At 35.4% G+C, this 72,089-nt stretch overlaps 1 protein-coding gene across 3 annotated transcripts; it reads left to right on the forward strand.

The window, feature by feature from the left end:
- The first annotated feature begins 270 nt into the window (after positions 1-270).
- Positions 271-18,218, forward strand: SLC25A46 (solute carrier family 25 member 46). Of its 3 annotated transcripts, none has more exons than XM_069492120.1 (8): positions 271-280; positions 4,005-4,047; positions 5,362-5,419; positions 7,544-7,621; positions 9,373-9,473; positions 12,621-12,677; positions 13,874-13,931; positions 16,850-18,218. In XM_069492120.1, the coding sequence occupies exons 1-8, from the start codon at positions 271-273 to the stop codon at positions 17,426-17,428; spliced, it is 984 nt and encodes a 327-aa protein (XP_069348221.1). In that variant the 3' UTR covers positions 17,429-18,218. The 3 variants fall into 3 exon arrangements, with proteins under 3 accessions (XP_069348221.1, XP_069348219.1, XP_069348220.1); XM_069492118.1 differs by lacking the exon at positions 271-280 and adding an exon at positions 1,048-1,435; XM_069492119.1 differs by lacking the exon at positions 271-280 and adding an exon at positions 1,048-1,435 and having other exon boundaries at positions 17,093-18,218.
- Positions 18,219-72,089: the final 53,871 nt, after the last annotated feature.

Consider the following 72,089-nt stretch of genomic DNA (forward strand, 5'->3'; position numbering starts at 1 on the left):
AAACTTGATAGACTTATCAAGAGACTCAACACCTTTGCCCAAGTCACATCACAACCCACTTTGATTTAAGAGTGTCAATTCGCTCAAAGTCAATTATCACTTTAAATCAAGGTTCGCGTCTAGAAGCTTGAGAACAGTATACTAGGGTTCTTTTCTGAAAGCCCTCAGAATCCTGAGCGTTCGGTAGGGAAGAAGGGACACAGGAAGAACCCATGGAAGCCTCTGTCAGATCTAGGAAGAGAGACTCTGCCCTAAAAGCCCATGGAGCTAATGAAAACAGGTAGTAGCGGACTCTCTGCAGAAATCCTCTGAGTTCAATGTTTTAGGGGTCCCGATTTTGAACGATATCGTTGGCATTTCAATACTCTGAGGGATTTAGAAACGCTCAGAAAAATACGATAGAAAACTATAGTCGCTTTGCAGCCTTAGAAAAGTAAAATACTTAATTCTTAACTCCAGGGGAGCCGTTTGTATTAATGTGCGTGGGTTTCTTTCTCGCCGACGTTCACTTGAACTTTTTTAATGCTTGCTCTGGTGGTCCGTAGTACCTTTGGGTTCACTGGGCGGAACCAGATCTCTCAATAATTCTATCCAAAACCCTAAGTGCAGAAGACAAGGCTGAACGGAACGTCACTAACAACCCACAACACTAACCTCTACAAGCTCCCTTAAGACAGGCGAGGTACCAAGGGAACATTAGGTCTGGGAAGTCGGAGTGGGGCGGATCATTCCTAGCAGTGTCCTCAGTGGGTCAGCTCCACTCGCGCGTTCTAAACTCTCTCGAAGAAGCATCTATTTGACCTCCTCCCATCCGCTCCGCATTCCTACATCAATTCCCTTTCTGGAATCTCTTCGGTACCCTATAACCGTATTCCCACCTCCTGACTAACCACAGCAAAGTTTTAAGAGATGGCCCTAGGTTCCTGTGGCGTCTCCCTAGCAACTGCGCCTATAACAGTCGCCGGAAGAGGCTATGGTCACATGATCCACAGAACTTCCGTGTTTCCAATGTGACTTCCGGTTGTCAGAATCCCCCAGACGCGGCTGCCGCGGCGTCAGAGAGGGGGAAGCTGTGTGGCCTTAGGTCGCCGTGGCCCGGGTGTTGGTGGGCTCCGGGTGGGCTCGCGTCATCCTGCCCTGGCTGCGATGCATCCGCGGCGCCCCGACGGGTTTGATGGCTTGGGCTACAGGGGTGGTGCCCGGGACGAGCAGGGTTTTGGCGGCGCTTTCCCAGCAAGGTCCTTCAGCTCCGGGTCGGACCTGGGCCACTGGGTGACGACTCCCCCAGACATCCCCGGCAGCCGCAACCTGCACTGGGGCGAGAAGAGCCCGCCCTACGGAGTGCCCTCCACCTCCACCCCGTACGAAGGCCCCGCGGAGGAACCCTTTTCCAGCGGCGGCGGCGGCGGCGGCAGCGTGCAGGGGCAGAGCAGTGGTGAGGGTTGTGGGGACTGAGGCAGGGGTGGGTGGGGTGCCGGAGCCTCGGCTCGTGCCTTGCAGACCCAGAAGCCGCGCGGAGGGTCCCGCCTCCGGTCCCTTCTCAGCCTGTCGTGCGCCACACCCTCTGCCCTCCTTTCGTCCTCTGCCCCTGAAGCGGGCCTCCTCCCCCTTCCTCACGCAAACCTATGCTATGGGATCGCCTCCAAAAAAGACATCTGCCTTAGCTATGGGGTGCATAATAGGAATTTTTAGGTGTTTTGGCGTCTGAATCCATGGCCTGAGTCACGGAAGAAGGAGGCTGGATTATTTACCATTACCTAATTCAGGCAGCTGTATTTTCTAGATTTAGTTAATTAATTTATTTGTAGCTTTGTGTACTGGAAAGAGAAACTTTTGGCATAGGCAGATTTGGGTTCAAATTTGGCCTTGCCACTCATAAACTGAACGACTTTCTTAACCTCTGTGAGCCCTCAGTTTTCTCATCTTTTAGATGTGTAGAATAACTGATAGGTTTTTTTTTTTTTTTTGCAAGTATTAAGACGAATTGTGAGTAATGCCTAGTACAGTATAGGACAGATAGTAAGTAGGCTAAAAGAAATTAGTTTCCTTCCTTTTTGATCACAGGAGTTGTATCCGTCTGATTTTTAGATACCCAGTCTAGAAATTTCCTCTCTCTAATTTTTCCTTCTGTTTTCCTTCTTCTGACCTGGAAACTACACTTAAGAATTAGAAACACTGATACAATTTCAATATAAGACTTTGGAGTCAAAGCATAATTATTCTCAATAGGATGTTGGAAGACTGTGTTTTAATTGCAACACTGCATGATCCTTTTTATTCATAAAATATTCATATTTTCAAAATCCTTTTATTCATAAAATGTAAATTAAGGGCTGCCTCTTTCCATTCTCCAGGAATTGTTAGAATAATTAATTATATTATTAAATATATTATAGACTCTGCTTTATTCTCATTTCCTCAATTTTGACTTGGAATTACAATAATGTTTGATTTGCATTAATTGAGAGAAATAGACTTTAAGGATTATCTAGTGAGCAAATGAAGATATGAAGGAGGATCAATAGTTTATCCAATGTTATACAATTAGCTTTTTGACTCTTAACGAGTTTTCTTTCCATCGTGTCATGCTGGTCCTAGAAGAATATTGGAAAGGTTTTATACGTTATGAATTAAATAATTCAAAATGCATATACAATTGCTACAGAGTTACTTTCTTAGGCAGTAAAGTTTATGTTTTCACCTTTTCATAAGTTAATGCTTTGATGGTTATAATGAGGAGGCACTCGTTAACAAAACCAGGGATTTATTTTGTAGTCCTTAACAGGTGGATGAATGTAAGTTTGCAATGAGGATAAACTCCTGAGAGACTTACACAGTTAGAACAGTAAACTTTCCTAACACCATCCAGAAAATGTCGGTGGCATTTTCTGTTTATATTTGGGAATGATCTATGCACACAAAAAGGGCAAAAGTTGAAAAAAGGAAAGACTTAACTGAGCAAAAGAACTTTCTATTTAGCTTGTACATTTGTCCAAGGTGAACCACATGGGTTTCCCAGGAACATGCTTGCATGGCTTTGTTATGACTGAAAAGGGAATAGTGGGGGCATTGCTTCATTTGAAAGAGATGAGGGGTAAGAGAAAGAATGGTTCCTTGTAAATATTAAAGTTAAAATTCTAGTTAATTAATTGTCTAGTCTCCTGGGATTGTGGTAGTTCACCATTATGACTTTGAGTTCCTTAGTCAAGGAGAAAGGCTTTTCTCTTTTGACATATGCATAGGGATGTTTTCAGCTGTGAACTTTTCCAGTAACATTACAGAAATGCTATCAGAAGTGTCAATAGCACATATATATCCATAACCTATCCCTATTAATTCAATAGCTACTATCAAACTATTTAAAACTTGAGGAGATGGGGAAGAAGAGAGTTGTAGCTACCCATTTGGGTTACCCTAAGTACTCTGTCAAATTAAAGCAACTATTGGTTTAACAAGGTGGTCTCTATCAATAACAGGGAATAACTAGGTTTATAGCAAGGGAGGTAAAGTTGGTGTAAATTTCAGTCAGGGCCATCTATAGAAAAATTTTTTTCTGATTTCAATCAGAAATTGAAAACTGGTAGCCCTTAGGTTCTATCTGCATACTTGTTTGATTTGGCTCATACAATGTTTCAACACTTTTTGAAATAGCTGGCCAATACTTAGAAGATTTTACATAAAAATGAGAATATCTTTTTTGAGAAATCACAACTTAGAAACCCTTGGCCCACAGTCCCCTATGGCAGCAATGAGTTGGAGCTAAAGAGAGTTGTGCCTTTAAGAGATCTAAGCCTTGCCACTTGCCACAAGCCCCAGCAGAGTCCTTCATTCATTTATTTATCTTTTATTTTTTTTCCTTCATTCATTTAAATGAGCTCTCTGTGCCCATTGACCTTGACTTTGAGGTTTAACTGAACAACATGTTAATAAAGGAAAATAATTATTTTTGTTTTTACAGTAATCATAAATATTGGTTATGAGTAATCTTATTCCTTTTATTTTAGAACAGTTGAATAGATTTGCTGGATTTGGTATTGGACTTGCAAGGTAATGTTTTATCTAAAGATTTTTTTAAAGTTTTTATTTAGTTTTCTTCTTTAATTTATAACATGAAATGATTAGTATTGCTTCCTTAGATTGTTTCTTTGAAACAGCAGGTTAAATATTGAATAATATTTTGCAGAAAAATCATTATTTAAAATCTGTAACTTGATTTTTTTTCTAGAAAGAGTAGAGACTAGTCATTCAATTTTATAAACACAAAGTAATTTTGTAATAAATATTATAACAACTTCCATGGATCTATCCAAAGAATAAAATCTAATTGATCTTACCTACCTCCTCAGGCCAAAAAGTAATTGTGCATTGAGCCTTCAGTCTAAACATTTGAATGCTAACAAGATATTTAGCAGCACAGAGTCTAGATTTTGCTTATAATCAGCCTTTGGTCATCAGCACTTTTTTTTTTTTTTTTTTTTTTTTTATCTCTAATGATCATTTTGTTTAAAAAAAGCCTTTAGTTTTGATTATTGTGATCTTGAGTGAATACCAGTTTCAAAAACATTGAAATTTCACAAGGCTTACATTTCATGCCGCAATGACTATCATCTTTTAAACATTTTAACCAAGAGAAAAGAGCTTATTTGCATAATTAAACCTGAGGATGTTAATGTCAGTATAAATAAAATCAGTTTTCCATTCTGCTTTCTGCTAGAGTTATTTTTTAACCTCCCTGTTTACATTTAAAGCTTTTGTTCATTTGATAGAGTATTAATATATGTGAATGTATGTGTGCCTGTGTGTGTCACTCTTAGAGCATAAACCCATAGCTATAATTATTTTGTGGGGAATATTCTCAAACGAAATATTTGATACTTAAAATAGCCAATTAACATGATTATTAAAAATCTTATAAACTTAAGTGCAAAGTACATCAAAACCAAAATTTTTAGAATAGAATTCATGAGAAACAAGTGGCTCTGCTGATAGAAACTTTGTTCATAGGATATTTTCTGAAAGAAACAGAAGTTAAATGACAGTGATGCCATTAAATATGCTATTTCCCACATCAAACATACAGAGATCTAATTTCATCTTTATAGATAAGATTATTTGGTATTGTTTCTCTTATTTACTAGTTTACAGATCTAGTTTCTTTTCTTCCCATACTGAATTTGTTTTTGGTGGAATCATTTGCAAACATGTCTAGATATTTAAAATAATCCATTTATGTCTTTTAAGAATGGAAAACATGAAATAATGCATGATTCTTTAGACAGGAATAATTTCATGATACATATATGTTATAAACTAAATTTGTCTCTGTACAGACACATATATACATAAATTATTTTTATATAGTCTCTTCACAGAAAATGTACTGGCCCATCCTTGCATTGTTCTACGCCGCCAGTGTCAGGTAAATGTAATTTCTGTGACCTTCTGAAACAATAATTGTAACCTTGATTTGAAGTGCAGAACTCAGATAAATGACATGAAACTCTGTAACCATTATTCCATGTGAGATGTTCCAAAATCTTTATTAGTTCTCAAACTTTTTGGTCTCAAAACCTCTTTAAAGTCTTAAAAATTACTGAAGCTCCCAAACAACTTTGGTTTCTGTGGGTCATATCTGTTGATATTTACCATATCAGAAATTAAAATTTTAATTGTCAGTGCAATTCATTAAAGTAATAAACTCATTAGATATTAAGATGAATGACATTCTTATGAAAAATAACTATTTTACATTTTTGCAAATGTCTTTAATGTCTGGCATAAAAAGAGACAGCTTCTGCAGTCAATCCGTTGCAAAATGTTGTTTTGGAAAGAAACAAGAAAGTCCAGCCTTGTATACATATGTAGTTGAAAACAGGAGTGTTTTATGTCTTTTCCAGATAATTGTGAGCATTCTTTGAAATTACAGCAAAACTCACTAAGTGGTAGTTTTTTAAAGGTTATTTACAATGTGAAATCTGAAACTATATTAATTAACTTTTTATACTTTGTCCATTAATCTGTACTGCATCTTGAATGGATATTTTACCCATGCATGATTCTGTATCATTGTGCATGGTTATTTGAAAAATAATGATTCACTGAGTATAGATCTGCCAGATGTTAAGGAATTTGATTAGAAAATGTCAAAAAATCATCTTTATTAAAAACACTACTGATCTCACGAGAAAAGTCTTTAAGTATTGGTAGCTCTTGATGGTGAATATAGATTTTCCAAAATTCTGATTTTTACTTGAAAATTCAAATTTATCATTGACAATAGTCATTTTTTTAAAAATCAACAAGCTCACTTTGTTCATTTTTAAGAGCATCTCATTTCCAAGTATGAGTAGCTATAGTCTGTCATTGAGTTCCTCAAGCAGAAATGATGTTCCATGAAAAAAGTGGCTAGATCAGCTTGCAATTCCATCATGCTAATTCAAATGCTTTCTTCATAGCAGCCATCTTACTTCATTATGCAATACACAGGATGTTAATTAGATGATGTGTACTCAGAGGTCAAGGTTTCATAAAATTAACATTTTTTACTGCTTCATCAAGGGTATTCTTACATGAAGGTTGCTTTTCTCCTTCCTATTAGTGAGATGGAAAATACAATAATCACAGAAATATAGTTTGATGCCTACTACATTGATTTGTGCTAAGGAGCTAGCAGTTTTATCCACCATAACTTTTGCACCATTAGTGAAAGTGTCAACATAATGAAAAAGGCACATGTTGCCTTAGTATAATTAAGAAAACAATTTTGAATTTTTTGATCCCCTAAAAGGGTAATGGGCCCCTCAGGGGCCAGTGGACTACACTGTGACAAACTCTGCTGTAATGTAACTTCTCTTCTTTGCAAAGTAATTTTTTGTTTGGTGTTAAGAGTTCAAAACAATATAAATCATTACAATTTAGTTTGTTTATGCTCAGCATCAAAAAATAAGTATGTATAGATAAATAACCATTTAAATAACATTGACAGTGTACATGCCCCAGAACAGTGTATTTCAGATATATATTTTACATTGTAATATTATATTGTGATCCAGTGTATATATACATAGATAACAAATGTATTATTTAGAAATGTTTTATGAAATAATACATTAGAATGTGTGATTGTTCTAATATTTTCTTTTTTATTATTTCACACAATAAATATTGTTTTGATCCCCTTTAATTGATACCATAATTTATCAATTGATTGCACCCTATAGTTTGAAAATGCTTGGCTAAAATGAGCATGAGTTGGGAGATGTAATTCAATTGTTTAGGGCAACACAAATATCAAACAACAAGATCCTCTTGACTAATGTAGTCTACATTACTGTGTATATTATGCATTGGTCTTCAGATTATATTTATATAACCATATATACTGTACTTTTAATAGGTTACTTAAAGCACTTTCAAAAGTAATTTTGCTTATGTATAATTTATATTGACTTTAGAATTGAACTTTTGTTTATGCTACAATTCCACTGTATATCTTTCATGGCCTTGTTCTTTGGACAAAACAATATGAATACCTTTTCTACAGGTTAATTACCATGCTCGGCATTATCATCTCACTCCATTTACAGTCATCAATATCATGTACAGCTTCAACAAAACTCAGGTGAGAATCAGTCTGTAGATTCTATTACAGGTATATATCATATGTATCATTGGACTTAGTAATAATTAAAGCAAGAATGATTTTAATTTGTTTATTAAAAACATCTTAATTGTTGTAATAAAACTAATGTAGCATAATATCTTTTTGATTCTTCCAAAATTTCACTTAGTTAATTTAGCAAAACTATAAATAGCTATGCTAAGCTCTAAGAACACAGCAACAGGTAAGAAGATGTCTCTGCTATCAAGAGGCTTATAGTTTAGTCAGGGAGACAAAAACTTAAACAGAAGATTGTGGTGCAGTAAGAAAAGTACACTGTTAGAAGTACAGAATGCTATCAGAGTACAGAAGAGAGATGCCTTGTCAGAATTGGGATTGGGCACAGGGTTATGGCTAGGAAAAACTTTGGGAAAAGGGACACCTGAGTTTTACACTTACTATCAAGAAGTCTTACCTTTTCATCATGAGGGTAGAGAAAAGGTGTTTTAAGTAGATATGCAAAGACAGAAGAGAAGGAGGGACTGTAATGTTTGGGAATGGATTTAAAGCAGTACAATGGGAACTTGGAGCAGGGGTTGAAGAGTAAGAGAAAGATGAAAAGGTAGCTAGAGAGGTAAGTAAGATCTAGATCATAAAGTGCCTTCTGAAAGCTGCATACCTGATCTTAAAAGCTATAAGAGTACCATTGAAGATGTTTTAGCGGTGACCAAAGTATTTTGAACAAACTTGGGTTGTTTGGCAAATATCTTTCAAAATTTAAAATTTACATATTCTCTGACTACTAATTTCACTTCTAGGAACTTATCCCACATAGATACGCACATATATATGCAAAAATGTATATGCAGGGATGTCATTTTGGCATTGTATATAATAATGAGATTGGAAATGATTAAATATCCATCAAGAGGGTACCAGTAAAATAATTTTGGTATATTTATATGGTAAAACACCACATAGCCTTTAAAAATAAGATGTGTACTGTACGTACTGATATGGAATGATCTCTGGAGTATTTTTTGTGGTTCAAGATAGTACCACCTGTTAAAAATGAACAAAACATTGCTATAACTGTACGTACGCTCAGAGATATACTTGTATGTGCATGCGTAATGTCCAGAGGATAAATAAGAAACTACTGCTAAGGGACTGGGATGCAAAGGAGGCAAACTTTTCACCTGATACCCTATTGCCTCTCCTTTTCAGTTGTACCATGTCTATGTGTTATTTATTAATAACATAGATAAATAGGAATAGGAATATCACGTGGTATCATGTAAAGGGGCAAGACTAGAGATGGTGGAACTGTTGTAGTCAAATTAACATAAAGTAAATGGTGTAAAGATGGAGAAAAGAGCATGGATTTGTATGATACTAAGGGAGTAGAATTAATAGAACTTGATGATTAATTAAATAGAAAGAGTGAGAGAAAAGTGTTCTCTGTACATACTATTTGAACACTAGGATGATGAAGCTGCTATCTAGGAAGATAGGAAATACAGCAGAGAAGGAAAGAATTGGTGTGGTTTGAGTGGGTATCATTGGGTTAAGTTAGGGATATGTAAATTTTAAGATACCTCCGTATTGTCCAAAGGACAGTCCTAGTAGGGAGTTGAATATACAGACATTAGAGTTACTTAAAAAATTAAATTAATCATTAGGGGTATTTAATTCAATATCAAGTTTTGTTAAGACCTTTTGTTTTATATTGAGGTATTAATAGAAATAACACTAAATTTTATTCATTTTAGGGACCAAGAGCCCTATGGAAAGGAATGGGAAGTACATTTATTGTCCAGGGAGTCACACTTGGAGCGGAAGGCATAATTAGTGAATTCACACCTTTGCCAAGGTACCTTTTTGGCATTTCTTCAATATTTATATTAATTTTTAATAAAATATAGTTTCTGAAATACTTTGAATCTGAAAACTTAAGTGGCTAAAAAAAGAAACAGTATAAAATTAATTAATCATATCTTACTGAATTAGTATGTGATAAAGAAAATTCTTCTTGGTCTAGTATCTACTGGGATATCTTTCAGCTGCTACTGCTATGTGCCAGCAACTGCCAACTAAGGAGCAAGTACGAGTATGTGAGCCATCCCTGTTCTTTAAGTATTCAGTTTGATGAAGGAGACACATGTAAGCAAGTTACACGGGGTGATTTGTGCTATAATTAAACCCCTTTCAGAGTTCAGGGGACACTTTGTCTGGAGTTACTGACAAAGATTTCAGAAAAATAACTGAAATCTGAGCTCGATCTTGAATTATGAATAAGAATTGACTTGGCAGAGAAGGTAATCGTTCCAAGAAGAGGTAACCCACACAGGGGTGGGGAATCTGCAGCCTTGGGGCCACATGTGTCCTTCTGGATCCTTGAGTGCGGCCGTTTGACTGGATCCAAATTTTAAAGAACAAAACATTTTATTAAAAGGGGTGCAGCAGAAAAAGATGAATCTTTTCTTGCCTCCTTTGGTGCTTAAAAAAGAACAATCTTGAAATCAGAAGGCCGCAGGTTCCCTACCCCTGTGAAGTGTTAGATTAAAGTGTGATTGTGCCTTTGTAAGGTTTTATTCTATATGAGTTTGGTAGTCTAAGGTTTCTTTTTTGTTTCTTTCTTTAATATAGAGGTGTTTTGATCAAGGATATACTCAAGTGGCATTGTAAAAAAAAAATTGACTGCTATAGACAGACATGTGGAGAGTAATCTAGACCATACTGAGAAGGTTCTGAACTATGGAACAGAACAGAAAAAGATGAGCTGGATAGACATTTCTGAAGTATAGTTGATGATAGCTTATGTTAGCTTGAGAATGGGGGTATGAGAAAATGAGTTGTCAGCAGTAACTGAGATTTCTAGATTGCAAAACATTACCCCAAATGGAGAATTCATGAAAAAGTTGGAGTAGGGGAGAACATAAGAAATTTAACTTTCAGTAAATGAAGTTTGAGGAGATTCTTGCAAAATACCTACGGGGACACGTCTAATAGGTGGTGGGAACCGTGGATCAGTGTCTTAGAGAAAATCTGAAGCAGAGGCATAGCTTTCAGTGTAGTGGCATAAAAGTAGCAGTTGAAGCGTCAGAGTAGAAGAAATCACCTCAGGGGAAAGTGTGGAAGGAAGTTTTATCCATTTTATAAAGTAGTAGAGAACAGATACAAAGAAGAGTCTCAAAAAATTTTTTTAATACTTGGTTCTACATCTCCCTTTCTCTTCTTTTATCTTTATGATCTTTAGAATTGGCAGTAGGAATTAGAATTGTATTTAAAGGGGAAGTAGCCCAATCTTTACAGAAATACAGGTCACAGACTCATCTGTTTGTGACAGTTTTATGCTTAAAATAAATGTCATAATAACCTGTGGTAATACTTTCTGAGGCCATGAGTAATAGCAGCACCAAGATGATTTACAAAGTATACAGCATATTTTGTTTTATGATCATAAGTAATTGTAAGATGGGAGGCCTAATCTGTTTTTTACATTTTCAGCTTAATTCTTGAATATCATTTCAGCTACATTTTCTGTGTTGTCCAGGTCAAATAAGTATCGTAGTAATAATTTAATCAGAATTTGGCCCAGAAGGCTCTCTAAGGTCTTAGAAATCAGGGGTGATCATTCTATTGTTGAAAAAGTCTCTGCATACATTTCAGTCTCTTGGAAAAGTGTAGGAAGGTTTACATACTACCCATGCTATAATTGTACTGAGTTTGTTTTTAGGGCACTTACCTTATTAGTCACTTTATTTTAATTTTCTTCACCTTTTTAATATAAAATATATTTATTCCTTTATAGTCTTTTGGTTTTCATATTCATTCATTTCAAATAGAAAACATTTTTCAAGGTTCTTGCTGTAGCCCTGCTAGAATGAGTGCCAATTCCCCCAGGGAGGCTGGTGGCAGCAAGTGTCATCTTTGTTTTGCACTTCCCTTTCTGTTTCGTCTCTATTCCCTCTACCTTTCCATTTTTTTTCTATCTTCTTATTTTCCCTTTTATTCTCCTTAGTCTTCTCTCCTTTTTGACTTTTCTCATGGTAGAACTTTTTTCCCTTTTGTTCTATTTCAGCTTGCCTCTCTTTGTTTTTTCCTGGTTTCCAAAGATAACCTAAATAGCAGAAAGCACAGTTCTAGACCTTGGTTCCAGAAATGGCATTTTGCCTGTTTCCTTTGAACATGTCCCTGTGATCTTTTCAACCCTCATTTTTCTCATCAGTAAAACAAATGCAGTGATACTTGCTCTGCTTGTATCACAGGATTCCTTCTTGTATCAAATGGGATGAGAGGCAGTGCAGGCAGAGAGTGTAGCCCAGAGTTTAGAACCCAGTTCCACACTAGCTAGTTGTATGGCTTTGGGTAAGTTATAAACCCTCTCTGATCCTATTTCCTCAGCTATGAGATAGGGATAATAGAGTCATTGTAAAGATTAGAAATAATTCATGCAAAGCACTTTACACAGTGCCTGGCATATAGTAGGTGCTCAAAAAGATAATAGGACATAATAGTGGTCACAAAATTAATGTCCTTGTAACAAGGCACTTTGGAAATTAGGTATTACACAAATGTAATGTGTCATTCTATATTATAGTTACTTAATTTTGTTTTGTTTTAAAATTCTCTTTCTTATGTACTTTGTAAAGCCTTTTTTTCTATCCTGTGCCTTGTTTCCCTTTCCTTTGCCCATCCATTCTCTTTTTTTTAACCTATCATTTTTATATGTGTTCCTTTAATTTTTCATCATGTTCATTTTTATAGTAAGCTGTAGCTCTTCCTCCTCTGTCAGCCCCTTCTGTCAGCGCACACAAAACACCTTGTATGTTTTTTCTTTCTCTCCAAATCACCATAGTTGTTCTATACTATGATCCCAGAAAAGGGAAATGTTCATTATTAGAATATATTTCTCCTACAAATTAAAAAAAAAATTGGCAACCTTTTTGATAATTGGGCTAATTCAAAATGGTTTTCAATAACATGGCTTTTTGTTTTATTTAAATTTATCTTTTAGAGAGATTTTACACAAATGGAATCCTAAACAAATAGGAGAACACCTTCTACTGAAATCGTAAGTATCAAAAAATGGTATTTTAATTGGAAATTTACATTAACTTTTACAGTAGTAGAACTGGAAAAAAACATCTTATTAAATATATTGAAGGAAATTAGAGCAGTAAAATGTTTGTAGGACTAGAACTTCAAAGGACAAGTAACAGAGTTTAGGAATAAATCCTGACATACATATCATCTTTAAAATAGATCTTACTATTGAAAAGCTGGAATCACAGCCTAATATTTTTGTGTGTTCTTAGGTAGCAAAGATCTTCAATTTATTTAACCCAAATTTCCAAGAAAATGATTATTATTATTTTGTTATTGATCAGAGACACAAATTTATTTGTATGGTAATGAGCAAACCCCGAAAACCTTAGTAATATTAAAATGTAGTCCTAAAGGCACTTAGTGATTTTATAACAATAACCCATTTTTGTAGATTAGAATTTTATTCTTCACTTTTTAATTTTTTTTTGAAGATTGTGAATTGGAAATTCCCCAGCTTGCTGGCTCCCTCAATGGGACATTCTAGCACATTATTACTTAGTGATGTTCCATTCACCTTGAAAACTACTACTTGCCAGGACCTGGCCCATAAGGGTTAGGTAAGTCCCACCTTGATACTATTTTAAATAACTATATTTTGCAGGCTTGCAAAGTTGTAATATTACTATGTCTAAATATTGGTGATAGGAAACAACTTTGCAAAGCTGTGCAATATTGTTTTTTAATAATAACAGGGGACTTCACTCACCATTGAAGGCTGGCTTAGTTCTGCTGGATGGGAATTCTGGGAATAGATAATGATAATAGGATAATAGCAGAAAAGTATACTTATTCAAATATCACTAAAAAGGCAAACTATAGAATGAATCCCTCAAACTAAGTTTTAAGTATTAAATTTATAACTGCATTAGCTATGTGCAGGTAGATGTACAATGAATCATAAATGGGCCTGCATTTCATTGGTTTATTAAAGCGAAATCTATTTTCTTTGCAGGCTGTCCTTTGTGTTATTATTAATATTTGATTTTTTTCATTTCTGTTGAATAAAGCATCCTGTGTTACAGATCTCTGAAGTTAATATCTTTGGACCATAGATATTAATAGTTGAAAACCTTAAAAAAATCATTCTGGCTTGAATATGTTAAAAATTTAGTATAAGTATCTTATTTCAGTCTACTAATAAATTTGTTTTAATTTCTACAGCCTAACTTATATAGTGGCAATGCCGTTTTATTCAGCAAGTCTAATTGAAACAGTACAGGTAAGCTGTATTTTTATTGTCCTTTTTTTAATTAAATATATTTTTTGGAATATTTAATATATTGTGTATGTCTTATTGTTTAGCAGAACATTTTAACACAGTGTCCTTTTAAAATGTTTCTTTCACAGATACCACACATAAATCACACATGGCTGGTGTGTATATTTCCATTACAAACTTAAGTCACATTTCTAGTTTTAATTATTTTCATCCTTCCCATAGGCAACTGTACTCTTCATTCATATATCTCAGAACCCAGCCTATGACTTGTTCTGAATACAAAGAATCTATATTAACTTTTTAAGGCCCTACGTACAATTCAGATGGTGACGTCTTAAGATAGGATAGTAAATAATTAGCTGAGCATAACATGATAGACAGTCATTTTAACAAGCAGAAGGTTGTCCCAGTAGTTAGTTTACTAACAACATTCTTTTTAAATATATACATTCATGAACATTTGATACTAATGACGTGGTAAGTACTACAAAGCTAAAGCAATTTCCAGCTAGTGTTTCAAATTTTGTTTGCTTGTTTTACCATTTCTAACCACAAGGTGGCGCTTCAAGTACATTGAATTAAGTGTCAGACCCTTCCTACACTTAAAACTGTAAGGTGAGGGTAGTTTTAGCTGGTGAACTATTGTACATCTGTCTTCTATTTCCAACATCAGACCCTCCAGCATATTTTTACTTAATTATGTGCAAGTACCCCTTCTCTGTAAAAACCCCACTAGATCAGCCTTCCCTTTTCTAATTACTCTTTTCCACTTCATTTTTTCTGGCCCCATCATTAACTTTGATTGTTGTTGTTGTTGTTAGAACTAATTTCTGTTAACTGAAGTTAATGTCTCGTGACTCAAATAATTCTTTCCTTTCCCTTTTACATTTGGCATTGTGTTTAATAATTGATATAACCTTTTTATGACACTATACAATTTACAGAATTATCACTCTATGAGATATCCTAAAGATAAGGAAAAAAAGAGCAGGAAAGTAGTTACTTAAGGAAAAACAATGAAGCTGCTTGATTTATTGGGGGAAAACAAGTTTTAGCTTAAGAAAGACCCTTATCAGAATCACATTTCTCTGCTTAAATTAGATCTGCTGCTTTAGACAAATTTCTTAACCTTTGTAATTTTCTTAATGTTCTCATCCATAAAATGGGAACAGTGTTTTAATAACTGAGCTATAAAAATTACATGAGTTATTTATGTAAATGCCCAGCTTACTATGGGATACAGTTTTTTCTGTGTATGTTTTTTTTTTTTCTTTTTGATCCAGTATCTACCCTTGTGTTTCCTGCTACAGGTTCTACCTGCTCACTCTCCTTTTGAATCCTTTTGTCTGCTTTTCTAGAACTCTTTTTTTTTTTTCCTTCTTAGATTTCTACTCTCTTGAACATTGTCTTCATTCAGTAGCCTCTTTACTATACCATTCTTTTATTGTACCCTAAGTCTCAATTTTTGACCCTCTGTTTTTTATCCTGTACTCACTATTCCTGAAGGGACTCATTTACTCACATGAATCATTTTGACTCTGATATTTATGTGAACTAAATCTTTCACCTCAAACTCAACTTATAAAAACAATCTTAATCCCTCTGAAAATTAGCTTCCTTTAGGACCTCTTTTCCCTTTCAATTAATGGCAATATTGTTTTCACTCTAAAAACTTAAAACTTTAAGTTTTGTTTTTGGTGTTTACATTTCTTTCATCCTTCATAACTAATCAGTCCTCATGCCTTCTTAGTTCTAACTTCAACAAGTACCTAAGATTTGTCTGTTTCTCCCCACCATTCTCATCCCTTCTTTACCATATACTCAGCTTATTATATTATATTCTTTCTTCCTGCTTGATGCTCGGTGATTCTTTGCCCTTCTGGGGAGCTCAGATCTCCTTGAGAACATTGTTTCTCTTGAAAAATACACATTTGTAAATAGATCTCCTGAAGAACATCTACTGAAGCCCTTCAATATGAACTTCCTAATGATCTATTTCATCATTAAGAACCCTTGTTCTGGTTTCTGCATTTTAAAAGTCCATTCTATGTACTCATGTAAGATTGGTGTTCTTAGGTTGCGATGCTTATGTCCTTTTGCTGATTAAGGATTCATATTGATTCATATTCCCGAAGATCAATTTTAGACTTCTCAGCATGGTATTAAATCAAGGTTTTAATGACTTCACTTTACCTTTTCAACTTACCTTCCTTAACTGCTAAACATTTATTTAGATTTATCAAATAAATCATTGCTGCAGCAAAAGTAGCCTTTTAGCTGTTTCTTTTCTCCCTACCCATACCTGTATAATCTGTATCACAAACTTTCTTATTCATATCCCCAAAATTGTAAAAAGGTAGACATTGCAAATGATAAGGTTAACATTTATTGAGTGCCCATTGGGTGCCAGGCCTTTTTTTATTTAATACAACAACTCTGTGCATTAAAGGTAGGTAGTACTAATTTCCGTTTTTTTTTAAATAGTAAGCTGACACTTAGGAGAAATTAAGTAACTTACCAATGGTTACATAACCAGTAAGTAATGGAGGCAGGATTTAAACCCATGTTTAAGAACTCTAAGCACTATAGTGCCTCCTTAGGCATCAGGTAGTTGTTGCTTTTCCAAACAAGTTCTAAGGAGCTTCTTGAGATGGGGAAACCAGGTGTGTCTACCTCCACATCTCCTCGGTCTCCCTACACCAATAGCAATAGCTCTCAACTTCGCTGCTATCTGTTTTATGAGATTTTAAGAAAAAAAGGAAAATCTAATGCCTAGTGACAGCTGAAGTCTGAAAACCATTGTTGTTTTCCCTCTTTAGTCAGTAAAGTAGGATTTAGAAGAAACCTGGATAGAGTCCCTGTTGTGTGGCAAAATAAGAAAATGTTAAGTTTTACTTATTTCATCATTTTTATTTCAGAGTGAGATAATTCGAGATAATGCTGGCATTTTGGAATGTGTTAAAGAAGGAATTGGAAGAGTGATAGGCATGGGAGTGCCTCATAGCAAACGACTTCTTCCGCTTCTTTCCTTGATCTTCCCTACGGTGCTTCATGGAGTTCTTCATTACATCATTAGTTCAGTTATTCAGAAGTTTGTCCTACTGATTCTAAAGAGAAAGACTTATAATAGCCACCTAGGTGAGAGCACTAGCCCTGTGCAGAGTATGCTGGATGCTTATTTTCCAGAACTTATTGCTAACTTTGCTGCCAGTCTTTGTTCTGATGTTATCCTTTACCCACTGGAAACAGTTTTGCACCGCCTTCACATTCAAGGAACACGCACAATAATTGACAACACAGACCTTGGCTATGAAGTGCTTCCAATTAACACACAGTATGAGGGAATGAGAGACTGTATCAATACCATAAGGCAGGAGGAAGGAGTGCTTGGATTTTATAAAGGGTTCGGTGCTGTTATCATACAGTACACACTGCATGCAGCCGTTTTGCAGATTACCAAAATTATTTACTCTACACTTCTTCAAAATAGCGTTTGAGATTTAGGTTCCATCACTGGTTAGTCCAGAAGACATAATCTGGATAATTTACTATGAAATTATGAGGGATAAAAGTGAAATACTGGAGAAAAAATGGATTGGAAAGTGAAATTGCTTTAAAAAAAAAAAAAAAGCCTATGCCTATCCTGATATCTCTTGACTTTTCATTTTTTTTAAGGCGTAGGTATATATTTTGGATCACAATGCTTCCAAATTTGGAAACTCAATAAAAGTAAATTAAATTCTAGTTAGCAGAACACTCATGCTGAAGTAAAAATGATCCTGGGCAGAAGTAAAACTTTATTATCAAATATAAAATGAAATTTCATAGAGCTGAATCTATTCGAATCATCTGATCTTAATATTTGTTACATGTTTATTTTACCTTCCAGATTGATATTAGTATATTATCCTTACTACAGTGTAACATCCTTAATACAATCTAGAGGTTTTACTTTTAAAGCAAATAAGTTATATCATCATTGAAAAAGAATAAGAGGATTAGATTTGGCAATCTGTAAGTTGGAGATGAAGGGTTTTAAATTGCATTGTCCCTATATAACTTTTAACGGCTGTATATATGTATTTTACAAAGCCATTTATGTACACATATATGACTTGGAATTTCCTTCATCTCTGTAAGTTTTCTACACTTAGGTCAGCTTATTGCATAAAATTAAGTCATGTGCTTTCTGCTTGAACATCAAAATACAGCATCAAAAGCCAAGGTACCCAAATGATGTTAAGTCAAATAGAGCATACTTGTCCGTATCCAAACCCAGGATTTCAGTGCCAGAAACTTAAAAATTCGTCATGTTTATAAAGTTTGGTTTGCTTAGCTAGTTGTATGAATCGTCAGGCTACTTTTAGAGCCACTCTTAAGAGAGAATATAAAGTAATCATGACAAATATTACTGTTTCCACATTTACAAATTGTGTACTTAAAGGAACCTCATTTGCCTTTCATTTCTGAATGACTTGTCTTAGAGGAAACAAAATTAAAATTCACCTGGGAATTTGTGCCTCTTACCTACTGTATAGTCATCATTAAATAATGGCTTCAATTTTTATTTTCTTTCAGATTTTACTTAAGGTTTTATTTTCCAAATTAGGTATACATAAAGGGAAAAGCAAGTTTTTCTTATCACCTTTTATGTAAACGTGTTTGGATGAATACTGAAGAAAAAATACAAACCTTAAAGGAAACTTGTCCGTGTGTTTTATGGAGGAGGGGAAAAAGTACATTTCAATAGATAAGCAAAAAAATTATTAATCAGTTTAATAAAAAATTTCTGTCCCTAAATTTAATTTGGTGGATTAAGCTCTTTGTATAGTAAAATGATGTGTTTGATCAATCATTAAACATTTTAGAGTTTCATTTCTTCACATGGGTGATCACAGTTTTACAGTGAATGGTTAGAACTCTGAAGCACAGTGACTTTGCACTGATGTCCCACTGAGAATACATACAAACTGAAATGTATTTTACTTGCTAAATGTCACAGAATGGTTACTTTTTAATAGTATTGGAACCAAAAAAAAGACATCTAAAAGGTGGTAAAACAATATTTAAGTAGCAGCTTTCTCTACTGTCTTCTGTGTGTGTGTTTTAATTACTCAAACACGTAAGTTTTCCATTTTTAAATTCCACCAAGAGGGGCAAAATAAAATTAGACACCTTTCATCACATTTTGTATATTATGGTTAATCTTTTAGATTCTGATTTACTTTGTCCAACCTATGGCATTTAAATTGCTTCCATCGCTTTTGAACTGCCAAATAACTTTTTAGATGTTCGTAATATGTTCAACTTCCTAAAAACCTTCCACTTTTATTATAATCAAAGTAGTTTCAAGTAAACTAGAAAATTTAGTTTCACAAAATTTCTGGAGCAGAATATGAGTGGAATCAAGTATTTATTAGTGAGAATCTGTGGGATCCTTTATTTAGCTAAAAATGAGATATTTCAATATTATTTGTTAGAAGTTAGTATGAAAATACAATTTCATACATTTTATTATGGAATCATTATTTGATAGGATGAACCACACATGTAAGGTTGGTCTTATTTTCTTTTTTGGATAAAGAGACTACAAATTAACATTAAAACTAAAATTAATATGTGGAAAGTAAAATACTAATTATTTTTTACTGCCATTCCAATTTAATTAAAATGTAAAATCCTTAAAAGTCTAAGCACTTACATTTAAGCTGGCCAAATATGTTTCCCTGAATTTAGAAAGAATAAGTAAAATAACCACTCTTCTCCTTTTGAAAATTGCTACTTTTCTTTAACGTAGGGGTTCCAAAATGAAATATGCATGAGCTGTATTTCTTAATAATATCTTAGAATAAAATTTTTTTAAATTTAATATGACTAATACTAGTATGAGTAAGATTCTATTAAAATGGTCCACAGCCCAATGGTCTTATATAAGTCAGATTTTGGCCATGGAGCTTATGATGATGCTTACCTTACATTGTATGGTTTCTTAATTTGAGTCACATAGACTGGAAGCAACTGAATAAAAAACTGGTAAATATTAACCTACTATGTAAAGTGAATGTATGAATTGATTTACTAAATTTGTGTATATAGACTTTGCTGAGATGCTCTTCTCAATTTTATTTTATGGGTCCTTAAAATCCCTAGATTAATAAGGTTATTCAAGCCTCCAAACTCCCAGCACTAGATGTTATAAATATGAAATAGTAAAAGCAAGCTAATTTGAAAATGATCATGGATTGGGGTATTTGATAGCCAGCGCTTTTAGAAACATGCAAAACTGGAGAGGTAAGAGATCTTGCTCACTTTTGCAGATATACCTGACTACTCACTCAAAACTGTCCTTTTTGCACGGGCTTTGTTATAACTGCACAAAGCGTTCATTTTATTGATTGGGCACAAATGGCTCAGTATTTTTGTCCAAGTATTCATAAAACTGTTCAGAAAATGGAAAAAAAAAAAAAAAAAAAAACACTGCTTTGATATTTATCAATTGAGATTATGTAGGATGTTTGCCTGCTGATCTTTTAGGATAAAAAAGACTACTCTGCCAGATCTTAAAAACATAGCCAGGTTTGAATTATTTTCAAAACTTATGTAAGCAGATAAAATCTCTTGGTAACAATTCACACTGCACTAGAATTTAAATGATATTTAATGTTGGCCTTTCTGTTTTCCAACTCTTTGTACATAAGAGATCTCTCTCACACACACATACACAAACTGAATGTGTAATGTCTTAACTTTTGGATCATTTAATATCATTGATATGGTACCAAGTTGTATAGCAGAGTAACAAAAACTTGTGATTTGACAATGAATCTTATTACACTATTACCTCACCTAGAGGTATTTTGTCTGTATGTCTTTTTTTTTTTTTTTTTTTAAGTTGTTTTTGTCTCACTGGTACTTTAAATGTTTTGGGTAAATTGTGTAATATGAGAAGTTCAATAAAATGTTGAAGTAAAACCAGTATTTTCCACTTACTGATATTTAGAGGACTACTGAGGCTGGTAGTAAAAGATAAAGTATATTTTTAGATAGAAATGGAGATGAAGAAAACTATGCATGTAAAATTAAACTTTTTTGCCCACCATTTAAATTCTTCTCTAGCATCATAAAAGTGATGCAACTGTGATGTGCAAAAAACAACATATTTCTTAATGTTTTGTGTGTACTATATTTTATAAAAGTCTTACACATTCCTATATTTGGTCCTCACAGCAGCCCTGTGACATTTTTGGTGTTGTGCTGTTTGACTAAGAAGGAAATAGATACAGAGAGGTTGTGATTTGTTCAGCTGGGGGAATGACAACACCAGAATGGCAAGTAGGCAGCTTCAAACTTCTGTCCCTCCATAGAAACAGAAAAAAAAAAACGACGAGAAACTATCAGAACAACTTTGTCAGACATCTGGAAAACAGTCAAAGGTTCGAAGCAACCAAGTAAATGCTGAATCAAGAAAAAAGCCATTTATTGGTAGAAAAGCCATTTATTTCTGGCTTTGACTCACCTTGGTTCCCATCTCCTCCCAGGACCAGCGGTGTGACCATCTTGAAAACAGCAGCTCATGTGTCGTGTGGACCTGGTCCTCAGTTCTGGAAGAAACAGAGCAGACATTACTCACCAGAAAGCAATAAAATGACGTATTTATAGTGCTGGAAATAAATACATTTTTTTTTTTTTTTTTTGAGACAGAGTCTCACTCTGTTGCCCAGGCTAGAGTGAGTGCCGTGGCGTCAGCCTAGCTCACAGCAACCTCAAACTCCTGGGCTCAAGCGATCCTCCTGTCTCAGCCTCCCGAGTAGCTGGGACTACAGGCATGCACCACCATGCCCGGCTAATTTTTTCTATATATATTTTTAGCTGTCCATATAATTTCTTTCTATTTTTAGAGGTGGGGTCTCGCTCTTGCTCAGGCTGGTCTCGAACTCCTGAGCTCAAACGATCCGCCCACCTCAGCCTCCCAGAGAGCTAGGATTACAGGCGTGAGCCACCACGCCCGGCCTCATAAATACATTTTAAAGAAAGTTAAAGCAGGGTGTGGTGGCTCATGCCTGTAATTCCAGCTATCCAGGAGGCTGAGGTGGAAGGATTGCTTGAGCCCAGGAGTTGGCAACATCAGTGAGACCTTATCTTTAACGCATTGACAGCCACACTAGAAAATTTTTTTTTCCTTAGAGCCAAGGTGTTTTATTATGAAAATACAAAAACACAACAATCCTAATTTAATGAATTATTTATTTTTTATTGTTTTCTGTGCATGAGTTATATGCAACTTGAAAAATAGTTCTTGCGGTTCCCAAGGTGGAGAGATGTGTGAGTTACATATGCTTCATGAGGTGCCAGGCTCAAAACTAGCCTTAAGTTAAATACAACTCACATGACAGTTAATGTGTTAAAAATAAAATGAAATAAAAATAAAACAATAAAAGGTTAAATAAGAATTCTAAAACTAGCAAAACTATCCTTCAAGAATGAAGGAGAAATTAAGACATTCCTAGATAAACAAAGCTAACCAAATTTGTTATTAGTAGAACTTCCTTGTAAGAAATATTAAAGGAAGTGCTTCAGGCTGCAAAGAAAGGACAATAGACAGTAACTTGAAGCCATATAAAGAAATAAAGAACACAGGTAAATGTAACCACATAGGTAGGTATAAAAGTCAGTATTATGGTACATATAAGTTTGTAACCCCTTTTTCTTTCCTATATAATTTAAAAAGCAAATGCATAAAGATGTAATCTGTGACAAGAACAGTATAAAGGGAGAAGGATGGAGATGTATAGGAGAAGAGTGTATATTGTTGAAATTAAGTTGATATTATTCAGATTTGGTTGTTACATGTTTAATTATAATCCCTGAAGTAAACACTAGGGAACAACTTTAAAAATATATAGAAAAAGAAGGGAATCAAACAGGTGCACTACAAAAAAATCACTTAATATAAGAAAAATGCAGTAATGTAGGAATAGAGGAATAAAAAGTGTATAAGACACACAGAAAACAAATAGCTAAATAACAGAATTCTATCCTTATCTGTAGTTACTTTAAATAAAAGAATTAAACTCTCCATTGAAAAGGCAGAGAGTGACAGAATGGATTTAAAAACTGGTACATCTGTATGATGTCAATAAGAGATTCACTTTAGATACAAAGACACAAAAAGGGTTAAAAGAACATAATGGAAAAGGATATTCCATGTAAATAACTAAAAGAAAGTTGGGGTTATTTCTCCAATATTATCAGAGAAAATAGATTTTAAGTCAAATGTGATTACAAGAGACAAGGACATCCAACAGAAGGACTAAAGGACATGACTGTTCTCACTAACTGATGAATTGCTTCTCAGCTTAATTTGTACTGGGGCTTACAATGGAGAACTTTTAGATAGGTCCCTCCATAATCCTCTCCGTACCTTTCCCTTCTCCAAGTTGGAAACAACCTCTCTCTTAGTTCTTTCTTGTGACATATGGACTTTGTATAACAGTTATCTGTGAACATCTCTTAAGCTCTCCAAATTTTATACCAGACATCATGTTTTTGCCACACTTCCACTACACAGACAAATAAATTACATAGACATAACAAATGTTAAATGAATTATAAAATTGGACATCCATTCTTGTCTACATATTCTGAAATTTATTCCCTTTTAGCTAAGAATTTCAAAACTTTCAAGTGTCAAGTGACCTTTGGAAATCATCTCCATTCAATCTCTCAGTTCACAAATTTGTAAACTGAGTCCTAAAGATGTTTGGTGATTTTGATAAGGTCACAGAATGACAGGGCTGGTACTGCAACTCAGTTCTTTCCACTCTCAGACTGGTCCGCCCCCAATCTCCACACACATCATCTTGCCTTTTATCTTTCATTTAGCACCAACTTCCTCCTTTCTATCTATACGTATCTATAAATACCTGAAACTCTTTGAACTCTGTAGCACTTAATACACTTTACTTTAAAAACAAACAAAAACCACATGTACATTCCGTATGTCACTTGCACTTTCTTTCTTCATTTCATCTTTTGTCTTCTTCACTGGCTCCAGTTCTTAATCCTATCCTTAGAATTTTCCAAACTGTTCTAAGCCTTTACTTTTTTCTACCCAGAACATGTCATCTACTACTCATTGCTTCAGTTGATTTCTCAATATTTATCTTCAGTCCTGATCTCGCCTATAAACTCCAGGCCCATATCTCTAATTACTTCATGCACATTGGCACTGTGTTCCCCAATTCAATGTATTGAAAGCTAAATTTATTATTTTTTATAATCTGGTTCTTCCTTCTCCACAGTGTCATTTTCCAATCATATGCAATCAGAATTTGAAATCGTCTTCGGTTTCTCCTGAGATCCTTCATAGTCAGTTATCAAAGCCTGTTAAAAAGACCATGCCTACAAGGACCTCAAACAACTGTGCAATTAAAAAATGAACAACCCCATTAAAAAATGGGCAAATGATATGAACAGGAATTTTTCAAAAAAAGATATACAAATGGCCAACAAACATGTGAAAAGATACTCAACATCAGTAATCATCAGAGAAATACAAATTAAAATCACAATGAATTACCATTTTATTCCAATCAGAATAACCATTATTAAAAAGTCAAAAAATATAGATATTGGTGTGGATGTGGTAAAAAGGGAGAATGTTTATATGTTGTTGGTGAGAATGTAAATTAGTACAACCTCTATGGAGATTTCTCAAAGGACTAAAGGTATATCTACCATTCTATCTGTAATCTCACTACTGGGTATCTACCCAAAAGATCAGAAATCATTATATCAAAAAGATACCTACACTCATATGTTTATTGCAGCACAATTGACAATCACAAAGTTATGGAATCAACTTAAGTGCCCACCAACCAATGAGTGGATAAAGAAAATGTGTATGTGCAGTGTGTATATGTATACATATATACATGCATACGCACTATGAAATATTGTTCAGCCATTTAAAAAAAAGTGAAATAATGTCTTTTGCAGCAACTTAGATGGAACCTGAGACCATTATCCTAAGTGAAATAACTCAGGAACAGAAAAGCAAATATACTATATGTTCTCATTTTTAACTGGTAGGTAAGGTAGGGCTATGCAAGGTCATATAAAGTGGTATAATGGAGTTTGGAGACTGAAGGGGGGAGGCTGGGAAGGGATGAAGCATGGAAAATCACCTATTGTGTACAACGTATGCCATCCAGGTGAGGAGTATAGCTAAAGCCCAAACTTCACCACTACGCAATATATTCATGTAACAAAGCTCCACTAGAACCCTCTAAACCTATTGAAATAAAAAAAAATTAATAATTTTTTTTTTAAAAAGGCCATGCCTTTGGAGACTTGAGAACCTTGTTTGGAATTCTGGTTACATGCTACGCTAATAAGCTCTCTGATACTCAGTTTCTGCACCTATGAAATGAAGATAAAGCCTTCTTCACTGAAGGTTAAATGAAATAGTGTCTGTAAATAATCTGCAATATTGAAAATTTCCCCCTTTCCAATCTCCTTTCTACCAGTGGAGTTCAAGTTCTTATTGTGTCACATGTGAGTAATAGGTTTTCCCTATAGGATTACCTTTTAATAATAATACAGTACTATGACATAATTATTCTTAGCTATCATTTTGGTAACATTGCTTCCCTGCTTAGTTACTTTCAGTGGCCACCCACTGCCCCCCAAATTAAGTTATTAGGTTCATAATACCCATCTGTTTTCCCCAAGGCTTGCCATCTCTTCCCAGCCTTTCTCTAACTACTGTCATTGCCAACCTACATGAGCAGTGTCTAGTTTAATCATTGTTACCTCTGTACTCACACCACTCCTAATCCTGCCTTGCATCTTTGCTAAATTTCTGCTCTCACTGAGAATGTATCCTCTTATCTTACCAATAAAATCCTACCCATCTTTGGCATTCCTAACTCAAGTCTTAAGTTACTCAAAGGGCAAATATTCATTGAGCGTTTTATATATTAAGCACTCTGATGACATAGCCAGGAGGGACCTATGAGAAAGACACTATCACGTGCACAGGGAACTTTAAGCCAAGCTTTCCCCAGCCACTTCTACTCACATCAGTCTTTCCTTCATTGAAGTCTTATAGAAACAATCCCCTTTATCACATCTTTTGGCAGGTATCATGGGTTTCTTGCTTAACAATTACGTTTGTTATCATTCCAGCAAGACTATAATCTCCATCATATAGTGGCTAAGCTTTATTGAGTGTCAGAAGTGTGCCAAACACTGTCCTAAATGCTTTACAAATATTATTTCTTATTTAAAATTTTATAAATGTTATTTCATTTAATTCTTACTTGGACCCCATGAGGTAGGCATTATTTTCTTCATTTTATTTTATATATTATTATGTTGTTATCTTACTTGCAATAATCTAATTTAATATTACAATTATAACAACAACTCACCACCCCATCCTAATCCAATACCTAGCACATTTATTGGTACATATAAATATTCAAAAATACAAATTGAATTTATTTACTTCCAGCAAGTGGCTTGTTAAAAGATTATAATTTTACAGTGTAGAAGAGGCTTTTTTGATAATCAGATTCTTGTTTTTAAAAAATGAGCTCAGAACTCCAATATTTGCCAGCCTAAAATCCAACCAGAGGGTAGGAACCAGCTAGAAATCTGTCTCAAAAAATAACTCACAGCCTCAGAATAAACCTACATTTGTAAGACTACTTTGAGAATCTCTCTACTCTATTGGAATCTGAAACTATTTTTAAACAAATGTATAAAGCGTGTTAGGCAAAGCCTATTTCTAGCTGTTGTAAAGTCTTATGCACATGACCTAACCTGTTGATATAGGGAAACTTTCCATGCCTTCCTCCCACACATAGTGCCCAGGGAAAATATGTATTTGAAATAGTGACTTCTTTTATTACTGATTTAGTCACAAGATTCCTGCACCCAACAATGGAAACATAGATGTGCTGCAGCTGGTGAGCATATGACTTCTTTGGGCCAGCTGAAGTAGCTCTGAGCCAGGCGGAAAAGAAAGATCTATGGCCTGGACCTTGGGGAAAAGGTAAACTTGGCATGATCAAGCTTTTAATAATAAAAGAGGTCCATTCTCATTTACAACGTTTGCTATAATTGCTACAGAAATATCTATAACACTGACGTCATTCTCAACCTTTTAGAAACCAAAGAGAAAATAAATAGAAAACTACGTCGGATTCATCACTTCGAAGGTAGCATTGTCTTGAATTAGATCCTGAAGGTAAACTAGGTTCTTTCCGAGGACAGGAAAAAAGCTCTATTTATAGATGGCTCTATAAAAATGCTTAACCCCACTTAAAATAAAATTGGAATTATTTATAGTGACATACATCTATGTATACAGAATAGCCCAAAAGGTCAACATTTGACAATTCTACTGATTTCTGATCTCTATGGAAATTTTCACCTTCAAAAGCCACAGACTTGGAGAAAATATTTGTCAAACATACCTTATTAAGGTCATATATCCAAAATATTTAAAAAATCCTCTTAAAACTCTATAATCATAAAATAAACAGTTCAATTAAAAAGTGGGTAAAAGATCCAAGCAGACACGTAGACACCTAAACAAAGAATATATACAGATGGCAAATAAACATATGAAAGATGCTCAACATCATAAGTCATTAAAGAACTGAAAATTAAAACAATGATGTAATGACACTACATACTGAGTAGAATGGGTAAAATTCAAAACACTGACAACACCAAATGCTGACAAGGCTGTGGAACTCTCACTCATTACTGGTGGGAATGTAAAATGGTACAGACATTTTAGAAGACATAAAATAAGACTAAACATAGTCTCGTCATACAATCAAGCAATCATGCTCCTAGATATTGACTCAATTGAGTCAAAAACATGTCCCTACAAAAACTTGCACACAAATGTTTACAGCAGCTTCATTCATAACTGCCAACACTTGGAAGCAACACAGATATCCATCAATAAGTGAATGGATAAACAAACTGTGGTACATCAACAAATAGGATACTATTCAGTTATGAAAGAAATGAATTATTAAGAGAACAAAGACATGAGGAACCTTAAATGTATATTGCTACATGAAAGAAATCAGTCTGAAAAGCCTATATATTATATGATTGCAACTGTATGACATTCTAGAAAAAGCAAAATTGTAGGTACAGCACAATTGTCAATGGTTGCCTGGGGTTCAGGAGTGAGGAAGAGAGAGAGGGATGACAAGATGGAGCACAGGGGATTTTAGGGCAGTGAAACTGTTCTGTGTGACACTGTAATGGTGGATACAGGACATTATACATTTGTTGAAACCCATAGAACTGTATAACACAAAGACTAAAAGTTAATGTAAAGTATGGACTTCAGTTAATAATAATGCATCAATACTGGTTCATTAAATGCAACAAATATGCCACACTAATGCAAAATGGTAATAGGGGAAACTGTGGCAGGGAGAGGGACAATATATAGGGACTCTTTGTACTATCTGCTTTAGTTTTTCTGTAAATCTAAAACTGATCTAAAAAATAGTCTGCTAATTTTAAAAAATAGTTGTCACTTATCTCTTGATACACTTTCTCTAACGTTAAATATCACATATAGCCATAGTAACATTAACAAGAACAGAAAATTAATTTTGGAAATATTAACTACAGACTTTATTTATATTTCACAATTTTTCCCACTAGTATCCTTTTCCTGTTCCAGGATCCTATCCAGGATCTCACATTACATTTTATTGTAAAAGTTCCGCCATCTACTTTTGTCTTTCGTAACCTTGACACTTCTCAAAAGTACTAATCAGTTATTTTGTAGTTTGCTCCTCAATTTGGATTTGTCTGATGTTTTCTCATGCTTGGAATAATATTATGGGTTCTTGGAAAAAGTGCCATGGAAATGGTATTGTGTCTTTTTTCTTCTTATCCAGGGATTCATAATGTCACTGTCTTATAATTAGTGATGTTAACCTTGATTATTTGGGTAAGATGGGGTCTGCTGAGTTTCTCATCTGAAAAGTTACTATCTTTTCCATTGTAGTTAATATAAGTATCTTAAAAGACATACTTTGAAACTGCAAATTCTAATTACCCTCAAATTTTTACACACTAATTTTAGTATCCATTAGTGGATCTTGCCTGCAAAAATTATTACCGTGGTATTTGCCCAATGGTAATTCTCTATTTCTGTCTTTCCTTTTAAATGTATTAGTTGGAAAATTATAATAAAGAATTTTTTCTTTTCTGCAGTTTATTTATTCATTTATACTAGTATAAACTCATGGATAGAAGGACACATTTAAATATTGAATCAAAATTCACCAAAAGATATAATTCTTATGAATATTCATGTACCAAATATTATAGCAACCATTTACGAAGGAAAAACTACTCAAGATGCAAAGAAACAAATTTAAGCTACAGATAGAATAACTTAATAGGCCATTCTTAGTGTAAGATAAATAAAGTGGATAAAAATAAGAATTGGGAGAGGGAGTGAAGGAAGATGGCCAAATAGAAACCTCCAGCAATCATCCCTCCAGTTTTTTCCCAGCACTGAAGAGCCCTAAGTGGATAGCCGTGCTGGCAGCTCTCTGCCTCAGTTCCTGCCAAGACGACATTTCAAGGACTCAGCTAAGCCAGACTCACAGAGAAAAGAAAAAAAATAAAAATAAAAAAGGACATGCAGCGGTTTCACAGATGTTCTTGTTATCAGACTGAAGTAGAAGGGGGAAAAAAACATTTTGCCCTTAAAAAACCACAAGCTGCTTGGCCTCACTGCCTGGCACTTCTACTCCTTCTTCATTCATGTGCCATGCGCCACTCTCTCCCTTTTCTCTCTTCCTCTCTCTATCTTTCTTCCTTCCTTCCTCTTTCTTTCTTTCCTTTTCTCTCTCCTTTCTTCCTTCCTTCCTTCCTTTCTCTCTCTCTCTCTTTCTTCTTTCTTTTTTTCTTTCTTTCTTTTTCTCTCTCTCTCTTTCTCAAAAAAATAAAAATGAACTTTCTTTCTTTAAAACTATTCGACTCCTTCCCCAAACCACACCATGAGCTCCTCGTGAGTTCCAACTCATTCAATTATATCAAGGGAAGAGTCACTGTAAAGGGCAGAAAGGATGATCTTGCATTGTCTACACCACCCCTCCTCACCTCCCAGCAGGGCCATGCCAGTGCTGAGGGGAGAGAAAATCTGTGTGCCTGGGGGAGGGAGACTGAAGTGATTGTGGAGTTTTGCATTGAAACTCAGTGCCACCCTGGCACAGGGGAACACAGCACAGGGCACATTTCTGCCAGTGCCCATGGAAGGAGCAATTTGACCAGCCTGGACAGAGGGAAATCTTCCATCCCAAAACCTGAGTTCTGGCTAGGGCCTAGGGCCTGGACTAAATTCCTAAAGCAGTCAGACTACAAAGGCTATATAGTCCTTGTGCAATTCCTATGGCTGTGCTGGCACAGAGCCAGTGGACTTGGGGTGCACATGACCCAGCAAGACATTAGCAGCTGTAGCCAAATCAGTGCCTGCATCACCCCTCCAACAACTATAGACAGTGTGGCTCAGGGAGCGTCTTCTTCCATTGGAGAAAGTAAAGGGAAGAACTCAGAGGACATTATTTTGCAACTTGGGTACCAGCTCAACCACAGTAAAATAAAGTGCCAAGCAGACTCCAGAGACCCTTGAGTCTAGGCCTTATTTCCTAGATGGCATTTCTAGACCCATCCTGGGCCAAAGAGCTGCCCTGAAGGGAAGGACCCAGTACTGGCAGAATTCACCACTTGCTGACTAAAGAGCCCTTGGGATTTGAATAAACATCAGAGGTTGCCAGGAAACCGCTGGTTTGGGGTGAGACTGGGATGGCTTCAGGTCTGACCCGGTCCTGGTGGATATTAGGGAATGCCCACGTCACTCCTCCCCGAACTCCAGCATCCCAGCACAGAGAATGAGGGAAGAGAGTGAAAGATTTTGCCTGGTAAGCCAGGGAATTCTCTGGTATCTTACCGAAGTCCACCAATGTGGTACTACTAGGACTCTGCAAACGTCACAGCATTACTGGGCTCACAGCATCCCCACTACTGATCTGGCCGCAGTGACCAAAGACTTAGATCACAACACTCAATTCTCTTTGAATATCTGGAAAGCCTTCTCAAAAACAATGTGTTCAAGCAAGCCCAGGCTGTGAAGATTAAAATAAATTCCTAACTCTTCAATTCCCACACATTGATGAACATACACGATCATCCAGGAAAGAATGACCTCATCAAACAAACTAAAAAAGTACCAGTGACTAACCCTGGATTGATGGAGATAGGTGACCTTTCAATATTCAAAATAGCTGTTCTGAAGAAGCTCAGTGAACTTTAAGATAACACAGAGAAATAATTCAGAAGCATGTCATAGAACTTTAACAAAGATATTAACATAATAATAATAAATCAAGCAGATGTTCTAGAATTAAGAATTCAATCGACAAACCAAGAAATGCATCAGAGTCTCTCAATAGCAGAAATGACCAACCAGAAAAAAGAATTAGTGAGCTTGAAGGAAGGTTATTTGAAAATACACAGTCAGAAGAGAAAAAAGAAAAAAAATAAAAATAAAGCACACCTACAAGAGCTATAAAATAGCCTCAAAAGAGAAAATATAAGAGTTATTGGCCTTATAGAGGAGGTAGAGAGAGAGACTGAGGTAGAAAGTTTATTCAAACAAGTAATAATAACATAGAACTTTCCAAACCTAGAGAAAGATATCCATATTGAAGGACAAAACAGTCATAGAACACCAAGCAGACTTAACCCAAACAAGGCTACTTCAAGGCATTTAATAATCAGTCTTCCAAAGGACACGGACAAAGAAAAAACCCTAAGGGCAACAAGAAAAAAGAAAAAAAAATAGCATAAAAAGGAGCTCCAGTAAACCTGGCAGCAGACTTCTCAGTGGAAACCTTCCAGGAAAAAGTGGCATGACATATTCAAAGGGCTGAAGGTAAGAAACCTTAACCCCAGAAAATTATATTCTGCAAAGATATCCTTCAAACATGAAGTAGTAATAAAAACTTTCCAAAATGAAAAAAAAAAAAAAAAAAAAAAAGCTGAGGAATTTCATCAACCAGACCTTTCCTACAAGAAATGCTAAAAGGAGTTCTTCAACCTGATAGAAAAGGACATTAATGAACAATAATGAACAAATTATCTGAAGGTGCACAACCCATTGATAACAGTAAGGACAGAAATACATAATATTCTATTGCTGTAATTGTGGTATATAAACCCCTTGTGTCTTGAGTAGGAAGACTAAAAGACAAACCTAACAAAAATAACAACAACTTTTTGAGAGATAGATAGAACGTATGGGTGGAAACAACAAAAAGTTAAAAAAGTGAAAGAGATGGAATTAAAGAGTAGAATTTCTGTTAGATTTCCTTTTGCCTGTTTGTTTGTATGTAAGTAAAGTTGTCATATGCTTAAAATAATTGATTATAAAATGTTTTCTGCAAACCTCATGGTAACCTCAAATCAAAAAACCTACAACAGATACACAGAAATAAAAAACAAGAAATTAAAACACACTGCCAGAGGAAATCACTTTAAACAAAGGAAGACAGGAAGGAAGGAAGAAAGAGAAGACCACAAAACAACCAGAAATCAAATAACGACATGGCAGTATTAAATCTTTACGTATCAGTAATAACATTAAATGTGAATGGGTTACTAAACTCTCCAATCAAAAGACATAGAGTGGCTGAATGGATAAAAAAACAAGAACCAATTATATGTTGTCCTCAAGAAACCCACTTCACCTATAAAGACACACATAGACTGAAAATTGAGTAATGGAAAAAGACATTCCATGAAAATGGAAACCAAAAAAGAGCAGGAGTAGCTATACTTCTATCAGATAAAACAGATTTCAAGACAAAAACTATAAAAAGAGACAAGGAAGGTCATTATATAATACCAAGGGGGTCAATTCAGAAACAGGATATAACAAGTCTAAATATATACACTGAAGCATCCTGATATCCAAAGCAAATATTATCAGAGTTAAAGAAAGAAATAGACCTCCATACAATAATCACTGGAGACCTCAACACTCCACTTTCAGCATTGGACAGATCATCCAGATAGAAAATCAATAATGAAACACTGGACTTTATCTGAACTATAGACCAAATGGACCTAATAGATATTTACAGAATGTTTTATCCAATAGCTGCAGAACACATGTCATTCTCCTCAGCTCATTCTAGAGGATAGATCATATATTAGGCCACAAAACAAGTCTCGAAAAATTCAAAAAAAGTAAAATCATTCCAAATATTTTCTCTAGGATAAAAGTAGAAATCAATACATTGAAACTATACAAATACATGCAGATTAAACAATATGCTTCTGAATGACCAGTGGATCAATGAGGAGATTAAAAAGGAAATTTAAAAAATGTCTCAAAATAAATGAAAATAAAAACACAATATATTAATATCAAAAATTATAGGATACAGCAGAAGCAGTAATAAGAGGAAAACTTATAGCAGTAAGTGCCTACATCAAAAAAATAGAACAGCTTCAAATATACAACTTAATGATGTATCTCAAAGAACTAGGAAAACAAGAGCAAATCCAGCTGAAAATTAGTAGAAGAAAAGAAATAATAAATATCAGAGCAGGAATAAATGAAATTGAGACAAAAATATAAAAGATCAACAAAACAAAAAGTCATTTTTTTCAAAAGATAATAAAAATTTACACACGTTTAGCCAGACTAAGAAAAAAAGAGAGAAGATCCAAATAAATAAAATCAGAGATGAAAAAGGAGGCATTACAAGTGATATTGCAGAAATCCAAAGGATCATTAGAGACTACAATGAGCAACTATATGCCAAAAAATTGGAAACCCTAGAAGAAATGGATAAATTCCTAGACACATATAACCTACTAAGATTGAACAAGGAAGAAATCTAAAACCTAAATAAACCAATAATAAATAACAAGATAGAAGCAGTAATAAAAAGTATCCCATCAAAGAAAAGCCCAGGACCTGGCAGCTTCATGGGTGAATTCTACCAAGCATTAAAAGAACTAATATCAACCCTATTTAAACTATTCCAAAAATCAAGGAGGAGGGGATACTCCCAAACTCATTCTATGAGGCCTGTGTCACCCTGATACCAAAACCAGACAAAAACACAACAAAAAAAGAAAACTATAAACCAATATTTCTGATGAACATAGATGTAAAAATCCTCAGTAAAACACTAGCAAACCAAATTCAACAGCACATTATAAACATTATTTATCATGATCAAGTGGAATTTATCCCAGCGGTGCCAGGATGGCTCAACATACACAAATCAATCAGGGTGACACATCATATCAACAGAACAAAGGACCAAAACCATATGATCATTTCAATTGATGCTGAAAAGCATTCATTAATATTCAACCTCCCTTCATGATATAAACTCTCAAAAACTGTGTGCAGAAGGAAGTTACCTCAATATTATAAAAGCCATATATGACAGACTCATAGCTAGTATTAATGTCATGCCGAAACGGGAAAAACTGAAAGTTTTTCCTCTAGGACCTGAAACGAGACAAGGATGCCCACTTCCACCACTGTTACTCAACATTGTACTGGAAGTTCTAGCTAGAGAAATCAGGCAAGAGAGAAAGAAACAAAGGGAATCCAAATTGGAAAGGAAGAAGTCAAAATATCCTAGTTTCCATCCAAAAACTATTAGAACTGATAAACAAATTCAGTACAGTTACAGGATATAAAATCACTGTACAAATTCAGTATCATTTAATATTACAACAGTAAACAATTTGAAAAAGAAAACAAGAAAGTAATACCATTTACAATAGCTACAAGTAAAATAAAATACATAGGAATAAATTTAACTAAAGAAATGAAAGATCTCTATAATGAAAACTACAAAAACACTGATGAAAAAAATGATGAAGACACAAAAAAATGGAAAGATATTCCATGCTCATGAATTGGAATAATCAATATTGTTAAAATATCCATACTACCCAAAGCAACATATAGATTCAATGCAATCCCCATCACAATATCAATGACATTCTTCAGAGAAGTAAAAAAATATCCTAAAATTTATATGGAACCAGAAAAGACCCAGAATAGACATAGCCAACCTGAGCAAAAACAACAAAACTGGAGAAATCACATTACCTGACTTCAAATTATACCACAGAGCTGTAGTAACCAAAACAGCATGGTATTGGCATAAAAACAGACATATAGACCAATGAAACAGAATAGAGAACCCAGAAATAAATCCATGCATCTATAGTAAATATATCTTCAGCAAAGGTGCCAAGAACATACAGTGGGGAAAGGACAGTCTCTTCAAATGGTACTGGGAAACTGGATATCCATATGCAGAAGAATGAAACTAGACCCTTATCTTTCACCATAGACAAAAATCAAATCAAAATGGATTAAAGACTTTAAGACCTGAAAATGTGAAACTACTGAAAGGAAACATTGGTGAAATGTTTCAGGACATTGGTCTGGGCAAGGACTTCTTGAGTAATACCACCAAACCACAGGCAAAATTGGACAAACTGGATTTCATCAAGCTAAAATCCTTCTGCACAGCAAAGGAAATGATCGACAAAGTGAAGAGACAACCCACAGAATGAGAGAAAATATGTGCAAACTATTCATCTCACAAGGAATTAAGAACTACAATATATAAGGAGCTCCAACATTTCAATAGGACAAAATCAAATAATCTGACTAAAAAAATGGGTAAAGGATCTGAATGGATAGTTCCCAAAAGAAGACATATAAATGGCCAATAAGTATATGAAAATAATGGTCAACATCATTAGTCATCAGAGAAATGCAAATCAAAACTATAATTAGATATCTTCTCACCACAGTTAAAATGGCTTTTATCAAAAAGACAGGTAATAATGATTCTGGCAAGGATATGGTTGAAAGAGAACCCCTGTACACTGTTCATGGGAATGTAAAGTAAGTCAACCACTATGGAGAACAGTATGGAGGTTCCTCAAAAAACTAAAAATACAACTATCATATGACCCAGCAATCCCACTCCTGAGTATATATCCAAAGGAGGGGAAATCAGTATATCGAAAAGATACCTACACTTCCATGTTTATTGCAGCACTATTCCTAATAGCCAACATATGGAGTCAACCTAAGTGTCCATCAATGGATGGATGGATTGAATGGATAAATAAATTGTGGTACACATCTACAATGGAATATTATATAGACACAAAAAGGAACACAATCCTGCCATTTGCAACAACATGGATGGGACTGGAGAACATTATGTTAAGTGAAATAAACCAAGTGCAGAAAGACAAATTTCTCATGTTCTCACTAATATGTGGGAGCTAAATATTTAAAACAATTTATTTCATGGAGACAGAGAGTAGAATGATGGTTACCATAGGCTGAGAAAAGTAGTGGGGAGGAGGGGATAAAATGGGGCTAGTTAATAGGTACAAAAATATAGTTAGATAATTCGATAGAATTAACAATATTTGATAGTACAACAAAGTGATTATGATCAACATTATGTTAGAGTATATTTAGAAATAACTAAAATAGTAGGATTGGAATGTTCTTAACACAAAGAAATGTTAAATGCCTGAGTTGATGGATACCCCAATTACCCTCATTTGATTAATTCACTGTATGCCATTATCAAAATATCATACATACCCTATAAAGATATACAACTATTATGTACCCATAATAATTTAAAATTTTTAAGAATAATTAATATTAAAAATCTAAACAGCATAAACTATCATGTAGATTTTATGGGTATATATCAAATGTTATATCTTGATAGTAGACCATAGACCTTCTTCTCAGTATATCATTGAAGCAAAATACATTAATGGATTGCTCACGAATATTGATAATATATTAGGTTACAAAGTCAATGTCAATAAGTTTCATAAAGTAGAAATATAAACAGTACTCTCTAACTACCATAAATAAAAATAAAAAACTAGAAATTATTCACAAAAAATTTAAAAGGTCCTTTCACCTAAAAATTAGTTAATTACTTTTTTTACTAAATAGCTCTCAGGTAAAAGAATAAATAAAAACTAAAATATTGATAGCAAGATATCAGTATCTATGGGATACATTTTAAGTGTGATCAAAGAAAAATTCGTAGAACTGAACACTTCTATCAATAAAAAATCTAAAATAAATGAATTCAATTCCAAGCTCAAAAAAAAACCCAAGAAAACTTGCAGCAAAATAAATAGAAAGCAAAATTAAATACGTACCTCATACCATACTCAAGAAGAAGTTGTAAATAAATCAGAAAACTAAATGTAAAAATGAAGGAAGGAAAAGGAAGAAAACAAACAGTACGTGTACTAAAAGAAAACACAGGTGAATTTCTCATAACCTGGAGGTAGGAATGGTTTTCTATGATTGAAAACTCAGGGACCATAAAATATTAGGTTAATAAATCTGACAAAATAAAACTATTAAAACTTAAATAGCAAAAAAAAAAAAAACCCACAATGAGATATCACTTAACTCCAGTGAGAATGGCCTTTATCAAAAAATCCCAAAACAACACATGTTGGCGTGGATGTGGAGAGACAGGAACACTCATACACTGCTGATGGAACTGCAAACTAGTGCAACCCCTGTGGAAAGCATTATGGAGATATCTTAAACAGATTCAAGTTGACCTACCATTTGATCCAGCAATCCCATTATTGGGCATATACCCAAAGGAAAAAAGGTCATTCTATAACAAAGACACATGTACCCGAATGTTTATAGCAGCACAATTCACAATTGCAAAGATGTGGAAACAACCCAAATGCCCATCAATACATGAATGGATTAGTAAACTGTGGCATATGTATACCATGGAATATTGCTCAGCAATAAGAACTAACGGAGACACGACATCTCTATGGTTCTCCTGGAGAGAGTTGGAACCCATTATATTAAGTGAAGTATCCCAAGAATGGAAAAACAAGCATCACATGTAGTCACCAGAAAACTGGTTTCCCTGATCATCACCTAAATTCACATCTGGGAACAATACCAATTGGATATCAGACTGAGGTGGGGGGTTGGGGGAGGGGATGGGTGTATGCCTACATGATGAGTGCATTGCGCACCTTTTGGGGAATGGTCACGCTTGAAGGTGCTGACTCGGGGAGGGGGGGATTCGAGGAGGGGATGGGTATATACCTACATGATGAGTGCAGTGCGCACTGTCTGGGGAACGGACACGCCTGGAGCTTTGACTTAGGGGGACAGGTGGCACATGGGCAACGTATGTAACCTGAAATTCTGTATCCCCCATAATAAGATGAAATAAAAAAAATATGCTGAAATAAAAATAATAATAATAAAAATAAATAAATAAATAAATAAAAAAACCCTAAAACATATTCAACATACAACTGATGCTAAAGAAAACTATTTGCAACATAGTAAAGGGATACTATCCTTAACATATGAAAAACTTAAAAACAGATGGAAAAAAGTAAAAAAAAAAAAAGTATTACATAAGAAAATGGGCAAAAGATAAAGCACAGAAAATTTATTTAAAATATATAAAAATGGCCTTTAGTTATGGAATAAAATTGTCAACCTCACTCACAGTTAGAGATATGCAAATAAAAACTACACTGAGATACCATTTCTCAAATATGAGATTAAGGAAAATTAAAAGTGTGACATCTTTTGGCTAGATGATAGGGAAATAGTTTCATGCATTACTTGTAGAAATACAACTGAAACAACCCTTTCAGAGGAGAATTTGGCAATATCTAACAACAAATAGATATGCGTTTATGACCCAGCAATCTCATAGGTAATAATTTACCTTAAAGATACCCCTCTAACAAAATGAAAATATGTATCTTCATGGTTATTTATTTCAGCTTTGTTTGCAATTGTAAAATATTGAAAACCACAAAAATGATTTTACAAGTGAGATTTAATAAACTATAGTATGTTCATCTGTGTTCAACATAACTATAAAAAAATGAGAAAACTCGGAGATCTGCTGGACTGTCACTTCCTGTCTGCTTCTTACCTGCCGGCTTGGGACACTGGACCGGGAAGAACTTGCTAATATTCCTTTCGAGTTTTTATTCTGCCCTTGTCCCTTCTTTACATTATGCTTGCTGCTTTATTTAACTTTATTCCTAGTAGTATAGATTTCAAAATAAAAGAAGAGGAAGCAGAAGAAAGAAAATTAAGGATTGAAGTTATGCATTAACTAGATGAGTGAAGTTAGCTTCTTAATAAAAGCTGTTTTAAATAAATCTAAAAGATCTGAAGCATAGCGTTTTGACCCTTAGAAATTGTCTTATTTTATCCTTCCCCTACCTACTTACCTACCTACCTCACCAAGTTGTTCCATAATGTAAACGCTTACTGGGGGTGGGGGGGAAATTTAATATGGAGGAATTATGGATTAAACATTTAAAAGGGGAAGTTTGATATCAAAAAACAGACTCTTTCACTTGTCATTCCCTGTACAATTGTCTAATAAAATTGGTTATATATTTGATGCAGTGACTCCTTAAAAAATACAGGGGCTAATACTTGGATAACAGTAAAATGTTTAGGACAATTATATTCTAGCCGATAAGTCCTATTTGTTAACTAATAAAAACCCTTAGTGATCTTGTTTATCAATAAAGAAGAGATTCCAAAAAAAAAAAGAAAATTCTTCATGTGATGCGATTTTTGTATATATTAGTAAGTACAATAATATCAGTTCTATAAGAAAAATACAGTAAATATGTGGACATATTCAGAGAAAAAGGAAAGAGTTGTCATTGAAATGTTTTGAGATATAATATTGTAGTTACTACTCAACGAGCTCAATCCATACTTGCCCTACCCCTCCAGAGCTGTTCAGCCTGCTTTGGGTGCCTCCAGGTACTGAGCTAACGATCTACCCTGCCTCCTCCAGGGGTGCCCTTATGGGAGCCATCTTAATATTTTCGCAGCATCTCAATAGCCTGTCTGGAAATTAAGAAAATGAAGGGGAACAAGACTGAATCTCATTCATGATCAAGGGGAAGGAAATCATTAACTCAACTTATTTGTTCACTTTATCTTTGTCTAGCTTCTGCAGATAATGACATGACTTAAGAAAAATCTATAAATCACTATATAAAGAAGTTCAACAGGCCGGGCGCGGTGGCTCACGCCTGTAATCCTAGCACTCTGGGAGGCCGAGGTGGGTGGATCGCTCAAGGTCAGGAGTTCGAGACCAGCCTGAGCAAGAGTGAGACCCTGTCTCTACTAAAAATAGAAAGAAATTATATGGACAACTAAAATATATATAGAAAAAATTAGCCGGGCATGGTGGCGCATGCCTGTAGTCCCAGCTACTCGGGAGGCTGAGGCAGTAGGATCGCTTAAGCCCAGGAGTTTGAGGTTGCTGTGAGCTAGGCTGACGCCAGGGCACTCACTCTAGCCAGGGCAACAAAGTGACACTCTGTCTCAAAAAAAATATATAAAAAAAAAAAAAAAAAAAAAAAAGAAGTTCAACAGAATTCATTAATCAATTCAACAAGAAATATTTATTGAGCACCAACTCTGTGTCAATTACTGTCCTAGGTGCCTAAGAGATATCACCAAATAAAACAAACCCCCTGTCCTCATGGAGCTTATCTTCTCACTACATATGTGTGTGTATCTATAGCTATACCTACATCTACATCTATATGAGTGACAGCATGCATTAGGTTGGTTGGGCTGCCAAAACAAAGCGTTGTAGACTGAGTGGCTTAAACGAGAGTAATTTACTTTCTCACAGTTCTGCCAGAAGTCTAAGATCAAGGTGTCAGCAGGAATGATTTTTTTGGAGGCTTCTCTCCTCAGCTTGCAGATGGAATGGCTGCCTTCTTGCTGTCTCCTCACATGGCTTTTTCTCTGTGCATACAATTCCCTGGTGTCTCTCTCTCTGTTCTAATCTCCTCTTCTTATAAGGACACCGGACAGATTGTATTAGGGTCCTCTCCCAACAGCCTTTTTTTTTTTTTAATTTAATTACTTCTTTAAAGGCCCTATTGTCAAATGCAGTCACATTCTAAGGCACTGGGGTTAGAACTTCAACATATGAATTTTAGGGGGACACAATTCAGCCCATTAACACAATACAAGGTGAGCTAGAACTTAAAGGAGTGCATTCAACATGCTCCACTTAACTTGTTACATACATATACTATTAATGCACAATTTCTCAGTACATTTCTAAAATCTCTCTTTTCTTTTGTAATCCATGGGGAGAATATCTTCTTTTATAGCTATGTTATTAGTTTTTATTTAATAATATCTAAATTAGTCATCTCTGCCTAAAGTAATTCATGTGGTTATGAATGACTGTTAGATTTTTCCAAAATGAAAATCATTTTTAGGAACTTTGTGGTTTTATCAGTTGGAGAAAACATTTGGTTGCAAGAAACAGATTGACTTGGCCAAGAATATCTTAAATAATAATGACTATTTTTTCTCTATAACATGAAGCTTGGAGATGGACCATGCAGGGCCAGGGCAGCAGATCTAATTTGCCATCTTTTGCATGTGTGCTTTTACCTTCATGCTTATTACCTCATGGTTGCAAGGTGACTGCTATACCTCCATTCTCATGTCAAATTACAGTACGGACAAAAAGGAGAAAGGAGAAAGGAGAAATGAATAGGGGCATCACCTGTGTAAAACAAGGAAATGGTTTTCCTGAAATCAGCAGACTTTCCCTATGTCTCACTGGCTCCAGTTGTGTCATGAGGTGACTTCTCACTTCAAGGAATTTTGGGGAAGCAAGGAAGTATTTTCAGCTGTGCACATTGACACTCTGGGTCCTGTCACTAAGGGTTTTGTTCCTAAGGAAGCAGGGGAAACTGGAAATTGAGGAGGCATCTGGCAGGGACTGTCATAGTTGTGCGTATTGTTAACATGGTGCTCACCATCTTTTGAATAGCCTTCTTGTATCTGTGGACTGTCCCATGTTCAGAATCCCATCTGTTTAGGACAGAAGCCAAAACTCACTTTTCCAGTATCTTTTGCAACCAAGACAGAGACATTTATATTTAGAATTTATATTTAATAGTTGATGTACCTGTGTTAGACTTCAAATCAGAAAATAAAAGAATGCCATAAAATCCATCTTTGGTGAGGATGTAACTAAGGTGTTTTGATTTTTAGAAACAGTAAAGATGAGGCAAAATCATTGTTATAAACTATAGTGTCTGTTTCCAGTGGTGGTACATTAGGATCATGGCTGAAATTAGGGCATGATGTGGCTTGTGTGCCACGTGTCCACAACGATTGACTCCTTGGCTCACCCAGATATGCTGAAAAGTACTTCATATAATTTAATGGGTTTTTTTTGCTTAAATTATTTAAGTGAGTTTTATTTACAATGATTAATAGAAATACTAATACAGAAATTGATGCTAAGAGAATTAATACTAAACAAAAGTATTTCCTAAACTAAAGTTGTCTTCCATCACATTCTCTATCACAGATTTTTGTTTCTTTCCTTCTTAGTAGGAATCCCAATCAGCAAAACATTGTGTGTGTGTGCACACACATATATGTATATGTTAACTATTCCCCCTTTAGAATGTGAGTGCATGTGGTCAGGAATCTTGTCTCTTTTGCTCTTAATTTGCTTTATGAGTCCAGCATAGTCCCTGGCATGGACTCAGTATTTATGGAGAGAATGAATAAGGAAGGTACCTCTTCCTTTGATACCGGAGAAAAGAAATAAAAAAGTGCACAAACCTGAGGTGAGGTGGTGGGATATTAAAGAAATTTTACAGGAAGTCCTAAAATGTATTATGTAATTTATTCCTTAGAAATTAGAAAATATAAAACAAAACTGAGCTCTTTTTTGATGATTTGGGGTTATCTTTATGAACATCAATTACAACTATGTGTTAGTAAGACTAGGCTAGTACTGAAATGCCACATACATGAACACTGGTGTTTCCTTTAGGTATCCTGCCCACTTTCATTTTTATCCCTTAATTCCTGCTCAGCTATCCCCATGATCACTTCCTGTATTATTTGAAAACTTGTCTGATGCCCAACTTTGAGGTTTCATGTTATACTGGGAAGAAAATGAATTTTGGATTTAGACAAATCTGGTGTGAATTCTAGCTGCACTCTTTATGACTGGTTTGTCCTTGAGAAAGTTATTTAAACACTGAGCTTCAGTTTCCTCTATGATAAAATAAAAATAGTAATATCAACTAAGCAAAAATGTTGAAAATAAAAGACAACAATATGGTTGTGGTGTATAGTAAGTTCTCAGTAAAAGGCAACTTTTAGAAGAAAACAGATCTTATTCATTTTAGAACTCTTTGGATTTAGCCCATTTCTTTGCTTCACCAGGAACCTGATAAGTTTTTGATGAATTAAATTCCCCTTGCTGTCGATGAACCTGTTTTCTTTTTATTTCATTACAACTTCTTTCCTGCTGATGTTATCACTTCTTAAAATCATCTCTCTCTCTCTCTCTCTTTTCCTTGTCTCTTGTTTCATTTCTGATTTTCTCTCTCCAATTATAGCCATTTCTTCACTGGATTATTATAGTAAAATTTGATTTGTGTATGTATCTCATGAGCCAGGACTTACCCTAGATGAAAAATCATGCAGACATTCTCTCTCTTCTACTTTCTCCAAGTGTCATTTTGGTTTTGTTTCTTTGGTCTCTTTCCTCATGCAAGGAAATTTTTAATTCCTTTTGTCTCTGTGGTTATAGAGACCAGTTGAGGGTACTTATTTTAAATATGCCTTGCTGATTGAAGAGAACATTTATAAACAGCTTCTCCCAATTTCCTGTTGAAATACCTCCTAGAGAAATAAAAGAAAATAAAACTCAAAGCAGTGAAAACAAGGACTGTCCATCAACATATTGCCAGAATCTTGGAGGTTTTTCTATTTCTTAAATGTTATGAAATTCCACTGTACCTTTGTTGTCAAAGGCTGACCCACAGGGAATAAAGCAATTCTGCATGTCCAAATGTAGATAGAAATACCATTTATTTTTTATTTCCATTGTCTGTTCAATCATATTTTTGTAGGTTAATCAAGGAAGAAAACTTTATAATTATTTGTTGACAGAGCACCAATGCTAACAAATAGCCTGATTTGCCAGGAAAAACTCCTATGTAACATTCTCACTGGGCTCATCAGATAAGTCCATAGGCTTTATAGGTACAACAAGCTCCTCAAAGAGCTTCCAAAGCCCAGAGTTCTAGAATTGGCTTCTCTGAGACCCAACCCTAGAGCATCAAGAAGGTTAGAGGTTATTACAGCTCTAATTTTGGCCTTGGACTGATAAACTTTATAGTTTGGGAATAACTTACTTAAGGGAAAGTCATCTTTTTGGCACTGTCCAGGTAAATGTGGGTTTATTTCATTTTTACAAATGTTTGTTCTTTCCTCCACTCATACTCTACCACATCCAAACCCATTAGCATAAGTAGAAAAGGTTAGATGTGGTGCCAAAGTGCAGAAGAATTTATGCTGTATCTGATTAATCATAATTCTTTTTACCAACTTCTTTGCCTTGCCTTGTACCAATAGCTGTTGCATCAGTGGTTGGCAAAGATGGGCATTCACTTGATTTTGCTTTTGTAGTTTGTAATGGCCCACCTATCACTTGTGGTGACTTTGACTTTAATGAATTGTAGCTCTATAATTCTAAAGCTTTAATTATATTAAAGGATAAAAATCTACTTTCCAGGGAAGCCAGCATATAGAAACAGAAAAAAAAAACTAGAGTTTTATAAAATTGATAAGGCTATACAAGTCATGAATATAAGCTTTTAGAGAAAGCAACCAAAAAGTATGTACAGCAAACTTCTGTGAGCAAATAAGGGCTTCACATGACAAGGTCTAAAAAATGGAAATTAAGGTTCTCTATGCAAAGGAGAAATCAAAGTCTAGTCTGTTCTTCCATTCCTTGTTCATTACAGGTGCACTTACTTGCTAACTTTTAAATAACATGTTAGGAATGGCTTTTATATGGTGGTGTTATCTTCCTACCTATCACAGTTCTAAGCAGAGGCTTTTAGCTAGGGTTCCAAGGTCTCCATGTAGATAGGGCTGTCTTGGCTATTGCATCTCATGAACAGCGTGCGAATGTTCCTATTTCTCCACATTCTCGCTAACACATTGGGTCAAAGAAGAAATAAAAACAGAAATTAGAAAATATCTTGAGACAAATGAAAATACAACATACCAATAACCTATAGGATGCAGCAAATACATCTAAGAGGGAAGTTCATAGCAATAAATGTATACATCAATAAAGAAAGTTCTCAAATAACCTAATTTTACATCTCAAAGAACTAGAAAAAGAAGGCTTAACTTTAAATGTAGTAAGGAATTTTAATTATTAGGTTGGAATGGATATATTATTAATAATTACTAGACTGAGACGGTTTGGGAGACTTTATTAAGAGAGAGAAAATGAGCCTTTCTGAAGTTTCACCACTTACTGAACTAGCCACACAGAATGAGTTTTAAGGGTAGTTGTAGGAAAAAAATCAAGTTGCTTTTTGATTGCACACTGCTAGTCCTGTTTTTTATTTAAATATCAGTTATACTGTAACTGAAAAAATAGTGAGACAGCTGAATGTCTTTCTGAAAACTTTTAGCATCAGAATGAGACAGTGAAATTTAAAAAAATTTTTTTTATGTATTTTAAAAGTACAGTGGCTAAGAAAATCTGTTTGCTACCTTCATTATCAGGTTCATGTGTTTAATTCAGAAGTCAGCTAGAATCTTCTTGCACCCTGACATCTGGATAATTTTAGACAAAACACGTGTGGCCTATGGACATCCTAAGCCATCTAAAAAGCTTTTTACCAATTCCAGGAGCAGGCTAACCTTCCCATAATTAACTCTGTCTTCAATTTCCTGTGTTCATTTACCCTCTTTCTCACGTTTTATTCTTCTAAATGTGAAGCTTAGCCACTTCCTTGGTCATTTCTAATTACTCACTGATACCAAGTCTACAGGAGTCTGGATAATGACTTTTTACCACTACCATATGGTGAGTTTGGAAGCAGACCCTTCCCCTCAAGTGGAGCATTGAGATGGTGCAGCCCTGTCTTGACTGCAGCTTGATTTCAACTTCATAAGAGACCTTGACCCAGAACCACCCAGCTAAAGCCACTGCCAGCCAGATTCCTGACCCTCCCAAGCTATGTGAGATAATATATATTTGTTGTTGTTTTAAGCTGCTAAATTTGAGGGTAATTTGTTACACAGCAATTGATAATTAATACATTAGTTAATAATTTTCCAATATCTTTTTGGAGATTCTGCACTGATTGAAAAAAGAAGGGTAAATTGTAGTTATTTGTGGCCAGTTGGGAAAGAAAAAAACCACCACCTTGTAACTGTAAAGTTTTCTCACTTTCATCATCATACTTTACTCTCATCATATTGTAAGAGGTGCTGATGGATGGATCATCATTTCCCCTTTACAGATTTGGATTCTGACAGGTCCAGAGAGTCTCATTGTCTGCCTAATAGTATACAGCAAGGGAGTCAGCCACACCTGGACTGGACCTCCACTTTTCAGATTTCTACCCCTCTAGTCTTTGTCATGAGACTACCCTGCCTCTGCTTTCCATTTCTGTCCAATAGTCAGTTGGTTAACAACTAAATAGGAAGCTGGGAAGCATTGAAGAGTTATCTCCAGGCAACAATACCTAACATAAGAGTGGAGATGGTAATAAGAGATATCAGCTATTACATCACTTGTGCCATTATTTCATAAAATACTTTATTAAGCTAGATAAACTGTCATATTATATACAGCTGAAGACCAACTTGGTAAGTGGCCCATCAACTCTTTATGTATCAGCTACTTAATAAAAACTGTGTCTAATTTTGTTGTATGTTAAAAGAAGCACTTAAGAGTGAGTTGGGAATCTGTCTCCACAGTTTCTTCAGGGTTTTGGAAAGGCCCACATAGAGCTCATAAAATTTTATGAGTTTGGAGATCATCTGAAAGAAATTAATAGGCTATTAAAAAGACTTATAAACTAACCACCAAGATGGCATGGCTTGCCTATTAAAAAATGTAGCTGTTCTGCCGGAGGATGACTTAATATTTGGTTATCTGGGATCCATGTTGATTTGTGTGTAACCAAAAATATTTCTACATAACCTTTCAGTCTTATCTTCGGATACTTGGGAATTAAGAAAAAAAGCATGAGATATTGAGGTATTTAACGTCACCTTATGAATCGGAAAAATATTTGGGTAAACAAAATTATTCCTCTTGAGCTAAGAAAGAATTAAAGTATTATTAAAATCGTAAAACAAGCATCCTTAAAGTGATTTATACTGATTTTCAATTCCTGTACTTTAGTGTTGAAAGCATTTGAAATTAGATAGCCTGGCTAGAGTCCTAGCATTGCCACCCACTATGTGATACTCGATTAAAGTCGCTAAATCTCAGTCTCTTTACTATAAAATGACATTATCAATGCTACACTCTTTATGGTGTTTTAAAGATAATTAAATAACTCAATACCCATACGTTACATAGTATTGTGCCTATGATATAATAAACTTTCAGCAAATGTTATCCATTTATTTAATAATTGTCTCTTAAATGATAATAACCAGGCAATGGGGCCATATTTCTTCTGCTTCTTATAAACTGCTGGAGAATAAATATATAAAAATCATAGTGAGTGAGAAGGAAAAGGAGTTAGAAAAGTAAAAGATAAAAATCAGTTAAATTTACCAGTTTTAACTCACATTATCTGGGAATAGATCATATCAAATTTTGAGGGGAAACTACATGTATTACAAAGTATGTACCAAGCATGTTCTAATATTCTTCTAACTCACTAAATACATTTTCCCATATATTCACTTGGCACTTAACCTATGTACATTCGAGAGCTAGTTACCTTATTTCTTTAAGTTATAATGTATGAGACTATCTTACCCTACGTGACACTTCAGGATTGAAGCCTGGTTTACTGACTGGTTCATAGCCAGTTTCTACCCTTGTTAGAATTTCTGGGCCTTCCATTTGATAAGATGCAGATAAAATGTGACATCTTCCTAAAGCCTTATCAAGTCCTTCAGGCCAAGGCAGCTTTGTCTTCTCTTGTGCTCCCCCAAAGAACATTTTGCAACTATTTCCATTACCTTGTATTCTAAACATTTATTTTGACACTTCTTTCCTCCCCTAGATAGCAATCATATCAGAGGTATGAAGTTTAAAGTTTTCTTTTTATTTTATCTTTTGCAGAGACAGGGTATATAAATATTAACTGAATGAATGAAAAGAAACAAATTTAATCCTTTACTGTGGAATACACAGAAATACATGGTATACTGAAAGTATACTAAGATATATATCTATATATCGATATTTACATGGATTTAGATATGCATATAGATGACCTATAGATATAGATATATAGCGTTTAGTAAGAACATCTACCTTACTCTCACATCAGACCTCTGTGGTCAATGACGGTGTGGTGAAGAAGGCTGAAACCACTGACAATTTCTAACACTCCCCAGAAGTATTGATGTAGATTTAAGTATATATCTAGATGGTATAAAGATACAGATATAGCTATATAGTATTTAGTAAAAACAACTATCTTACTCTCATGACAGACCTCTGTGGTCACTTCCTATAGTGTGGTGAAGAGGGCTGAAACCACTGGCAATTCCTTTTGCTCCTCAAGTCGATTCCCAGCAGCTCATTTTGTCACTGCTCTTTGCTACGGCTCCTGGCACAGGCTCGCTGACAGCTGTTCCCATCTGTAAGGCTCTTCTCTAAAGTAGCTCTCACTGGCAGTGAGTCTCATTCCTACAACTCTAGGGCAACAGTAGCTCTTCCTGTTTTGAAGGACTCCTGCCTCCTTTATTCTTCCCTTGGTGGCTGGTCCCTGCTCTCTTAGTACCATCTTTTAGAGGGAAGCTCAAAACAGGGTCCACACAGAGCCCTTTGAGCAGTTACAGAGTAAAACCACTCTTTTAAAAAAATTTTTTAAAGTTCTTTTTTTAACAACAGCCATATACATGGCATGAAACTCATGAACTCATTTTAAGGGATGAGTTCAAAGGTATTAAGATTAAAAAAAAACCTAAGTTATAGAACACAGTGTTATTGTCTCAGTAATGTTCTGTGGTCTACCCAATGTTTTCTGAGGTTTAGGAGTCCCTTTGGAGTTGTAGCTGCTTGAGGGCGTTATATTAATCCTCAGTGATTAACTGAACACAAGCCTAGTGGAGATTTTACTTTATTTTATTTTACAATATGCATCGCCCCTTTCTTCTGGTGAAAAGCACCCCAATGTTCTTTTGGGGAAGCTTCCCTCACTTGGTTTCAGTGCACACGGTTAAGGTGGAGACAGGTGGGACCCATCAGACCCCTTATTTAAGGGATTACACTATGGCCTACACTGCACAGATCCTATGTTGACCCAACCAATAGAATTCCAGGAATTTTATCTATATATCTATCCATGGATTAAAGAAGATAAATTATCTTTCTGATGGCCTTGCTAAAGATAGGGAATTATGTGAGCTTCAGCTGCTGGTGGCAACTATAGGCAGATGGCCTGCCTGAGAGTGAGTGTGTTTGCACATGTGTGTGTGAGTGTGAGAGAGTGAATTATTATCATTGCAAGCCAGTTTGAATTACATTTCTGTAACTTGTAACCAAATGGCTCAACTACTTAGTCGGGAAATGAAGGAACCTGATGGAAGCTCTATTTTGCCCATCTTTGCACAGGTGGCAAGGTGGCAACTGCATAACCTGGGGACCACGATTCTCGAGATGGTTTTCATTTTAAATGTTTCCTCCTATTTTCCCTATCAATCTATGTTTAATTTTTATGTTTTATTATTTTTTCCCAGAAATAAATAGTAATTATGACTACAGGGCATAGGAATACCAATGAAAAGCAAGTTTTCCCATAGTTACCTTGGGCCTTTCAGTATTCTTTTATATTAATAAATCTTAAATTACAAAAGAGGTTAATTATAGCTACTCTTCCACACAGAATTGTTGTAAAAAAATAACTAACATTTGTAAAACTGGCAATATATATTAAATATAGCAATATAGCACTATATATTTCAGATGTATATTAAAAATAGCAATATATATTTGATATATATATATCAAATGATGGTACATCAGTTTACATAGTATATAAAATATAAAGGGTGCACAAATGTGTGGTTTAAATACTACTAATACAATGAATAAATCTTCAGTAATTATGAGTTACATGTGGATGGCCATGCCTACCCTAGTGCAGCAAAAGCCTCGGAAAAAAATGCCTGTTCCTGATAGCATGTATCAGTCTTTGTTGTATGAAGAATGACCCTTGTTGGCTACTTGATCTGGTCATCTTTCTCAGGAAAGTTCTCGTTGACAGCACTTGAATAAATCATATAATTCCTACACGGAAGAGAAAATGGCAGGTGGTCATCTAGATAATTCAATCCCCCCAAGAAGTAAAAGAAAATTTCCAGAGAAATTATATAGAAGAATACTAAATTGCTTCATATTTTTGTTTCATTTTACCTGTGCTGACATATATTTAATACTTATGTGATCTTGTTGGAATTCCATAATTTAGCCCCTATTTTCTCATTGTTTACCATTTAAGGGTTTATAGTAGGACCAATAGAGTTATCTCCTTACTCATGTGTGAGTTGCGGTGCCAGGAAACAAGCTTAAATCTTTCCTGGGAAGCTTCCTAGATCCAGTCATCATTCTTAGAAGAGAAACAGTTTACGAGAAAGACAATGAGAACTTAGAGACCACCCATTTCACCCTCTCATTTTTCACATGAATAAGCTAGGCCTCAGAGAGCTGTACTGTTGCAATGATGTTAATCTGCTGCTGTAATCCATTGCCCATCACTTAGTGCCACATTTTGTTGCACTGGCAGTATTAAGCATAATAAATAAATGAGATTTTGTTTTAATAATCACATACATAACTTACTGTGTATTTTAAAACTATAACCAACACATCAAACTTGTGATTTCTCAAATATTAATACTTAGAATGAGGGCAAGTTAAAAACAGCAGAGATAATTCTTTTAAGGTAGGTTTATATAGAAATAAAACATTACATATGATAGGTATGTAGTTAATGGCCAAAACTTATGAAGATGGTATAAAAATGCCTGAAGTCTGAAAAATAATAATCCTCATGACATGTAACAGGATATATGTGTCTATATATTATGTAATAAGAAAAAAATCTTGCAAAGGTGTAAACATGAAATAATTTTGCTATATTTTGAGCAATTGATTCTGTTGAAAATAATAAAAGTATATGAAAATACAAAATGAAATATGCATAAATTATATAGTTGAAAATTTTTTCTGATATTGAGGCTCAATTTTTCAAAAGTTTCATTTTCTTAAAAGTTGTTAGTTCTTCTCATGTTTTTTGAACCACATCTTGGCAGGAATATGTAAGGTATTTGGATAATTGAGAGAAATTAAACTTATTAATTAGTTAGTGACAGTTTTTCCAACTTCAACTATTTATTCATTCAATAAGTAATTACTGAGGGATCCCTATAAGTTTGGCAGTATTCTAGGCAATGGGGTTGCAGTAATGAGTAAAAAGTGAAAATATGTGTTGTTATGGAGTTTACATTAAAATGGAAGAGAAAGGTAATAAAGAATGCCTACATGTTTAAAAGTGATACATACTATTATAAAATATAAAGCAGGATAAAATCATAGAGGGTGACCAGAGGGAAGGCTTCTGTGGTACATGAATCTTCTCTAAAGAGATCAAATATGAGCAGAAGCCAGAATGAAATAAAAAAGTGAGCATTATGAAAGTCTTGGGAAAGAACATTCTAGGGAGAAGGAAAAGAAAATGCCAATCATTCCACAGTATGATTTGAATACTCTTCCCCTCTGAAACTTATGTTGAAATTCAGTTGATGTGGAGGTATTAGGAGTTGACTAGATCATGAGGGCTCTATCCTCATGAATCAGTTGGATAACTCCCATTATCACGGGAGTGGGTTAGTTATCATAAGAGTGAGCTCTTGATAAAAGGATAAGTTTGGACTCGATTAGTTCTCTGTGTCTCATGTGCTCATTTTCACCTTTCACAATTCTGCTGTAGGATGACCCTCACCAGATGGCCATGCTCTTGGACTGCCCAGCCTCTAGAGCCTAGAGTCAAATAAATCTCTTTTCTTTATAAATTAATCAATCTGTGGTATTTGGTTATGGCAGCAGAAAATGGACTGATACATTCCATAAATCTAACATTTTTTCTATCCCTTAATGAGTATCCACTTTAGACTGTCCCTATAATTCTTATCAACTTGTGTTAAACAAAATTTCTAATCAGATCTGTAGCAAGCATGACCACACCTAGTCACAAAGTTCTTTTACGTGTTTTTTTTTTTTTGTATTTTTTATGAACACCTGCCTTGTGACATGGAAAGAGCACTTTTTTATTATTCTTATTTGATAGAAGAAAATAAACTTTTAGGAAAGCTAAGTGGTTTGCCTAAAGACATTTAGATAATAAGCAATGAGGCCCAGCTTCAGATCAAAGTTTGGTGTGGGAAGCCTGGTACATTCCATTGTAAGAAATAAAGGAAGAAAGAGAGATAAAGAGAAAGAAAGAAGGGATGGTAAGAAAAATTTTTAAGAGTTTATTTTTATTTATTTTTTTAATGTTAATATATGTTTATTTTAGAAACTTCTGGAAAACATATAAAACCAAAAATAAAAAATGTATTCCCACTTTGAAATATATTCAATTACTTTATTCATTTAAATAATATATATTGAGTTTCCGCTATGTGCCAGGTACTGTGGCAGGTGATGGGGATGCAGCAGTGAATATTTCAGCCAAAAATATCTTCATTCTAATAGGGGAGGGAGTCAATAAACAAGATAAATTACTAAAATATATAACCTGTCAGACGGTGATAAGTACCAAATACATAATATAATGTGTGCATACCATGTAACAACACATTATATTTTTAATGTAAAAAATAATGGAATATTATTTTTATATATTATATATAAAAGTAATGGAAACTTGTGGCCTAATAAAATTCACACCTCTACTTCCAAGTCTGAGCTATATAAAATCATTAGAGGCTATAGGTATTTTGGTCCAAAAAAGGACTGTAATAACAATAAATTGTCATTTTGCTTTTGTGATTTCCAGAGAAATGATATATATTATAAGAATCTGGAATTGAAAGGAAAGTGATATAAAGAAAACTCTAATATAGTCTAAATTGTCTAGAATAAAGAGTTTTAAGCTACCTCAGCAAAACCTATAAATCAGGGTTAAGGGTGAGTGGAAAGAGAAGTAAAACATCCAATGGACTGGGACAGTGGTAGGGGAGGAGAGCAGGAAAGATTAAAGTATTTCATAGGTCTTTCATCTTTTGGGGAGTTAAAAAGAAGTAGAGAGAATAGTTTATATTGCAGGAGAATCCATTTGTATTTTATTTTCAAACAATAGTATAGAAATTAGTATGACTATGAGAGTGGAGAAAGAGAACTAACAGACCAGAAGAGTCAAGCAGAATTTCCAATAAGCATGAGGAATACATAAAATGATAACAATTTAACCAAATTAGCAAAAAAAAAAAAAAAAAATAGAATTGGAAAAATAGAAAAGGATAATGTGAAGGAATAATTAAAGAACATTGATTCAGATGGGATGAATAAGCATGATTCATCATACTGAGATAAAACAGGCTAATTTCTTCACTCAGGAGAAAAAGATAGTCAAACTTGCTTTTAAAGTAAGAGCTACATGCTTTATATAAAAAACCACGTTAAAACACAGTGATAAATATGGTTAGAAATTAAGCAGATAAACAAAAAGTTACCAGGTCATTGCAAGCAAAACCAACAACAAAAATCCAGAGTAGAAAATATCAGTTACAAACTATTTGTAATTTAATATTAAAATACTTGAACAATATAAAAATGAGTAATACATAATGATAAAAGACATCACTTATGAAGATATAGCAGTTATAAACATATGGCCCAGAAACATAGCATATAAACACATAAAATCTTTTGGAAGAAGATAGGTTAAAAACGAAATTTTAGAGGAAGACTTCCATATACTACTCTGGTGGCAGTGTGGCAAGATGGCAGACTAGACATCAGTCATTAGATCATCTCAAAAAGAAGAAAAAGTTTCAGGTGAGAAAGCATAGCCCAGGTAAAATATTGAGAGAAGGGTGCCAGAATTTACCCTTACCAGAGATCCTACAGGAAGAAGTTGCAGAGCAGAACAAGAAGGAGCAAGATTTGGGCAGAGAACAATCCTGGAGGCATTCAGATAGCTGGAAGTATTTACTTTTCCTCCCCTCACACCTATAGCAGTCTGTCAGCTCAGTCTGTCATACAGCCCTTCTACCATGACAAATCCAGGTGCTGTTGCCATTGGCAAATTGAGAGCTTCTTGGAAGCAGAGCACCAGCCTACAGGCCAATATAGGGTCACTTCTTCCCACCACAGATTTGAGCTGAAATAGTGGATACCATATGGCCTGTGCACACGCCAGGTGCCTCTATCCTGCCAGGGAAGTCACATCTCCTCTGTCTCTGGGTCCCACAGGAACATTCCCCTGCACCCGCTTGGACTGTGACAACCACAAAGGAACAGGGAAACACAGGAGAGCAGCCATATTCTCAGAGTTCTGACCCATAGGGTGGGCTGCCCCAAGGGGACTGGGAAGTGCTGCAAATGCTTTCTATGACAGAGGAAGGTGGAATGCACACTGTCCTGTACTTAGAAGTCCCTGGCTCATGATCGGAAATTGTCTGCCCTCCTCCCAGTGGAGACACAAGTGTGGAGAGGAATTTGTAGGGTAGTAGAGCAGAGCAGAGCAGAATCAGCACTGAAACCTGGCAAGGGACATGAAAATGGGGGCCTCCCCTCTTCCAACTGCCCGATGCTGTGAACATAGCTTCCTCTGCACCCAGCATGAGTTTCTGGTGTGGGTATGCTGTAGGACAACCAGTTCAATGTTTGTGTGTGTGGGTGCACCCCAATTGTACTTTGCTCACCACACCCAGGTTCTGCCTGGAGGGCAGAGCTTATTTCCCTCCCTTCATGGACAGGCAGCTTTTTTGCAGCTGTTCTGATCTGGGAATCTCAGCACCTGAGTCTCTACATCGCTGGATCCACAGGCAATGCTCCCCAGCCCCTACTTGGACCACAGCAGCCTTGGGGTGATTGATGGGTCCTAGGGGAATTATGGGTTACTTGGAACTTGGGCATTAAGGATGGACCACTTCCAGCTGAGAGTAGAGTGCAGCACACCAGAGGGCCCCTTATGACAAAGGGGTCCAGGGCACCAGCACCCCACCATTTGGGGCCTTCTACTTCTCTCTCTTAGCCCACTGCTGCTGAGGCAGCTGTAGCTGTTTCTGCTTGGGACTGGTAAGGGACAATTAAACTAAGGCACTTAGGAGCAGCTGCCTCCTCTCTTACAGAGCACTTATCACACCCAGCCTTCCATTCAGTTTGGGGCTCACTCCTTTCCTTCTAAAAAGCCACATCAAGCACTTTTGTGTGCCCCAAGGACAAAAACTACTGTTTCCACTGAGGGAGGGTGGAGCTAGGAGTCCTTTCCCTGAGCTACCTGTCTCTTCTTGGAGGAGACTACCCTCCCTGGAGGCAAGTCCCTAACACAACTACACCTTCCCTGCTGGAGCATTTCAGCCACACCTCATAGCCAGTCTGGTAGCTCTGCAAAGAGCAGGCTGAGCTGCCTCCACCACATCTGCTGTAGCTGGGCCAGAGTGGTAGTTGGGAAGCTGGGTGATTTTATGACCCCAAATGACAGATACTTCCATCACTGCCAACAGAGGGACGTGTGAGCAGTTGGTGCTCCCACCAGTGGATTGCCTCTGTTAATTTAATTAAGGGGAGCTCATCCCCCCTGTTACAGGCTCACAATACATCTGCTCTTTTTCTGCCTGAGAATTTTTCCAGAGCAGGAGTTCACCCCACTACTCACTACCACAGCCAGTGCTTGAACTCAGAAAGACTTGAGGGCAAGTCTGCCAGTCTGGTTTTGGTCTGGTCCATCAAAGACTTAAGCACGCCATCCAGGGCCCTGGGACTGAGGATTACCTAACCTCAACACTTTTCCAAGGGTCTGATGTCCAACCCACCCAAATTTCCAATGACACCACAGTGGGCACCTACCTGCATGAGCTAAAAGGCAGTGTAATTTTCCCTCTCTACACTAGGCAGCAGAGTTCCCTGCAGAAGAGAACAAGTGAAGCACAAAGCTGTCTTAAGCTGAGGAAAGAGGTTCCAGAAGATAAGGAACCAGCATAAGAACTTTGGAAATATTTTTAAAAAAGGCTCTATCAACACATCCAAAGGATCACATTAGCTCTCCAGCAATGGACTCCAACCAAAAGGAAATTTCTGAAAAGTTAGATAAAGAATTCAAATGTGGATCACAGGAAAGTTCAGTGGGATCAATGAGAAAGCTGAAAAACGATACAAAGAAACCAAAAATTAATTCAGAACACAAGTGAAAAACTCAATAAAGTGACAGATATTAAAAAAAAAAAACAGAGCTTCTGGAAATGAAAGAATCATTTAGGTAATTTCAAAATACAGTGGAAAGTTTCAACAACAGACTAGACCAAGCAGAAGAAAGACTGTTAGAGCTTGAAGACAAGGCTTTTGGGCTAACCCAGTCTATCAAAAATAAAGAAAAAAGAATCAAGAGAAATGAAGAAAGTCTCAAGAAATATGGGATTTTTGTAAAATGTCAAAACATAAGTATCACAGGTATCCCTGAGAGATAAAAAGCAAAAGCAAAAGCATGGAAAACGTATTTGAGAGAATAACAGAAGAAAACTTTCCTGGTCTTGCTAGAGATTTAGATATCCAGATACAAGAAAATCATCAAATTCCTGGAAGATTCATTGCAAATAGGACATCAAGAAAGCACATAGTCATCAGTCTGGACAAAGTCAAAATTAAAGAGAAAATTCTATAAGCTGTGAGATGAAATCATCAAGTGTTTTACAAAGGAAAGCCCATTCAACTAACAGCATATTCATCAGCAAAAACCTTACAAACCAGAGAGGATTAGGGGCCCATCTTTAATCCTCTTAAACAGAATGACTGTCAGCCATGCATTTTGCATCATAAATGAAGGAGAAATAAAGTTTTTTCAGACAAGTAAACACTAAGGGAATTTGTCACCACTAGACTAGCCCTACAAGAAATGCTTTAAAGTGTCCTAAAGACTGAAAACAACAGTCAATGCTCAACAGTGTAAAAACGCTTGAAAGTAAAAATTCACAACTCTTATAAAACAGTAACACAAGGGAGAATACAGAACAACTAGGTAACAATCAACATGATGACTGGAACAGTGTCTCACTTATCAATATTAACACTGAATGTAAATAATATAAAAGTCCCATTTAAAAGATAAAAATTGATAGAATGGATGAAATACAACAGAACCCAAATATCTGCTTTCTCCAAGAAACCCATTTAACTTATAAAGAGTCTAACAGACTCAAGGTAAAGGGGTAAAAAAAAAATCCATGCAAATGGAAACCAAAAGCAAGCAGGACTAGCCACGCTTATATCAAATATAACAGATTTCAAATTAACAACAGTAATAAAAGATAAATACAGTCATTATATAATGATAAAGGGATCAACTAAACAAGAAGGTGTGACAATTCTAAACATATATGCACTTAATACCAAAGCTCTGAGGTTCAAAAACCAAATAGTACTAGACTTAAAAAGAAAATAAACAGAAACACAATTATACCAAGGGACTTCAACATTCCACTGATAGAATTGAGCAAATCATCGAGTCAGAAAAATCAACACAGAAACACTGGACTTAAATTGGACTCTAGAACAAATGGACCTAACAGACATTTACAGAATATTTTACACAAAAACTACAGAATTTACCTTCTTCTCATCAGCACATGGAACATTTCCCAAGATAGATAACATGTTAGGCCACAAAAAAACAGCCTCAGCAAATTTAAAAAAATTAAAAACATAAAATCATGTATCTTCTCAGATCACAGTGAAATAAAACTAGAAATTAATTTCAAGAGGAGCTCTCAAAACTATACAAACACATGAAAATTAAAAAACCTGCTGATGAATGATCCTTGGGTCAATGATAAAATCAAAATGGAAATAAATGCTTTTAATTGAATGACAATGGCAGCCTAGCTACCAAAATCTCTGTGATACAGCAAAAGCAGTGCTAAGAGGGAATTTCATAGCACTAAATATCCACATAAAAATCACAAATTAACTACTTAATGTCACATTTCCAGGAACTAGTAAAAAAATAACAAAACCCAAAGCTCACAGAAGAGAGTAAATAACAAAGATCAGAGCAGAATTAAAATTGAAACAAAAAATACAAATAATCAATGAAACAAAAAGTTGGTGTTTTGAAAAGATAAATACCTCTGGCTAGATTAACCAAGGAAAGAAGACAGAATTTAGATTAGCTCAATCAGAAATTAAAAAGGAGTTATTACAACTGATACCACAGAAATACAAAAGATCATCTGAGAATACTACAAACACCTCTATAAACATAAACTAGAAAATCTCAAGGAAATGCATAAATTTTTGGAAACACATAACCTCCCAAGTTTGAATCAGAAATAAATAGAACTTCTAATTTTGAAAGTAGTATATATTTTTTTCTTTTCTAATTCAATAGATTTAAGGGTACAAGTGGCTTTTTGTTACATGGACAAATTATATGGTGAATTCAGGGCTTTTACTGTATCCATCATCTGAATAGTGTTCATTGTACCCAATAGGTAACTTCTGATCCATTCCCCCCTTCTGAGTCTCCAAAGTCTATTATACCACTCTATTTGACTATGTATACCCATCATTTAGCTCCCATTTATACGTGAGGAAGAGCTCAAGGGCAATCACAGAAACAACAAAAATAAATGGGATTTGATTAAATTAAAAGGCTTCTACACAGTCAAGGAAACAACAGAGCAAATAAACAACCTCCCATTCCCAACCAGAATGGGAGAAAATATTCACATGCTATGTATCCAATAAAGAGCTAATAATCATAATCTACAAAGAATTCAAGCAAATCAGCAATAAAACATCAAACAACTCCATTAGAAGTGGGCAAAAGACATGAACAGAAGCTTTTCAAAAGAAGATAGACTAATGGCCAATAAACATATGAAAAATGCTCCACATCACTGATCATCAGAGAAATTCAAATCAAAACCACAATGAGGTAACACCTAACTCCAGTGAGAATGGCTTTTATCAAAAAGTCCCAAAACAGTAGATGCTGGAGTGGATGTGGAGAGAAAGGAACACTTACACACTACTGGTGGGACTGCAAACTAGTACAACCTCTATAGAAAATAGTACGGATATTCCTCAAAAAACTAAAAGTAGATCTACCATTTGATCCAGCAATCCCACTACTGGGTATTTACCCATAGGAAAAAAAGTCATTTTATCAAAAAGACACTTGCACTAGAATGTTTATTATAGCACAATTCACAATCACAAAGATGTGGAATCAACCCAAGTGCCCATCAACTCATTAGTGGATTAATAAAAAATGGTATATGTATACCATGAAGTACTGCTCAGCTATAAAAAATAAATTATTACCTTTTGCAACAATCTGGATGGAACTGGAGACCATTCTCCTAAGTGAAATATCACAAGAATGGAAAAACAAATACCATATGTACCCACTATTAAATTGGAACTAACCCATCAACACTCATGTGCACAGATGGAAGTAAAACTCAACGGAAATCATGCAGGTGGAAGGTGGCAGGTGGGGATGAGAATTCATACCTAATGGGTACGATGTACACTATCTGGGTGATGGGCACACTTAATAACTTTGACTCGAGCAGTACAAAAAAGCAAATCCATGCAACCAAAACATTTGTACCCCAGTAATATTCTGAAAAAATAAATAAATAAAAGGGTAGGAAATTAATTGCTCACCTTAAAGGCAGACTATTTACGTAACTAAATTGCATGTACACAAATGCGCACAACAATTGCAGGCTTAAACTGACTAAGGTACGTAGTCTAGTTAACAGTAATGTACCAATGTCAAATACCTAGTTTTGATATTGTGCTACTTCTATTAATATATAAGAGGTCATTGTCAGGGGAAATTGGATGAAGGGTGCACAAGATTCTTTATACTATTTTGCAACTTCTGGTGAGCCTATAATTACTTCAAAATAACAATTTAAATAGCCCTATAAAGAACATCTCCCCTATAAAGAACACAATCACATTTTCTGTAGTGAGGAATGTGATGAGCTCACAGAGTGCTTAAAGCATAAGGAAGTAGAGTATAAACACGTGGATGAATCTAATATTGGCAATAATACTGAATTTGCATTCAATTTCTGATTTTGTTAAAACTGGAAATAACAAAAAAGCAACCTGAAGGAAGGTTTAAGAGGACATTTTCTTCTTGATCTTCTACAAGAATTGTCTGTTACAGATGGGACCCCCTTATCTATACCAAGCCCTTATGAAATATTTTAAGCTACTACAGTATATCATGCATACCAGCAAAATAAAAAAATAAAAATAAAAATGCTGTAATGTCTGGTGACTACAAGAAATGACTAGTCCCAGAAACAAGTGTAGATCTAACAAGTGAGACTATATATGTATACGTAATGTTGGAAAAGCTTTGAATATTTGTGGCGAACATACTTCCACATTCCTAACTCACTTAGTCAACCCAAAAATAAATAAATAAATAAAAGGAAATTCCCATGAAAAGCTCCCAATTCTAGTTTTCAAGTGATCCTAAGTGACATTAAGCTCATGGAATCTTCAGCTATTTTGTGAATAGCATGATGCTAGTGGCCCCATAGGACTTAAGCTGTGGATCTGCCTCAGTTAGTTTAAATACTTATTTTTAAAAAATGAATTCAACAATTTTTGTAATTTTACATAGTTGTACAAAGATTACAATAGCATCTTTTTAAAAAGCTTTGCATACATTTTAGAAAAACACCACTCAGCATTACCAATATTACTGGCTGAAACTTGAATCTTGATCCTAATGATTTGGCTGGGGTTCTCCTCATACCCAGGGTCAATAGGTCGAATGGATACCAAAAAAATTACATAAGTCATCATTACTAACTTGGGGAAAGATTAAGGCAAAACAATCTATGTGGAAGTAAGTTCAAAATATTAACATGTGACTTTGTTCAATAGATGAGGAAATATAACATGACAATAATTAACTTGCTTATTTATAGATAACAAAATGGAAATACAGAAGATTTGCATTAGATAATCACTTTTAAAACTGAAATCCAAAATGATTTATCTCCTAATTCAATTAGAGCCATCCTAACACACATACATCTCACACAGTAAAGATACATTCTGAGGTCAATGTAGATATAGATGTAGGAATGAAAACAGATCAAGATGAGGAAATTTATATGGATTTGCAAAGGTGCGTGAAATTAGTGTCATTTGTTTTCATATCTAATTTATTTACTAGCTTTCAGAGAAAGCAAGTGTTGTGATTAATCCCTAATAAAATGAGCAGGGTGACATTCATTTTCTTTTTTTTTTTTTCTTGAGACAGACTCTCACTCTGTTGCCTGGGCTAGAGTGCCGTGGCGTCAGCCTAGCTCACAGCAACCTCAAACTCCTGGGCTCAAGCGATCCTCCTGCCTCAGCCTCCCGAGTAGCTGGGACTACAAGCATACGCCACCATGCCTGGCTAATTTTTTCTATATATTTTTAGTTGTCCACCTAATTTCTTTCTATTTTTTTAATAGAGACAGGGTCTCGCCCTTGCTCAGGCTGGTCTCGAACTCCTGAATTCAGACATTGTGTCCACCTTGGCCTCCCAGAGTGCTAGGATTATAGGCGTGAGCCACTGCACCCGGCCTCATTTTTATTTCTAAATTTTTTTTTTTTTGCTTCTCTATCACCTTATTTTTATCAAATTATTAAAATTCTGATAGTCCTCGCACTGTTTCCCATATATTTCAATATATTCTTGTTAAGTAAACTAGATTAAAATATCAGGTACACACATAGGAGATGGCTGATCTGATTAGTCCCTAGGTGAAAAGAAGAGCAAGGCAAGATAGTCCAACAAGGAGGTGCCCCTGGTGAAAATAGAAGTTAAGTGCCTGCGAAAAGAGTGAGAACATGAAAAGATTAAGTGGGTAAATTAAGGTGGGGCCAAGTCATACATTTTTTAAAACTTAGGTTTAGGAGGTGAGTGTTTCTTCTTGAATTGTTGAGAGCTGATGAAATATCCAGAATGCTTTATCAAGTGAAAACATGTTTCTTTTTAATTGAAAGTCTTGCAGCTCCTTGTGCAAATATGCATGATTCACTTGGCATACCTAGCAACTGACTTTAAGTCAAGGGAAATTGTTTCACCTTCCCGGTTACTTTCACTTTTCCCGATGAGGAGAAGCCACTCTGATGAAACACAGGAATGAAATCATGATATCAGAATACCTTCTCTGGAAAGGCAAGTGCGGGAATGAGCGTGAGGTGCATATGGAGAATTTTACACTGTATTTCAGGCTCTTTGTTCATGTGAATGCTCAGAAATTTGGTAGGTGCTTGATTGGAGTCTGAGTGGGAGTCCTGCTTAGGAATTGCAGAAAATACCAAGGAGGCATAGGTTTACAGGCTAAGTCTCCACATGGTTTAGGAATGTCAGTTGGTTCTTTTGTTAAATAGTCATTTTTATAATCGTCTGAAATTCAGAGAGCCTCAGAAATGATGCAAGTGATCTCTGACAGGTTTGTGCTTTCCACAGCCCACAGTGCTTCCTCAAATCTCAAACTCTTTCCCACCCTCCGTCTCCCAGGTTTACTTTCTCACAAGCTTGAAGTTCCACCATCATCTCGATCAATTTCAATATCCGTGTTAATAATGTGTTGTAGCCTGGGCTCAAAATTCCCTGATGTATTCAAGTTCAAGTGACTTTGTCTCTAATCCACAGCTCACTCCAAATACTATACTCTGAATTTTGCTGTCATCTAGAACTTTCTCACATTAGAAATCTTTTTTTGAGAAATATCTTTTTCCCTTAAGGGAAAAAAAAAATCATTGTAGAAAGTTTGAAAAAATCACCCATAATCTTATCATCTAAAATGATATATCAGATTCACTTGGTCCTGCCTCCATCTCCTTTTATTTTAAATTAAATTTTTTAAATTGATAAGTAATAATTGTGTATGTTTATGGGCTACAATGTGATGTTTTAACATATGTTTACATTGTAGAGTGATCAAGCTGTTTAATATTAATACATCCATCACCTCACATACTTTTTTTCGGTGGTAAAATCCATCTTCTTAATTAGGGCATCCAGCAGTGAGAGTGGGTTTACTTCTTGTTGGCTTCCTTCATTCCCTTCTAGCGATTTAAGTTTGTCGTTGTCTGCCTCGACTAAGTCAATTCCAACTCCCTAATCATTTTTCTTCTTCTGAAACTTTTGACATCACTTTTTCTGCGGTGTCTTGTTTTCTTTGTCCTTACAGGGTTATATCTTTTTATTTCTTTCAGTGGTTTTCAGGAGGGAGCAGAGATAAACAAGTGTGTTCAGACTGCCGCATTTAACGTCCTAAATTTCCCAGCTGTCGCCAGTCCTTTCGCACTGCAACCAGCCTCTCCTATTTGCTCCATATTGGTGGCATTGTTCTTCTCACTTTAAGACCATAGTGCCTTTCTACCTCCTATGTCCCATCTTGTTATTAAAAGATAGAAATGAACTAATAAAATTTAGATGTGTTTTCCTTAATGTCTCCAGCATCTCATGACATGACACTTCGACTATCATTTTATAATTACCCAGAGTCCTCTTTCTTAAAATTCCCTTCATCTCAAGTTCAAACAGGAAATGATAGTAATATGAGCCATGTACACATGATGTCGTTTGACTATATATTCGTGTGAAAGCATGAGTTAACGTGTTCGTTCAGGCAGGATACATGTCTTTTTTTATTTGAGCATGACATAGAAATTTGTATTTCTATTTAAGGAATTTAGAATTTTTTCCGGCAAGTGAAGATATGTGTGCTTTGTGTATTTCAGGAATATTCTGAAGTCATGTTGAGGCATGTAGTTTAGCCAGTCAGAAGAACACTTAGATAAGGTGGAATTTTGTAAGTATTTGGCTCATCTAGTTCTGACCTTTATGTACATTCAAATCTTGACCACAATGGTCAGGGATAGCAATTCACTTCAGGTACTTAAGAGAAATTACCTCAGACTTTATGGAAATGGAAAATAAATAGTTGTCAAATATAATTGATCCACTTTTTGTAATACTCTGATGAAAGCATAAAAATGCATGAGATTCTGACCAGCCTCTTCCTTGTTCAATCCCCCCATCCCATTGGATTCTGCAAATACCCTTTGGGATCACCTGTCACACTTTACTCATAGCTGCAATTACTTGATTCCTTGTAGTAATACTAAGCTGCTTTAAAAAAAAAAAAAAAAAAAAAAAAACTAGTTACAGATTTTTCTCAATCTCTGCTAAAGTTATTGTTAAGTATAACTTTAAATATAGTCTTTATCAATTGATTTACAAGCAAACCCTTCTTTAAATCAATCTTCTGAAAATTCTGGTTGCCTACTTAGCTCTGCAAGGACATTTGCAAAGGCTCCACTCTGTAATCCGAGTGGTCTCTGTTTGGGTCCCCACAAGCAACTCAAAACCACTTGTGCTTCATTCTGGGACAATAAAACAAGCATCTAAACCTCCTTTTAGCAGCAAGAGATTCTTTCTTGATTGGAAATTGTATTAAAAAAATGAGTCCTCCACTGAGTAGAAATAAGGACATCATGGCATTTCCAGTGTTGTCCATTAAACACTGCTCCATAATGCCCTGCTTCTCTGGGAACTGCTCTTTAAACATGTCAGTGGGGTTATATGAGCTTTTATAATTCATTTACTCAGAAATTTGACCTTGAAGATGACATATAATATCATTTACAGGCATTTGGAGGTGAAATAGAACCTGCGGACTGCAGGGATGGTGCTGGTCTTCTCAGGTGGTGCCTCTTCTTCTGACCAGAAGATGCTGGAAATAAGTAGCTTATTGCTTCTGGAAAACTATTTTCAAGGACTACCATGGAAGAGAAATAAATGTCGCAGTACCATGGCTTCTTCTTGGAACCATAGTTCTCTGTAAGCCCTATCTATATGCCTGATGGGGCTTCCTGAGCATTCTACTTGCCCTCTCCTTCCGCTTTGATCAGATAATGGGTCAGTGAGTATTCTGCTCTGTCCCTGAGTCTTGGCTATTTCCTTTGTTCCAAGATGCAAAGCTCTATATTTTATGAAAAATTATATTAATATATTTGGCATTATGTTATCTGATATTTAGTGGTACATTTTGCTTCACAACTTTTTTCCTGATCATAGCCCTCTTTTTTAGAAAGTTCTAGGGTCAGGAAATAGAATTAATCAGAACCAAGCAATATTCTCTCTCTGGTTTTTAATTTGTTTGTATACCTTATTAATTCTTCTTTACATACACAGAATAGTTTCTTTTTTTTTTTTTTTTTTTTTTTTTTTTTTTTTTTTTTTTTTGAGACAGAGTCTCACTTTGTTGCCCAGGCTAGAGTGAGTGCCGTGGCGTCAGCTTAGCTCACAGCAACCTCAGACTCCTCGGCTTAAGCGATCCTACTGCCTCAGCCTCCCGAGTAGCTGGGACTACAGGCATGCGCCACTATGCCCGGCTAATTTTTTCTATATAGATTTTTAGTTGTCCATATAATGTCTTTCTATTTTTTAGTAGAGACGGGGTCTCGCTCAGGCTGGTCTCGAACTCCTGACCTTGAGCAATCCACCCGCCTCGGCCTCCCAGAGTGCTAGGATTACAGGCGTGAGCCACCGCGCCCGGCCCAGAATAGTTTCTTTTACTCTCCTAGTTGCATAGTAGAAATTAGTGGCTCTTGTTATCTCAGCGTGTGATACAGGTGCCACCAAAAAAAGGTTAAGTTTAAAACTCTTTGCTCTCAATTTGCTTCCCTAGAGGAGATAGTTATTGGCCTTTATGAGTGACCATTATGACTGAAGAAGCAGATTCGTGTCATACAAATAAGACTGAAAAACTGTGGATCACTTCAAATGTGGGGGCTTTTACCAAAGAAAGGGAATCATTAGAGTATCAGAGACTACCCAAAAGATGTTCATTTGTAAAGCCATGGAAGTAGAGAAGCACATTTAGAGAGCATGCATAGAATAAGAAGAAAAATGGGACTGGGGTAAGATTCTGAAAAACTGATATTTAAGAGGAGTGCCAAGGAGTTTGAAGGAAAATCAGAAGTTTGATATTACATATGCAAAAGAATAGAATGCTTCAACAAAGAGATAATGATGGAAAGTATCAAAGGCTGTCATACGATTAGGAGAAAATATTAGCTCTGGATTTAGAGTCACCAATTTCATGGCTTCCCCCAAATCTTGCAGTAGTTGAAGACAGTGCCAGGATTATAACTGAGATTATTTGGGGATATTCTTTATAGTGATGAAAAATATTCTTCCTGGTTGAATATATGGGTATCTTGGGGAAGAATTTAGGTAACTGCTCTAAATCCCACCCTTAACCAAAATAGTGTTGAAGACACAATGTCGTTATAGTCATTGAAGAGTGAAAACTACTTCTAATATTGAACATTGAAGTAAATGTGAGCTATACATACATTTAAGAAAGATGAAGATAAAAAACAACTTAAGAGAATTATTTACCCAGTTATTCCAGTTACAGTTCCCTGGGGGCTGGAGCCTACCCTGGCAGCTCAGAGCACAAGACAGAAGCCAACCCTGGACAAGAGGCCATTCCATCGCAGAACACACACACACCTACATTCATTCCAACTGTGACCATTTAGACACATCAATTCACCTAATGTACACATCTTTGGGATATAAGGAAACCAGAGTACCTGGGAAAAAGTCATGCAGATATGGGAAGAACATGCAAACTCCACAAAGACAGTTGCCTTGGCCAGGAATTGATTTTGACGTTATAACAAAATAATGTTAAACAAAATGATATTATTCAAGAAAATGCTATATATAATGGAACTGAAGCCATAGGAGTGGAAGAGATTACAGGATACAGGTGGGTAGAGAAAGCAGAGAAGAGGGCCTAGGACAGAATACATAAGTACACCAACATCCTACAGAAAGTCAGAAGAATAATAAAACTTCACAAAAAAGACTGGATAACAGAACCCAGAGTCATAGCTGGAAACCAGAAGTATGTTGAGAGGCAAGAAAAGAAAGACTTTTATGAGAGAATGTAGGCCCGGCACGGTGCCTTGCACTTGTAATCCTAGCACTTTGGGAGGCTGAGGTGGGAGGAACACTTGAGGCCAAGAGTTCAAGATCGGCCTGAGCAAGAGCGAGACCCCATCTCTATAAAAAAATAGAAAAGTTAGCTGGGTGTGGTGGCATGCACCTGTAGACCCAGCTACTTGAGAACCTGAGGTAGAAAGATTGATGCCGGGAGTTTGAGGTTGCAGGGAGCTATGATGATGCCACTGCACTCTAGCCAGGGTGACAGAGTGAGACCTGACTCAAAAAAAAAAAAAAAAAAGAAAAGAAAGAAAGAAAAAAGAAAAAACAGTTAATAGTATCAAATGGAGGAAAGGTCAATATTGAAAAGTGTCACTTGGATTTAATATCAAGTTGCTCTTTCTCATCATGGAAAAAGCAGTTTTGGTGGAGTTGTGGGGGTTGAAGCCAGATTGTGATAGGTTTTAAATGAACTAGAGGGAGAAAGAATATGCAGACACAAGAATTGCAAGAGGATTGTTTCTGAAGGAATAAACAGATGGAGAGAGAGAGGCTGGTAGCTAAAGGAAGACATGAAATCTGGAGAAGTTTTCTGTTTTATATTTTTATGACGGGAGACACAGGATCAATTTAAATCCTAGTTAAAAAGTTCCTGTAGAGCAAAATGGTGAATTATAGGAGTAAAAGTTGGTCCCTGAATAGATGGAAGGGATAACATTTAAAGGACATGTAAAGGAATTAAATTTAAGCAAGATTAGAGAATTCTCTTCCATTTTAAATTTTTAAGTGAGGATGAAAATATTTTAGCAGACTACATATCAGGAATTGTTATGTTTCTATTTTATAAGTTAATAGGAGAAGTCATTGGCCCAGGGCTTAGGTGAAGTCTGAATATGTCACATGAATTTATATGTATGGTCACGTAGCTATTCTCCTCCAAAATACAGTCACTTATACGTAGGATTGGACAAAGTAGATTCTTGGCTTGATCCAGAACTGTGATATTGCCAGGTTGGCGCAACATAAAAATATTACACAAGGTAGTTAAGATCATTAGAAAGAAATTTAAATACTATGGAAACAATATTGAAAAGGAAATGAGGGAAACATAGATGTGGGAGCTTGTAGATTGTGAAAAAGTTAGTGCAAAGCATCTAACTCACATCATTATTTGAAAATTAAATGAATTCATACTTGTAAAGAATGCAAAATAGTACCTGACACATAATATGCATCCAATAAATGCTATTTCTCCACCTGCCAGAGATCTCCAATTCTCTGTTAGATGTTATTATTTCCAACTTATATACAGATGAGGGAATTGAGGGCCCAAAATATTAAATAGTAACTTGCACAACGCTACGTATATCAAGTGGTAGATATGGGATTTGAACTTGGGAAATCTGGCTCCAGAGCCTATGCCATTAACAACTATGCTACATAATCACTCAATATACGACCTATAGAAAAATAATAAAGTGAAAGAACTAAAGGAATAGGGGTTTTCAGCTAAAAAGGAGAATGTATGAATTCATGATTTCAGAAGTGCAGCAGTTCTCAATGAGAATAAGGTCTAGGGTATAGCCATGAAACTAAATGTTTAAAATGCAATGGAGGTCACTAGGGAAAAGAAAATGAAACTTGAGGCTTTATAAAACTGAAATAACGTATATGTAAAGGTGAAACAAGGTTATTATAATAGCCATGATGGAGGTAAATCCACATAGAATCAGTTTTGCATAAATAAAAAAACTATTGAACAATTTTGAGGTCCTGGCTAAATATGAATGTATTCAGTCTTGAAGAGGAGATGATTGAATAAAATTGTACAGTATCTCTAGGGTCACTGGTACTCCAGGACAGGGAGAAAAGAAAATAAAGTGCTGGCATTAATTAGTTGGCAATAGCAATGTGGTCACTATAGATGGGTAATAGATTAATAAGGGATTCTAGGGCACTATTGGAGGGAAAGTTGAAATTGTTGATCATGGGTCCCATCTTGGTAAGAAGGCTAACAAATCTAGGAGAGAGATAATGGACTAGGAGATTAGAGAGCAGTCCATGTAGTAGGGCCAAGATCAAGTTTAACAGGAATAAGTAGATGGAAAATAGTGGAAGGATAGGTAAATGTATTTAAGAATTAAATTTCAGCATATTTTTGTAGACCTGCTTCATGTGATGATGGTCCAAATTGTGGTCATGCTTGTTAGTAGCTGAAAACTGAAGATAAAAGTCATGGTTTGAAGACATCAAGAGCATCTGTGAAAAGAGGATATTTGAAAGATCATTGATGTGCATGCTGAAGTTACACGGGGTGATGACAGAGAAAGGAGTGGTAAATGAGACACATAATAAAGTCCTTACAGAAGACAAAGCTTGCTTGTGGTTGGGTGAAGATTGTGAGTTGCAATAATGGAGTGACGGTGGAATAAAGAGAGCTCAAAAGCCGAAGGTGTTATATATGAGTTGCCACTTACTCAAATTAGAGACCAAGAAATTATCTTCACTAAGTCACATAGTCATTTGTCCCTTAACAATTGGGATACATTCTGAGAAATATATCATTAGGCAATTTCACCATTGTGTAAACATCATAAAGTGCACTTACACAAACCTACGTGCTATATCCTGCTACACACCTAGGCCATTACTCCACAGCTACAAATGTGCACAGCATGTTAGTTAGTGTACTGAATACTGTAGGCAATTGTAATGTAATGGTAAATATTTGTGTATCTAAATATAGAAAAGGCACAGTAAAAATATGGTATTATAATCTTATGGGACCACTGTTGTAAATGCGGTCTGTCATTGACCAAAGTGTAATTATGTGGGCTCATGACTGCGTATTCAGGGACTTTTATCCCTAATCTGTCCACTTCTTTCTATCTTTGCTAACCCCCTTATTTAGACTATCACCATCTCTCTTTAGATTAGATCTTTGCCAAAGTATAAAAACTGATGTCCTCCCTTTTTCTGATCTTACATTTTTTCCAATACATCCTTCACATCAGCCAGTATGACTTTCCTAGAACAGAAATATGGTCATTTCTCTTTCCCACTTCAGATTACTCAATGGCTTCCCATTTTCCTTAGGAAAAAGTTTAATCTTATCAGAGTTTACAGAGCTTTTCATGATTCAATCCAAGCTTACTTCCATTTTTACTTCTGATCAACTTTCAATTCTACGTTCCAACTGTATATAAAGCATCTTTCAATCACTGGATGTACCACATGCCACTTAGCCTGCCTTTGCCATGATTCTTCTTGGGTATCTCTTCTTTCCTTTACCTGAATAAATTCTTATTTATGCTTCTGATATTAAATTGAATATCGTTGCTTTCAGGAAGACTTCTCCAAATCCTAAATTTGAGTTAAATGTCTCTCTTTCATGTCGCTATCATCCTATCATAGAATTTATCACACTATTGCTTGTTTCCTTGACCTTATTTCCTACCATTAATAGCATACAGTTCCGTGAGAAAAATACCAATTCTTTCTTGTTCACCATTACAGTAGCAGCACATAAAGGAATGCCTAACACATAGTAGATATTAAATAAATATTTGTCATATGAATGGGTAGTGAATAAATTTTCCTTCCTCCTCTACTAAACTTTTAATATTTTTAAGTGCAAAGATCATTCCCAGATTATTTTTAATTCCAAGCAAAGCCTTTTTATATGTTTAGTAAATGCTTCTCTCTCTCTCTCTCTCTCTTTTTTTTTTTTTTGTATTAGCCCTATTTTTTACAATTTGTTAAGGTCTCTTTTATGGCCCCAAATATAGCCTATCTCAGTGAATGTTCCATGTGAGTTTGAGAAAAATGTGTATTCTGCCATTATTACATGAAGTAGTCTATAAAATGTCAATTGCATCCAGTTGATTGATGGTGCTGTTCAGTTCAACTATGTCCTTACTAATTTTCTGCCTAATAGATCTATCAGTTACTGATAAAGAAGTGTTGAATTCTCCAGCTATACTAGTAGATTCGTCCATTTCTCCTTGCTGTTAGATCAGTTTTTGCCTCACATGCTGTGATGCCCTGCTGTTAGGCACATGCACATTAAGGACTGTTATGTCTTCTTGGAAAACCGCCTCCTGTATCATTATGTAATGTTCTTGATCTCTGACAATTTTCCTTGTTCTGAAGTCTTCTTTGTCTGAAATTAATATAGCTACTCCAACTTTCTTTTGATTGCTGTTAGCATGGTGTATCTTTCTCTATAACTTTACTTTTAATCTATCTGTGTCTTTATATTTAAAATGGGTTTCTTGTAGACAACATAATAGTTGGCTCTTGTGCTTGCTTTTATTTAATTTGACAGTATCTGTCTTTTAATTGGTTTATTTAGGCCATTCTTTCAAATTAAATTTAGCCTAAAGATGCCTCCTTACATATTTTAAATTCAGCCTAAAAGTTTCTCCATACATAGTGACATGTAACCCAACTGGATATGTAAAGAGACCATAAGTTACTCTTGTACCAATCACCAAGTTTCAGCCAATCAGCCAACTGTTCAAACCGTGTTCAAGTAAGGCAAATGCCATGCTATAACCAATCCAGCTGTTAGTGTTACCTCACCTCTGTTTTCCATACCTCAATTTCCTTATTCAGTCCATAAATCCTCTCCTATCACAAGGCAGTGCTGGAGTTGCTCTAAACCTATTCTGGTTTGGGGGCTACCTGATTCATGAATTGTTCTTTGCTCAAAGTCTGTTAAATATAATTTGT

Source organism: Eulemur rufifrons, chromosome 17, assembly GCF_041146395.1.
Source record: "Eulemur rufifrons isolate Redbay chromosome 17, OSU_ERuf_1, whole genome shotgun sequence".
Lineage (NCBI taxonomy): Eukaryota > Metazoa > Chordata > Mammalia > Primates > Lemuridae > Eulemur > Eulemur rufifrons.

Excerpts from the sequence above, each read along its gene's own strand:
- SLC25A46 (XM_069492118.1), top strand. The coding sequence starts at position 1,147 with ATGCATCCGCGGCGCCCCGACGGGTTTGATGGCTTGGGCTACAGGGGT. Across the intron at positions 9,474-12,620 it reads GAATTCACACCTTTGCCAAG|AGAGATTTTACACAAATGGA; the intron begins GTACCTTTTTGG and ends TTTATCTTTTAG. Across the intron at positions 12,678-13,873 it reads GAACACCTTCTACTGAAATC|CCTAACTTATATAGTGGCAA; the intron begins GTAAGTATCAAA and ends TAATTTCTACAG.